General features: G+C 38.2%; 3 protein-coding genes and 1 non-coding gene across 5 annotated transcripts; 1 reads left to right on the plus strand and 3 right to left on the minus strand.

The window, feature by feature from the left end:
• Nucleotides 1-14,944: 14,944 nt before the first annotated feature.
• Nucleotides 14,945-18,863, minus strand: LOC103440110 (amino acid permease 3-like). 2 transcript variants are annotated; one of them, XM_070826044.1, is made up of 7 exons: nt 18,806-18,863; nt 17,199-17,389; nt 16,868-17,095; nt 16,659-16,752; nt 16,212-16,426; nt 15,762-15,901; nt 14,945-15,674 (listed from the first exon to the last, which is right to left on the minus strand). In XM_070826044.1, exons 2-7 carry the CDS (start codon nt 17,320-17,322, stop codon nt 15,021-15,023), a joined length of 1,455 nt encoding a protein of 484 aa, XP_070682145.1. In that variant the 5' UTR covers nt 17,323-17,389; nt 18,806-18,863; the 3' UTR covers nt 14,945-15,020. The 2 variants fall into 2 exon arrangements, with proteins under 2 accessions (XP_070682145.1, XP_008377310.1); XM_008379088.4 differs by lacking the exon at nt 18,806-18,863 and having other exon boundaries at nt 17,199-17,479.
• A 26,372-nt stretch (nt 18,864-45,235) lies between these two features.
• On the minus strand, nt 45,236-46,180 carry LOC139198064 (uncharacterized). The gene has a single exon (XM_070826319.1). It carries the CDS (start codon nt 46,178-46,180, stop codon nt 45,236-45,238), a length of 945 nt encoding a protein of 314 aa, XP_070682420.1.
• A 4,444-nt stretch (nt 46,181-50,624) lies between these two features.
• LOC139198065 (uncharacterized) lies at nt 50,625-53,147 on the minus strand. The gene is made up of 3 exons (XM_070826320.1): nt 52,730-53,147; nt 52,275-52,441; nt 50,625-51,869 (listed from the first exon to the last, which is right to left on the minus strand). The coding sequence occupies exons 1-3, from the start codon at nt 53,145-53,147 to the stop codon at nt 50,625-50,627; spliced, it is 1,830 nt and encodes a 609-aa protein (XP_070682421.1).
• Nucleotides 52,516-52,622, plus strand: LOC114826687 (small nucleolar RNA R71). Its single transcript, XR_003775744.2, has one exon. It is a non-coding gene; the product is annotated as a small nucleolar RNA R71 (small nucleolar RNA).
• Nucleotides 53,148-72,089: the final 18,942 nt, after the last annotated feature.

Below are 72,089 nucleotides of genomic sequence, written 5' to 3' on the forward strand. Positions count from 1 at the left end.
ACTTACCTAGGTGTCCTGCGTTCACCTTTGCACTTCAAAGCGTTCATAATAATTGTGTGCAGGTAATATACATATAGATAAACTACGATGAAATCTGATACTCAACCATGTTATAGCATTTCCAATTATGTATATATATACATAAATAATGAGGCATAAAGATGCATAAACTATAACGCCCTACTCCTGAATTATTTATTTCAGGAATAATTATCGGTGACAAGCCCAACTAGACACTAGTTTAATTAGTTATCATTACTTACGCTTCCTTACTTCAAATTCTTGATTCTTTACACATTGATTTATGACTAACATTTAACCACCAAATCATAAGGTAAATCTCATATTTTCCAACAATGTCTCTCACATTGCTCAATTCCCTAAACAAGACTATTGTCTCAATTATTGTATGGTTGCATTTAACGTCTCGTTAGACTGCCTATGTACCCTAAACAGGGATCAAGCCATTCGTAGTTCACATTAGTACTTCAAAGCATTCATAGTAATCATAAGCAATAATCAATTTATAAACGTTTGTGGAATTATCAAACATATATATATAATACATACATATATATATATACACACACACACGATAGAATGGAAAAGATCCACTCACTTGGAGTATATGCTACAACTTCCTAGCACAACCATCGAGGTGTCCCGAACGATCGGCGCCTAGGACAATTATCAAACCACATCTTAGAATTCATATCAATAGATCATGTAATTTACGTAAAACACATCCCTAAAAACATTTTAGAGTGATTTAAGTCTCATTGATCAAAAGTCGATCGTCGGTCAACGATTGACGATAGGGTCCATAACCCTACGTAATTGAATTCGGAAGATCCGCTCCTCGGATTTCTGATCAGTAACTTCCAAAGATCCATATTATGCTTCTAAAACATCATCCTAAAATTTCATTATGATCCAATGGTTAGATCTCCGCCAATTGCCAAAACAAAGTGGCAGTTAACGTTTATTTTACGAACTAACAATTCCAATTCGGGAAGATCCGTATATCGGATTCCCGATCCGTCAGTCCCTATGATTCTCAAATATTATGCACTATAACATATTAAAGTTTGGTGACGATCCCACGGTTGGATCGTCGTTTCATACTTTCACCAATTAACGCACTTTAATCAAACTAGGTTCACATAATCAAGTCGTAACATATGGACATCAAATCTAAAATCAAGATATCAATTTAATGAAAAATGACATTGGTGGCCCACTGGCCACGCACCGCCGCCAATGGCCGCCCCGACTTATCGGAAAATCCAACTATTTCTAAAAATTCTCAAATTTCACAAAATAAAGATCTCAACGAGTGGAGCAACTTTCATACCTGTGACTAAGGCCAATTTGGCCGGGAAACACCTCAAATCACCACAAACCTGTCGGAACCCTATATGTGGGTGTTCTCTAATTCGTCCTCAAATCGCACCCGATGTTCCAAAACTTGTTTGGGCATTATTCCAGCCATCTAGGGAAGAATTTTGGTGGAGGTAATTGGATAAAATCATTTCAGATTTGGATGATTGAAGACATGGGTTTGTCGCGCCCATGGGTGCGGTTTTCATCAATTCAAAGCCAAACTCCATAAATTTTGGGTTGTAATTGATAGAGGGAAGGTCATATAGTATTTCCTAAGTGTTAATTTGGCATAAATCGCCGGAAAAACGAGTAGAAATTGGCCGGACTAACCCTGGCTGAACGGTTTGGGTGCCATAGGCATCGGTCTAAGAAGAAAGGGTTTTTTTTTTTTTCTTCTCCTTGTTCCTCTTTCTAATTGGTCATTCCCTTTCCTACTTTCTCTCCTTTCTCTCCTCTTTTTCTCATCCCAGCGTCCCTTACTTTCTTCCATCCATCCTAGCCACACACATGGCTTGACACATATTTGCTCTAGAAATCTAGAGCCTTCTAATGAAGGCCAAATTTACTATGAGAATAAGCGGCTGTGTTGTGAGAATAAGTGGTTGTGAAATAAATCAGCAGAGTGTTTGGTAAACTTTTTTGTAAAAGTGCTTTTGGAAAAAAAAAAGCAGTCTGATAGTGGGTCTTTTCATTAAAGGAGCACAGTAGCTCCGTGTGCTTTGAAAAAAAACCAGTTTTCCAAAGCTGCAAATAGTAGCTTCAGCTTTTTCCTTTAATTTCAGCTTATTCTCACAGCAACTTCCAAAATAAGCCATTTTTGTTTCAGTTTACCAAACACCTAAAACCCTCACAGCTTTTTTTCATGGGTGTTTTTTTTTTAAGCACCTCACTCCCAAACCACTCCTAACTCTCTTGTTATAACTCCAAATTGCGCTTTGTTTGTGCCCACACGTCTGTAGCAACGAGTACTACGAAGATATGCTAAGAAAACAAACCTTACGCGACACAACACGACGGTCAACAAAGGTCAACTCTTTGTCTCGAAGGGCATTCTTGTAAATTCACTTATTAAAATTATAAAAACCATAATTATTGGGGACAGGTTGTTACAATATCAACTATCTGAACCATTCATTTTTCTACCTCTGCTAAAAGATCACTTTTCAAAAAAGAAAATCTAAAAAATGAAATTCAATGAGTAGAATAAAGTGTAAATGATAATAGACAGTTAAATTTAAATCTAAGGTTTAGCTTAGAGTTGACTCTTTCACGAAGGTTGTAAAGCTTGTCATTACGAGTGATTGTATATTTTTTATTTTTTATTTTTTACATTTTCACACTTCTACAATAATTATTATTAATTTTGCACTCAAATAAAATAAAATAAAAACTATTCTTGAGATTTGGAGGGTTTTAAAAATATAAATGACCATGTAACCATTGCGAGGATGCAATCACGAGGGTTTATACATGCTTTCCCATTTTTTAGACTTATACATTAATGATTATGAATTTTATTTATTTTGAACCCCCTTAAAAATACTATTCATGAGGGTTTGTATGGTTTTAAAAATTCAAATGACAATATACCCATCCTTAAAGCGTAGAGGATGCAATTATGAGTATTTGCATATCTTTTCACATTTTTCGTGTCACAGCCCGTTCCGAAATACTTTTATCGAAGGTGTGAAAAGACTAGAATGCCCTTGGGTGTTGAGATGAGTTGTATGTGACATGCTTTTAGAAGTGGACCAATATAATTATTTTCCTAAGTTTTTGGGGCCAATGAGAACTAAACCTTGGTTAGTTGTGATTGGTATGTAGATTGGACCACACACACACATCCACATTACTCTATCTCTCTCTTCCCTCTCGTGTTCTCTCTCTATCTCTCGAACTTTCTCTCTCCTTCTTCTTGTACGGACAAACACCAAGGACCTCTCAAACCTCACTGATCGAGGAAGAAAATGTGCAGTATGATTGTGTGGACGAAGTTTGGAGTGCTTCGTTTGAAAGTTTTGGATGTCAGGATCGTGTGGATGAAGTTTGGCCGGTTTTCTTGGAATTCTCCGGTGAGATTCCGTGACTTTTAGAACTTTAAATTAATATGATTGTGTTCTACAAGTTAAGAGCTTCATTTTGGTATAAAATAAGTGAAAAATGGTGCAAACCGAGTGAGAAATGGGCAGTTGCAGGTCTGCCCAGAATCTAGCACCGGTGACACAGTTCCGGCGTCTGGAGGTTGAAGACGATGTGCGTGGGCCACGCGTGAGGCCGTGCCCTCCCCGGCACGTGAGGGCGCGTGAGCCATAGAATTTTTTTTCTAAAATATCACAATGTTCATGAGGTTGTGTAGATCACTGTGGTATATTCATATACCCAAATTGAGCAATGTATGAGAAGTTATTAGCTAGTTTTGTATATGTGCTTTAAAATAACGTTTTTATAGTTAATTCGCATATAGGTGAGGCCTATCCCGAGGGCGAGCGTATCCACGGGCGACTCGGGGGCTACGACCCTTTGACATACCAGTGAGTGGGCTTTTGTTTTCAGTATATACTTATATACTTGATATATTTCCCAGAAATGCATTTATAAGAAAAGTATGCTTTGAAATAATATGCCAAATTCTTTTATATTTTGAATATGCATTTCATGGTTGCATATATATATCAATGTGGTGCTGTGGAGGCACAGGTAAGTTCAGGTAAGTTATGTTTGGCTATATGAATCATCGATGATGTGATATGTGATTGAATAATGTTGAGCTCATAAAACTGCACCTAGGGTGATTGTGACTTTGCCAGTGATATGAAATACAGGCCTGTTTATTTACGTCACCTCTCGTACTATATGCTCATATTGAATCCAATTTAAGTGCACAGTCTTGTCATACAGAGCTTATTCATGGTTTCGACTTGTAGGTGACTAGCGATTTATCGCCCGACTATTATGAGAGAATAGAGTTGAGCATAATTATATTTCACCCAATCTTGTCGTACAGACCTTTTTAGGGGTTCCAACTTATGTGCAGTATATTGCCGTATAGGTCATTGTAGTGACTCCGGCTAGATTGACTTTTGAGCTATGAATTCAGCCGTATAGACCACCTCAGGGATTCCGGCTAGCATATCATATTTCTATGAAATCATTCTTACTTGAATTGTTTATTTTGTTATATTTTGGCATAGCATACATTTGAATATGATTATGTGAAGTATGAATTGAATTGATATGATTATATATATATATATATATATATATATATATATTATGTATATGCTTATATCTTGATTGTGGGAAAAATTATACATGTTTTATAGCGAGGGGTTAGTATATTGATAAATGAAATGATTTTGTAAAACATTTGTTTTTGCTCACTCACGTTTTCTGTTTTGTGCCCCTCTAGTTTTAAGTAAGTTTGCTGTTGGGGCTTGAAGACGTCGGCAGTTCTGACTTATCCAAATAATAGGAGGACATTCCTGGTACTGTATAATTAATACTTGTCGTACTGGACTGCACCTAGACTTGTATGCTCTGATTAGGAGTGTTTACTGTTGTAACTAACTCCTATCACTTTCTGTTTAGTAGTGCACTCTAGTAATTTGTTTTTTTTTTTTTAATTATTCGTATAATTCTTATCATTATCACTTCCGCACTGTGCACATGGCTACGTCACTCTCACATGACGGCCAGCACGCCTTGATCTCGGTCGGGGTGTGTCAGTTTGGTATCAGAGCCTAGGTTTAGCAGTCCTGTATAATTCTTGAATGTTCTAATCTTTGTGATGTCTAATGTCAGAACTATGCTGCCTCGTAGAGAGCCCCGTCAACCAGCTGAATCTAGTTTCCTTGATATTGCTCAATTAGGGGAAGCTATAGTTTCTGCCATTCAGACAGCATTCCGTACTCCCTAAAGGACACCTCTTGAGACAGTTCATAATCTGAAGTTGACTCACTTCATGAGTAATGAAGGTCATGAGGGGGCAGAAAAATGGCTGAATCATGTGGAGAAGACATTTTAAGTGATGCAAAGTCAGGGGAATCTTTCTTCTGATAAGTGGGTTGAGACGACTACCTGGTTTTTGGGAGAACAGCCTGCATCCTGGTGGAGACAGGAGTCATACCAGATGACCCCATAAGAGATTGTAGACTGGGAAGTGTTTATAGAACGGTTTCGGAAAAGGTTCATTCCCCATGCATAGATCGATCTTAATAAATAAGAGTTTACTCATCTGAGGCAAGGAAAGATGTCCGCTAATGAGTATTACAGGATGTTTACTTATCTGTCGAGATATGACCCAGAGGTTGCCGCTAATCCAGTAGAGATGCTTCGCCGTTTCAGTTTGGGTACTAAGAAGAAATGGCGTTCCATAGCGACATGGACTCACTGTGCCTAGTGAAAGTGAAGATGAGGAAGGAAAGAATGGGGGCCAGAGATGAGAAGATAAAGGAAAAGGATAAGCATTTCAGGGACCCTGCAAGACACAGAACTTTAAGAGGAGTGGTGGCAGTTCCAGCTCTTCTAGCGGAGGATTTAGTACTAATATGCAGAGGAAAGGTGGTAGATTCACTGGAGGTCTGAGGTTTCAGAGACAGAGAGATTTTGGTGGTTCAGGTGGATCTGGTGCTCCCTTATGCCGCAAGTGTAATAATCAGCATTTTGGGGAGTGTAGAAGAGGCAGTAATGGATGTTTTACTTGTGAACAGATGGGCCATAGGGCTGCTCAATGCCCTCAGAGTCAGCAGAGACCCCAGCAGCTTTCTTTCCTACCACCTGCACCTACCCAACACGCTTCAGGATCTGGTGGTTATACTCAGACTGGACGAGGAGGTACCTACCACTATCAGGGTGATGTCGCTCCCTACACCTCAGGATAGCAGCAGTATTCTCAGGATCTTCAGTATCAGAGTGGGTACCCTCAGTAATAGGGAGAATCTATGTCTTATCAGCCACATTCAGCCAGTGGATCTTAGTGGTACCAATGGGGACAGCCCCAGCAGGGAGATTGCTGCTGGTAGTGCAGGATCTTCGAGGCAAACGGGTTAGCAGAGACAGGGACGTGGTATTCATGCCAATAAAGGTCGTGGTGGACAACAGCAGAATCAGGGGCGTATCCATAACGTGTCATTGCAAGATGCCCAGAATAATCCAAATTTAATCATGGGTACGTTAAATATTCTTGGTCATTTTGCTAGAGTGTTGATTGATTGTGGTGCTACACTTTCTGTTATTGCTCATACATTTGCTCAAGTGACACAACCTCATCCTACACCTCTAGGATATAATTTAGAATTTTCTATGCCTAGAGGGGATAACTGTTTTATGGATCGGGTATATCCAGGATGCCCAATGATAGTAGAGAATATTATTATGCCGGCTAATCTTATGCCGTTGGATATTATGGATTTTCATGTGATTTTGGGCACAGATTGGTTGCACTATAATCGTGCCAAGATAGATTGTTATGGGAAGACAGTCACATTTCACTGTCCCGGATTACCTGAAGTTACATTTGTATGAGAGCTTAGTGGGGTGAGGCATGATATTATTTCAGCCATGAAAGCAAAAAGATTGTTGTCGAAAGGTTGTCAGGGATATTTGGCTCATGTGGTGTTGAATGATGATGCCCCTAGTAGTGTGGAGGATGTTCGTGTGGTCAGATATTTTTCGGATTTTTTCCCTGAGGATTTGCCTGGATTACCGCCAGATAGAGAGGTGGAGTTTGTTATTGATCTGCTTCCAGGTACGAACCCCATATCCTTAACTCCTTATAGAATGGCTCCTGCTGAGTTAAGGGAATTAAAAGTGCAGTTATAAGAGTTAGTGGATAAAGGTTTTATTCAGCCAAGTACTTCACCTTGGGGAGCTCTAGTTTTATTTGTGAGGAAGAAAGACGGAACTTTGAGGCTGTGCATTGATTACAGACAATTGAATCGGGTAACCATTAAGAACCGTTATCCATTACCTCGTATAGATGATTTATTTGATCAACTCAGAAGTGCCTGCATATTTATAGAGATTGACTTGAGGTTGGGATACTATCAGTTGAAGATTAAAAATGAAGATGTCCCTAAAACCGCATTCAGGACTCGATATGGTCATTATGAGTTTCTTGTGATGCCATTCGGGTTAACTAATGCACCAGCAGCTTTTATGGATTTAATGAATCGAGTATTCCAGCCATATTTGGACAGGTTTATTATTGTCTTCATTGATGATATTCTGGTATACTCTAAGTCCAAGGCTGAGCATGCTAGACATCTGAAGTTGGTGTTGAGCAGTTTGAGGGAACACCAACTATATGCTAAGTTTAACAAATGTGAATTTTGGTTGAATCAAGTGGCATGTTTGGGACATGTCGTTTCTTCTCAAGGCATTCAAGTGGATTCTCAGAAAGTGGCAGCTGTGGAGAATTGGGAGCAACCTCGAACTGTCACCAAGGTACGGAGTTTTCTTAGCCTAGCAGGCTATTATAGACGGTTCGTTAAGATTTTTCAGTGATTGCTCTGCCATTGACGAGGTTAACTCGAAAGGATGTTAAGGTTGAGTGGGATAATAAATGTGAGCAAAGTTTCCAATAGCTGAAGTACTACCTCACTCATGTACTTGTTCTAGCACTCCCTGATGATAGCGGTAATTATGAGGTTTATAGTGATGCTTCTTTGAATGGTTTGGGTTGCGTATTAATGCAACATGGTAGAGTAATTGCTTATGCTTCGAGACAGTTGAAACCTCATGAGAAGAATTACCCTACACATGATTTGGAGTTAGCGGCTATCATTTTTGCTTTGAAGATTTGGAGACATTATCTTTACGGTGAGAAATGTAAGATCTTCACAGATCATAAGAGTCTTCAGTATCTGTTTACTCAGAGAGATCTTAATCTTCATCAGCGGAGGTGGATTGAATTACTTAATGACTATGATTGCACGATTGAGTATCATCCTGGTCGTGCAAATGCAGTGGCGGATGCACTTAGTAGAAAGACTCCAGCCAGACTTAATGTCATTTATGATTGTCATGTTCCTCTTCTAGCAGATTTGAGGTCCACTAGAGTGGAGCTAGGAGTGGAAGATCGAGGAGAAGCCTTGCTTGCTAATTTCCAAGTTAGCCCAGTTTTAATTGATGGTGTGCTTGAGGCTCAGATGATTGATGAGGAGACTCAAGAAATAATTCAAGCAAGAAACCAAGGCAAAAAGAAAGATTTCGAGATTTGAGAAACTGATGGCATGCTTATGCAGGAAAGTAGGATGTATGTGCCGAATAATGCAGAATGAAAGAAAAAAAATTTGGATGAAGCACATATTTCGGCATATGCGATGCATCCAGGAAGTACTAAGATGTATCATACCATTAGACCATTTTATTATTGGCCAGATATGAAAAGAAAAATTGCCGAATATGTGAGTAAGTGTTCCATTTGCCAACAGGTTAAAGCTGAAAGAAAGAAGCCCTTTGGATTAATGCAATCACTTCCTGTTCCACAGTGGAAGTGGGAAAATATTACTATGGATTTTGTGTACAAGCTCTCTTATACCCAGAATGGTTATGACGGCATTTGGGTGGTAGTTGATCGGCTTACGAAGTCAGCATATTTTATTCCAGTGAGGGAGAAGTATTCGTTAAGCCGATTAGCTAAGTTATTTATATTGCAGATTGTGAAGTATCATGGTGTGCCAGTTAATATCATCTCGGATTGGGATCCCAGATTTACTTCCAAGTTCTGGATAGCATTCCAGGAAGCTCTTGGTTCAAGATTGCTTTATAGTACGGCATACCATCCTCAGACGGATGGACAATCTGAGAGGACCATTCAGACATTAGAGGATATGTTGAGATCTTCAGCGCTGCAGTTTGGAGATAATTGGCATGATTGTTTGGATTTGATAGAGTTCGCCTACAATAACAGTTATCATTCGAGTATTGGTATGGCACCCTTTGAGGCACTTTATGGGAAATCTTGTCATATGCCTATATGTTGGTCAGAGGCTGGCAAAAGAGTTTTAGTAGACCCTGAGATTGTGGATGTGACGACTCAAAATGTTCAGGTAATTAAGTCTAACCTGAAAGCGGCCCAAGATCGACAAAAGAGCTTAGCATACAAGCATGCCACTGATCGGAAGTAAGATGTAGGTGATTGGGTATTTCTGAAGTTATCACCTTGGAAAGGTGTTGTACGATTTGGAAAGAAAGGAAAGTCGAGTCCTAGGTACATTGGACCATATTTGATCACCGAGCGAGTCGGTGAGGTTGCTTACAGGCTTGAGTTGCCTCTAGAGTTGTCCAAGGTACATGATGTATTTCATGTTTCCATGCTTCGACATTATGTTTCAGATCATTCACATGTGATTCCCCCTCAACCCTTGGAAATCAATTCAGACTTGACTTATGATGAGGAGCCAGTGACTCTATTGGATTGGAAGGATAAGGAACTAAGGAACAAGACCGTATGCTTGGTGAAAGTTTTATGGAGAAATCAATCAGTGGAAGAAGCTACTTGGGAGACAGAGGATCAGATGAGAGAGATGTATCCACGCTTGTTTTATGATTATTAGTGGAAGTATTTGTTATGTATAATTTCGAGGACGAAATTTTATAAGGTGGGGAGATTGTCACAGCCCGTTCCGAAATACTTTTTGAAGGATGATTTCGTGAAAACATGTTCATTTAAGCAACATCAATAAGCATGCAATTAACAATTAAAGGCGGAATCATGCTAGCATGCACTTAAAAACAAAACATTAACCAAGAAATTCAAAGCCTAGTAGATTGGTGAACCATTAATCAACTCAAAACAAAGTGAGTTGAAATTTATACCTTTGTAGATTCCTCTTTGCATAAGCAAAGGCTAATCACCCAAAGAGAGGGCCTTTATTCCTTGCATCTTAAATCTATAGATTTGGATGGATGAATAGGTTTCTCCAAGTTCCCAAAATTGAGAACCTCTAAGTCTCTTCACCAAGGAGAGATTGGAGAAGAAATGAGTGACCTTGGAGTAGTGGGATTGCAAGATGCACCCCCCAAGGTGGCCGGCCTCTTTAGAGAGAAATGGAGAGACAAGTTCTCACCAATTTTCTCCAAAACAAACCCTAATGAATTTTAGGCTATAAAGTCATATTTATACCTTTATTCATTTGAGTGGCAAACTTGTAAATAAGTCCAAGTTCACTACCCTTAGCATCATGGCCGGCCCTAGGGTATTTTTGGGCTAATTAGGCCTTTGTGAATCATTATTCATTAAGTTGTCATACAACTTAAGTCAATGGGCTTGACGTTCAAAGCCCATTGGGCCTTAATGTCCAAAACTATCCCGAGGTCTTTAACGAACTTATTCGTTTGATTAATTAACATATTAATTAATCCTTGCCATAAATAAATGATTAAACCATTTAATCATTCTTACTCATCTCCATTATTTCTTCAATCTCCACCTTACACGGTGTGCGATCCATTAGGTTCCTTTTAGCGAGGCAGTGGGCGATTAAAACCATTTTATATCGATTGTGAATTGAAACTAACTTTCAATTCTCCCTTTAGTGATTACACACGTTTAGGGCTTCCACAAACCATGAGTGACACCTTGCAGCATATCATGGTTACCCAAGCTAATCAGAAGAGGTAGAGAAAACCTATTCAGTTTGGGATTACAAATGCAATACGGTCTTTCTCTAATACAATACTCTTGACCACATTGTTTGGTTTGATAGTTTATTTATTCATGTCTACTATCCAATGTGATTCGTGTGCTTATATGATTACCTTGAATGTGATTTAGAACGACTTTTCTAAATCTCATTCATACTCTGGCCAGAGATTCTAAATCATATCATAGAGTATTCTCCCTCAAACAGTTTGAAGGTTAGAGATCCCTTGTTGCGCATTCACTTGCCTCCATGGCTAAGTGGCTTAACCCCAACGATGCCATGGACACCCCGATGGGGTGACTTTGACATAATCAAAGATCAAGGACTTAACCACAAGACAACTGTGATGCCTCAGGTCAAAGGACTACTTTGCATTATCCCAACCATGAGTTCTCATGTGACATGAGTATGAGAACTCCTCGTTGATCGCGTTCAGTGAACTCATTCTCTACTGAGCACCTACGTACTTGTCTTGATGTCACACACACTAATGACTCGAGACTAGTCACTCTCCCTGAGAGAAGACATAGCACGTACCGATCTTGACGGACTGTCAATGCCCAATTGGCAATCCTATGATCAGGAACATTTAGGATGTGTCTACGAAAGAATGGTCGCATGAATCTAACTTCATTAGATTACATTCTCCCAATCACATATTCCTTGGACTTTATCGTTTAAGCATATAACATTTATATGAGACGGCTCAAACAATAATCTTTGCCCTTTATATTAAACTAGATTAGTTTAACATGTGAAATGTCTGTAAAGCATCATCACATGATTGGTTTTAGGGCACATTTCCAACACTTTTATCAAAGGTGTGAAAAGACTAGAATGCCCTTGGGCGTTGAGATGAATCGTATGTGACATGGTTTTAGAAGTGGACCAATATAATTATTTTCCTAAGTTTTTTGGGCCAATGAGAATTAAACCTTGGTTAGTTGTGATTGGTGTGTAGATTGGACCACACACACACATCCACATTACTCTATCTTTCTCTTCCCTCCCGTGTTCTCTCTCTATCTCATGGACTCTCTCTCTCCTTTTTCTTGTACGGACAAACACCAAGGACCTATCAAACCTCATTGATCAAGGAAGAAAATGGTACCATTGTGTTCGTGAAGCCCAGACGAGTCGATTGGTACCCATTTCAGGTAAGGATACCTTCGAAAACCCTAGTTTTTCATAACCCCCATTTGTGCACTGCTCATGCACACGTAATTATGGATGTTTTTGGGAATTTGAAGCTTGTAGGAAGCTTAGTGAGGTCCCAAGGAAGCTCGGAGTGCTTCGTTTAAAGGTTTTGGATGTCAGGATCGTGTGGACGAAGTTTGGCCAGTTTTCTTGGAATTCTCCGGTGAGATTCCGTGACTTTTAGAACTTTAAATTAGTATGATTGTGTTCTACAAGTTAAGAGCTTCATTTTGGTATAAAATATGTGAAAAATGGTTCAAAACCGAGTGAGAAATGGGCAGTTGCAGGTCTGCCCAGAATCCGGCACTGGTGACACAGTTCCGGCGTCTGGAAGTTGAAGAAGATGCGTGTGTGCCGCGCGTGAGGCCGTGCCCTCCGCAGCGCGTGAGGCCGCGTGAGCCATATAAATTTTTTTCTAAAAATATCACAATGTTCGTGAGGTTGTGTAGATCACTGTGGTATATTCATATACCCAAATTAAGCAATGTATGAGAAGTTATTAGCTAGTTTTGTATATGTGCTTTAAAATAACGTTTTTATAGTTAATTCGCATATAGGTGAGGCCTATCCTGAGGACGAGCGTATCCATGGGCGACTCAGGGGCTACGACCTTTCGACATACCAGTGAGTGGGCTTTTGTTTTCAGTATATACTTATATACTTGATATATTTCCCAGAAATGCATTTATAAGGAAAGTATGCTTTGAAATAATATGCGAAATGCCTTTATATTTTGAATACGCATTTCATGGTTGCATATATATATATATATATATATATATATATCAATGTGGTGCTGTGGAGGCACAGGTAAGTTCAGGTAAGTTATGTTTGGCTATGTGAATCATCGATGATGTGATATGTGATTGAATAATGTTGAGCTCATAAAACTGCACCTAGGGTGAATAATGTTGAGCTTATAAAACTGCACCTAGGGTGATTGTGATTTAGCCAGAGATATGAAGTACATGCCTGTTTATTTATGTCACCTCCCGCACTTTATGCTCATATTGGATCCAACTTAAGTGCACAATCTTGTCGTACAGACCTTATTTATGGTTCCGACTCGTAGGTGACTAGTGATTTATCGCCCGGCTATTATGAGAGAATAGAGTTGAGCATAATTATATTTCACCCAATCTTGTTGTACAAACCTTTTTAGGGGTTCCGACTTATGTGCAGTATATTGCCGTATAGGTCATTGTAGTGACTCCGGCTAGATTGACTTTTTAGCTATGAATTCAACCATACAGACCACCTTAGGGGTTCTGGCTAGCATATCATATTTCTATGAAATCATTCTTACCTGAATTGTTTTACTTTGTTATATTTTGGCATAGCATACATTTGAATATGTGAAGCATGAATTGAATTGATATGATTATATATATATATATATACATATATATATATATATTATGTATATGCTTATATCTTGATTCTGGGAAAAATTATACATGTTTTACAGTAAGGGGTTAGTATATTGATAAATGAAATGATTTTGTAAAACATTTGTTTTTGCCCACTCACGTTTTCTGTTTTGCGTCCCTCTAGGTTTTAAGTAAGCTTACTGTTGGGGGCTTGAAGCCGTCGATAGTTTTGACTTATCCAAATAATAGTAGAACAATCATGGTACTGCATAATTAGTACTTGTCCTACTGGACTACACCTAGACTTGTATGCTCTGATTAGGAGTGTTTATTGTTGTAACTAACTCCTATCACTTTCTATTTAGTAGTGCACTCTAGTAATTTGTTTTTTTTTTAATTATTCGTATAATTCTTATCATTATCGCTTCCGCACTGTGCACATGGCTACGTCACTCTCACATGACGGCCAAAACGCCTTGATCTCGGTCGGGGTGTGTCATTTCGCACTTGTAAATTAATTATAATAATTTTTTAATGTGTTTGGTATTTTTATATTACTTGATATTTTTATTTTTAATGTGTTTTATAATTTTTTAATCTCACTCTTTGCCTTTGCCTATAGTATACTATAGAAATAAATAACTAAATAAAACTTAAATTTTTAAAATTTGTATAGAATAATAATACAATAATAATTAATAAACAATATATGTAAATATCCACTATATCTATTGTATTCTATAGTAAGGTTTTTTAGTTGTTTAAAAAATTAAAATCATCAAAATAATATTTTTCTTATCGTGTTGAAATAGATTACTCACGTGTCACTTTCGTGTAAACCTGTTAAGAACCCGGATTCTTATCTTGTGAGCCGATAATGACCCGATTATTTATCATGTTGGCCCAAAACACGTTATTTTCGTGTCGTTTATGTGTTGTGTTAACGGATCGTGTAAGAAATTGTCAGGTCTACAATTTCATCAAGATTGATAGCTGAATTGTGATACCACAGGTATCAAAACAGTTTACAGGCGAGTGATCTAGAACTCATCTGTACAATCCCGTAACACAAAAACAACTTCATTTGAATGCAAAAAACTTCCTGGTAGAATGCAAAAACTTTGTAGCTATGATCAATGGCTGTTCCGCAAATGATACATTTTTCTTTAAAACTGAAAGATGCAACGTACCTTTGTTTCTTAGCAACACACATTACAAAATAGAAGCATAAGAAATCACACCGTTACGCATTAGCTGCTTATGTTTTAAGGACATGTACAAGAAGGCAACATGATTGATGGCATTGAATTCAGCTGGACCTAGAAATGTTGCACCAAGAAATTAGGGTTCTACAAGCTGTCTTTTGAATTGGAAAATACTTGACGGTGACAGTACGAGTAAATTAAAATTTGCTGAACCTAAATTAATTGCTGGTTTTGAAGGGCCTGTAGACCTTGAGATCATGAACCACACCAGTAACTGAACCACCTGCAGCACATAAGGCGATTGCAAGGACACAAAAACTGAGGATTTCGAGGCAAATCCATCTCATGCTCCACTTTGGTATCTTCTTTTGAGCAATGTACATCTCCACGGGGAAATAAACTGTGAGTGGCCAATACCCCAAAGCCCCGAGAAATCCAACCACATTGTTGAAGAATGGGAGGATCATGGAGATCACAGTGGTTAGAATCACAAATAATGTTCTCCAAACTAAACTGAAGAGGTTAAGGTTGTAGGAACCTAAACGCGGGATTGTTATTTTGATGTCTTTTGTGATGAACTGGCTGTCTGGAAAAAATTTTGCTGCCGTTTTTTCGACCAATGCGAAAATGGGTTGGGCGAAAACTTGGTATGCACCAACAAGGTGGATCACAATGGCGGCATTGGCTATGTCGATGAGCCAAAATGGGCTGGATAAGCCTTTGTCAGTAAGGAGGTTTCCCGGAGCTAAGTCTCCAAAAGCAGCGTAGCCCATGCAGCCGCATAGAATGTAGAAAATGGATGTCACTGCCAAACTAAGTTGAGTGGCCTTCTTCATTGTTTTGGTTTCAGATGGTGGGGATTTAACTGTGTCCTGTTACATTTATATGATTGATTAAGTACATAAAATTGTTGCGAAAAGTATAAACATTGTTAATTTTAACTTGAAGAAGATATAAACCTGAATTTCAATGAGGATGATTGAGTAAGAGAAGGCAAAAGCTATGTCACCAAGTGCTTGGAAGGTCCTCCACATCTTTTGGGCTGGAGTCACAACCCCAATGCTCATTCCGGACATGCTTCCCTTGATTTTTCCATTTTCTGGTATATCCACACAAAAAAAGATTGAACTAAACTAGTTTACTAGAACCATTTTAATCTTGATAACCAAATTCAAATTTTAATGCATTATTTGACATTTGATTCTTGTTCTCTTAATCATTTGGTGACCTAGAATTTATGGTAACCCACCTTTAAATTTGAGATCAGGCACGGAGAATAAATAAAAATGACTTTAATTAATGTATTAATCTCCATTATTGATATCAAATGTAATAGTGAGTGACTATGCATTCTTGGTCACCGGAGAAAACATTTCTCCATTCAACATAGCAGTAATAGATATGTGTACCAGCAACTTTAGCAATTCCAAGGGCTAGTCCAATTCCAGAGTAAGTGAAGGACATGAATGCAGCAACAATGGAGAGCCAAGACAACTTATCAAAGTTTGGAATTTGAGACAATATAATTTCCGAGATTCCAAAAGCTAGCATATAGGGATTGCTGCTGGTAAGGCATGGATCTTTTCCACCACTATTGTGGAAGCAAGTAGACCTTTTTATTGCCCTGTTAATCAACACAAAAAATATAATGTAATCAAATATCTGTATGCGGTCCAATATCTTAGTGGATAGGGTGTTGAATTTTTACACATACAACAGAGGTTCAAAGCTCTCTCTCTCGTAAATTAATGTGACAATTTCAAATCCTTCCTCTCTCCCTAATAATAATAAAATTAAAAAAAAATGTGATCAAAGGTCACCAATTTCTTAATTGAGTTTAAACACTCAAGACTTACACCATGCTTATAGCTGCCGTTACAGTATAGCCAATAGTAGTTCCAAAAAGGTTCAATTGCTGAATAAATCCACACATTTTGACCTGAACTTTACCTGAGAATTTCAAATTAACACACAAAAAAATTGGGTTATATACCTTTGGAAAAAAAAAAAAATCCTTATTTCTTACGTCAAAAAGAAAAAAAAAATAGTATTAGGCAAAATTCACCAAGGTGGGATCGAACAGCATCCGAGTAAGTGCAGCTTCTCTTTCCAGTGACGGGATCACGATAGCAGGAAACAAGAAGAGTTGAAGTGTAGTAGGTGATGAAGGAGAACATGACCATCACAACAGGACCAGCAATCCATCCAAGCTGAGCTATGGCCCAAGTCAAGGACAGAACTCCAGACCCAATCACAGCAGTAATTATGTGTGAACTTGCCGTCCAGAGAGTTCCTTGTACCACAAACAACACACAAAAAAAATGAAAACAAATGAACATGCAAGTCAAAGTGCATGCATTTTACTTAGCATTTTCAAGAAGAGAAGTATAACTTACCGGTTCTTATGAGGCGGCCATCTTCATCGACGATTTTGGAGCCTCCTTGCACATCGAGTGAGACATCAAAAGCTGGGCTGTTGTGAAACTGCAGCTGGTTCCTTGTGGCAATGTTTTCACCCATAAAATTAAAATGCAATTATGCTGCAACTCTCACTCAGTTCCAAACAATTCCTTAATGTTCTTGTGTTCTAACAAATAATCCCAAAGTTTGTTCAGTACAATCTATGAAAAATGAGGGGAGAGAAACAGATGGATCTTCTTCTTTAATGCATCTAAATGGTATTAGTATTACTGACATAAGCACAAATTGTTTAATATTTTATTAAGTTGATAAATACTAACCAATGTACTATTTATTCGCCTAAAAAAGTTATGCTGTTTATTGACTACATTATCCCTTACATGATAAAAATTTGGCATGTCTGTTGTACTGCCACGTCTATTTATCTCGACTTATATCTATTTATCTAGTTTAACTTCATGAATATACACACAGATATACATATGGTGTTTCCGAATTACATCATATTATCCATTGATGTCGGGATAGTGCTTACCTCCTAAATCGCCTTATCCTTGTAAATAGGTCAAATGGTTGATTGAGTGAGTGTGCTGATGAGTGGATTTTATACTATATATTATTCTCTATTCTTGGTATTTATTATTTTGGTGAAATTTTTATGTTTTGTTATGTGTTTTTAATGTAGAACATGCAAATTTGTTTGGAGCATAAAGTAATCCAACGGTGGAAATTTTGAGTGATTCCAATTGGAGCGGGTTCGTGAATCTGTCAAGAAGGTTGTATCATAATTTTATCCTGAAACATTTGATCGTGACAAATTAATTTATGCCCAGCTCGCAGTGCTAGCAGATTGGGCTGCAGAGCTTATTTGTGATTTTTGGGCTGGAAGATAATGGATTTTGGATTTGGGCTCTTCTTGGAACTTGAAGAGGAGGTCATAATCTTTATTTTGAGTCATTTTAGGGCTGTTTTGGAGCCCTGAAGGTCCAAAAACGTGACTATTTCTGTGTTGGGCAGATTTCCTAGTCATAATGGAAATGTAATTCCTAGTTATCCTTTTATTATTTTATTTCCTAGTTTTTAGAAAACATTTTTCTAGGAGGGATTTAATTTGGGGTAGTATAAATAAGGTTTTTAGCCATTAGGGTTCTGGACGCAACATTGAGAGAATTTAGCAAAGCTTAGGAGAATTTCAGACTTTTTACCTACAAGGTGTTTTCATTTTTTTCTAGTTAATGATATTTTCTTTGATTTTTATTATGAGCATGCGTAACTAATTTCTTTTGCTAGGACGAAGCCTTGAGCCTTAACATGAATATGTAATTTTTATTTAATTGCTTATGATTGATTGCATGACACACCCCAACCAGGAGGGTCCACTTGGACTTCGAATCGAGTTGCGCTGGCCGACACCTGGAGGGTGATGAAGCCATAAAGTGTAGTGTAGAGGAGGAAGAATATGAATAAATTTAAACTTAAAAGTGCCTAAACCAAAGAGTGCACGGGCGAACGGGATTGCACCCATTACACACGTGATGGTAGAGCATAAGAACAATACAGTAAAATAAGATGAGGGTTATACCACTGAAGACAACCATCCCCTAAGATTTGCCAGAATCCTCGTTTACACAAAAGCACAGCTACTAAACCTGGAGGGGCGAAAAATAAAGTTGAGTGGGTCAGCAAAAATAATGCCTATAAGAAAACCTTTATTTTCGAATATACTAATCCCTCGTCTTAAAACATGTATAGTTTCCTTAAAACATACTACGTAAGTATGTAAACAGTAATACAACAGCGTTACGACCAGAAATATGCCAAGTCATGATATATCGATTGCCTTAGTAATATAATCATGTACTAATCAAGTATAAATAAGTGCTCATCCATCTAAGCTAACACATGAGTTCGAACAGATAATTTATGACATGAACAGGACTGGGTGTAATCAATATGCTCTAGTACTACGATCACGTGAAGGCTGGTGCAGAAGCACGATCACATATAAGTTAGATTGCCTAATGCAATCTACCTGACAAGATTGGCACCTAACTTGGATCCAAGGTGAGCGAACGGTGCGATGTGAACATACACGTGAATGACTGGCCCTGGCCCTGGGGCGAGTACTAACACTGGGGTGCAGCAAAATGAGCATGTACAATTATGTATGAATGTCATGACAATAATATCTCAGTTATATAGCAGCATTTATCACATTTAATATCACAATAACGATACTTGGCAATATAAGCATAAAAAATGAAGTAAATACGCATTTATGGAAACTATAAATATGTATACGTATAAAAACAAATTGCCCATTCACAGATACTTAGCTGCCGAAGAGCCATGCAAACTAGCAAACACGAAAACGGCACAAGTAATTGCCCCTAAGCACATAAAGGGTCCAATTAATAAAACTATATTAAAACAATTGAATTTAGGAAAACGGACATCGGAAACAGATTTAGGACGTCGAATTACCTTAAGGAGGGTCCTTGTTAAATTTCTGGAAGGTCAACAGGGGGAATATTCCCTAACGGAATATTTCTTGACGGACGGAATATTCTCTGACGGATGGAATATTCCCAAACAGAATATCCCATATGGGTTAAGGGTTTGGTGTCACGGGCCTAAGGCCCTAATGGAGAAAGGCCTAAGGCCTTATGGTTTTTGAGAAACAAAAATAAAACCAAACTAAATTTGGGTTTAGACTTTAACCTACAAGGCCCCAAAGCCCTTTAAAACAAAAACCTAAAAGGGTTGATTTGGGCTCGGCAAGAAAGGCCCAAAGGCCTGGTGAGGTTGTTGCTCTCCGAAGCTAAACGGAAGGGAATGCCAAATTTCGGCCGGAAAGGTGAACAAGCTTTAAATGTTAATAACTTTGTCAATACTTAACGAAATCGAGTGATTCAAAAACGAAAGTTGTAGTTCTCGTAGAGATGAAAATAATGGTACCTCACACGATGTCTAACTCGTTGTGGTTTGGCTGAAAATCCCACATCGCCCAGGGGGTGATCCCTATATGTATATTCCTATCCCTACCTAGCATGAGGCATTTCGGGAGCTCACTGGCTTCGGGTTCCATCGGAATTTTGAAGTTAAGCAGAGTAGCGCGAGAGAGCAATCTCATGATGGGTGACCCACTGGGAAGTTCTCGTGTGAGTTCCCAGAAAAAAAATCGTGAGGGCGTAGTCAAGGCCCAAAGCGGGCAATATCATGCTACGATGGTGGAGCAAGCCCGAGATGCGGTGGAGCTCTAGCTGGGATGTGACAATTTGGTATTAGAGCCTAACCTTGGCCGTGGTGTGCCGATGAGGTCGTCGGGCCCCTTAAGGGGGGTGGATTGTAAGATCCTACATCGGCCAAGGGAGCGATCCCTATATGTATATTCTTATCCCTACCTAGCATGAGGCCTTTTGGGAGCTCATTGGCTTCAGGTTTCATCGTAACTCTGAAGTTAAGTGAGTAGCGGGCAAGAGCAATCCCATGATGGGTGACCCACTGGGAAGTTCTAGTGTGAGTTCCCAGAAAGAAAATCGTGAGGGCATAGTCGGGGCGCAAAGCGGACAATATCATGCTACGGTGGTGGAGCGGGCTCGGGATGTGGTGGACCTCGGGCTGGGATGTGACATTGCATGCATACTTTGAATTATTAATCATTGTGATTAAAACAATCTAAATGTCTTAATACCTGATCACCATTAGGATCTTTAGAAAAGTAATTTGATACAATTTTGGTCGGAAGGTTACCTGAAATTGGCCCTGGCATCTTGTGATTAATAATTGTAATTTCACTTAAGATGAACATCGCGTCTTAAGGGTTGTATGGTTTTTCAAAGAGTTTTCATAAAACATAATAAGTCTTTCATGTTCATATCTGATCCGAACGTCCGGATGGATTGCATGTTAGATATACGTTCTATGTTGGAGGTTCCAAGTAGGATATATATTAGGAAAACCTAACCTTCAAAATGGCATGTGCAGATCATAAGTAATTGGTAAAAAATGCATAGGATTGCTAGGTGATGGTGAAACCCTAGTGCTTTTATAAATTGGTATTTAAAAAACTGTTTCCTTTTCCTTCAGCTTTAATATTGCAGATTGTTTTATTTTTATTAATTAAATTCGTTTTATGAAATTAGGTCATAAAAATCAATCATCTCAAATTTCTATTTTACAATAATTAATTGGAATTTGATTTGCTTCGAATTATTGAATAATCCCTGTAGGGAACGACCTTACGAGATCCGTTTATACTACAATAACTTTGTCATTCTTGCCAGTATTATAGGAGTTTTTAAACCTTTTGCGTGTGTGGTAAAATCCTTATCATGTGCCACTACTATTTACCACAACCTAGTATATATATAAGCTTAATAAATTATCGCCATTAAAATAATATATTGACAATCAAGCGCATTTGGTACCTTTTTTTTTACTGCCTTCAAGACCAAAGGACTTACAAAATAATATTCGTGTTTAGGTTAGATTAATTGCAATTGCAGATCCATATTTACATACGCAATATTAGTATGCTACCAGTAATCGAACAGTAGTATGTACAATCATACAACACTAAGGACTCGTTTACTAATCTGTAATCAAATTGAAGGGAATTGAATTAAGGAGGAAACATAATTAACTGGAATCGGAATACAAATGATATTGATTCCATATATATTGTTTACTAGTTCACTGGAATCAGAATTAAAACTAGCTTGATTACTAAATTGTCCTTGTTGAAAATAAATTATTTTTATACCATAATTATTGAAAATTAAGTTTATCTATATAAAATTAAATTTATCTTTACAAACTTTATATTTTCTCCCTCCCATCCTCTCATCCCCATCTTTTCGTTACCGACTTCCAGAGCACTCCCTGTCTCCCACGCCTCTTCGTTTAAACAGTGGTAAATTTCTTGTAGCAAGAGTCACACTTGAGGCAGCAAGAGAGACAACAATTAGCTGAGGAGCAAGTCTGGGCATCCACCCTTACATCTGTAAAGCAAGAATTGGAGGAAAAGCTTGCAGCTATGTCTAGAAAGGCTTCAGGTACCAGAACCATCCAAATGTACATTTCTACACCTTAAAGAATTTTAGAAAATCTCCTTTCAGATGTTCAAGTTATAAAATGGAGAGGACTTTAGGCCTTGCTGCCTTTTTCTTTCCCAGCCCTTACAGCCCTTCCCACCACCTATCATACTAACAGGTCCTCCATGCTCCCCTAATCCTCCATATCCTCTTCTCCCTCAGCCCCACAACCTCCCATATTCACAGATACACCCATTGCCTCCCATATTCACGTCCTCCCACCACACTTGCCACCTCCTAATTTGGGTGGACTTGCAGAAGAATAATTCAGAGGGCAATTTAGGAACAAAAGTCTGATTCCTGGAGGACACCAATTCAAGGAAATCAATTACCACCTATTGCTAGATAATCCAACTTTGGAAAATTTCGGAATTCATCTGGTTCCCACACGATTTTTGATTCCTCTCATGTTAGTAAACACTATTGTAATCCGTAATCGGAATTCAATTCCATTTCTTAACTCCCATTACCCTTACGTAAACGCGCCATAAATAACTTCATCAGATTGCAGAACGCGTTCTGTAGAATGTCAAAACTATGTAGCAATGATCAACGGAAGTTCAGTAATCCAACACCATCCCTTTAAAACTGAAAGATGCAAAAGGGAATGCTTTTTGGAAAGTATTGTATCTCTATTCATCTGTCTCAAGGAGGAATTTATAAGATGATACAATCATAACAATAAGGAAATAATTAATTTACATGAAATCACACTAAACTAAGAATTCTGAGATTACAGGAATATATAGTTAACACTCCCCCACAAGTTGGTGCATATATGTCGCACATGCTCAACTTGTATAAGAAACTTCAAAACTTATGACTTGAAATAGCCTTTTTGAGAATATTTGCCAATTTATCTTCCATCTTATTGTGGCTCTCAATTATTTTCCCTTTCAATTTTTCTTTGATGAATAATCAATCAACTTCAATATGATTTGTTTTGTGTGTATTGACTTGAAATGCATATATGTATTGACTTGCTACACTCAAGCCATAAGTAAGGTCTGGTCTTGTGTGTACAAAGTACATTACACGAACTACAAACCTTTAGTATCTCCCTTTGTCAACTTGTACTTGATTAGGATCAACACTAACAAACCTTCCTCTCTCTTTTAAGAGTGTCTTTAGCATTTCTCGTTTGTTGATAAATTTGTGTAGCGGGCATCGTAATTCAAAATATGACTCCCAAATAGTTAACCAATTTATATTTCAGAAATTTGCTTGCTTCCAGTTCCAGCTATAAATATGTCATCCAAACAAATCAGAGACAGAACGCTGTAAACTGCTAAATAGAGAGAAGCCTATCCAAATGGCTATGCAACTAATAGATCATTTAAACTATTAATTCAACACATATATTTCTAATTGAAACAAAGACCTCTTGCGCGTGACTTTACTCAAGTCAAAAACACAAACAACACATTAAAAACTGATAAAACAGTTAAAACCGACCTAGGGTAGTGATTCATATTATTTTTCCTTTCTAAGTGTATGTTTTATCTTTAGTGCGAATATTTAAGGGAAAAAAGATGAACATGCTGCAGTCCTATTAGATTAGGAATGTGTTTGGGCCCAAAATATTGGTTTGGGTCGAGTTTAGAGTTGTTCTCGGCCCAGAGGCCGTACTTAGGAGTCATTGGGGGTCATTCGGTTTATGGGCCACATAGCCAAGGCCGACCGTGTCCTATTAGGAATCCATGGATAGTTGAATCCTGATACAAGAAGGAGTTTCGACAAGATAAGGATGTTGGAGTTTGGGATTGAATGCGGCCTAATAAGGGGGTTAAGTCAAAGTCCTAGTAGGAGTAGGACTGGCCGAGATAAGGTTGGATCAGGGGAAGGAGTTCTAATCCGAGTATGGTTATGATTCGATTAGAAGTAGGTTGACTACTATAAATAGAGGGAGGAGGACATCATTAAAGCCCCCTCTAATTCAACACACAAACTGCCATGCGCAGACCCTCGCTTTCCCGAAACTTCTCAACAACCTTGAGATTTTTCTTTTCCTTTTCCGTCGACACAACTTCAGTTTGGATAAACAGCACAGTGAAGGTAACCGGTGAACATCTTCAATTTAGATAAACAACACTGTTGTCGTAGAATTAGTCGACCGCGGAGCACCTTCAGTTTGGATAAACAGCACTGCGTCGAGGTCGACTAGTTATCTATCTAAGTCTCGGTCGAGAAGGATTTTCGAATCCTTATTGGTAAAGGTTATCTCATTAGCTTTCTAGGTGAAGTGATGTGTTACGAATTACTGGGCTTGAAACATTGAACGCCGAGTTGTTTGTGATTAGTTATTCACAAATAGGTTTTAGAGTTCGGCATTTTGACGGCCGAACCACTTTCACAATCAAGACGTACATTTTTTTTGAGTACTTGTGCCCATATAGTTTGGTGTCTATTCAGCGTGCTTATACTTTAACGAATATAATCATTGTAACCGAATCTGGTGCCGATGATTTGTGAACTTCGTAGAACTAGTAGCCTTATCTTCAGGCTATAGAACCTAAAGGCCGAGACATGTTCCTTCCTCAGCCGCAATTGCGAGATCAAGAAGTCAGCAGCACACCCAACGTAACATCAACACATTTTACTCCTTGGCTGAGCTCGACCGACAAGTTAGATCATTAGTTACTCGGCCTGCGCGTCACGTAGGCTTCGTAGTTTTTAGGGTCAACATTTTGGCATGCCCGATGGGACCTAGTACTAAAACTATGAAGTTCATGACCATCGAAACACGATCAGTTAAAAAGAAAACAACCCTGGGAAAATCAACGGCCGATCTGCTAGTTCAGAGTCCTGGACAAGAAGTGTCACATGTGCGAAATCTTCTTGTTGCTGTGACCCTTAAGGCTGCAAGTGTAACACACCGAGAAAAGAAAGTTTATCTCGGTACCCAGCCTCGAAACACAGAGGTACCCAATCGAGCCGCAGACATTTTCATTGAAGGAATAATGAAGGACTGCGACGAAGATGGTGATGAAGGCTCTGACCCTCAAACCAGGTCGTTTCTTCGAAGGTGACTTAATGAACAATCTCGACAAGTTGAACAGATAGTTGTTCACAAAATGAACAATTTGCTCGAGGTAATATGAAGTAATGGTGAGACCCACACCAAATTGCTCGAATTATTAGTTAGCAAAGTCTTCGAATAAGGACCTGTTGATCAGGCTCGGCAGCTTCCACGTAATCCGCTACAGGCCGAAGTAGTGTCTACTCGGCCCAAAATGATTGACTTAGAAAAAATAGGAGGATTAAGTAGTAGGTTAGATGGATTCGAATAGAGAATGGAAGCAACATCCGTCGATATGATCGAAGTCCAACGGATGATCGATTCGGCCATAAAAAAGGGGCTGAAGTTCCCGAAATTCATCCATCCATATCCAGCTTATGTGGAAAAGTCCGAATATCTTAAAGGTTTCAAGTGTCCAGATTTTAGCCTTTTAGCTGGAGAATCGTCCTTATCCTCGTTAGAACATGTGGCCTGTTTCACTGCGCAATGCGGAGATGTCAATAGTGATTTCCATAAACTACGGTTGTTCAACTTTTCGTTGACAAGCTCAGCATTCGCATGGTATATCAACCTCCCACCTAATTCTATCCAAAGTTAGGAGGAATTGGTCGAGAAGTTTCATTAACAGTTCTATCGGGCAGGGATGGAAATGTCAGTTTCTTCATTGGCTAGGATGGCTCAAGCATCTGATGAGTCACCAATGGACTATCTTACAAGGTTTAAATCTACCAAGAATTGGTGCCGAGTACCTCTTCCCGAAGTTGAATTTGTTAGGCTTGCTCTGAATGGGCTCGACGTGGAGTATAAAAAGAGATTCCTAGGGGCAAACTTCCAGGATATGTATGAATTAGCCCAACATGTCGAGCAATATGATTATTTGCTCCGTGAAGAAAACATCTCAAAATCCCCTTCCCGAGGAAGGATTTAGAAAAATCCCACGGTCAGCTACACATCGGCCGGAGGTGAAGATTCCCAATACGTCAGTGTGAACGTGGCCGAGATAGTAATAGATAAACCATATGTGTGCAAGGCATTGACTCAAATTAATTCCAAAGATGCCAAAACCCGCTCAACCACTGAAGAGACGATGAAAACATCGAAAGTTTATATTTTTGATATCATAAAGGCCGAGGTAAAATTGTTGTTAGCCAAGATTATCAAACTTCGGCTAGGACATAACATTCCCAAGGCCGAAGAGCTTAAAGGCAAGACGTATTGCAAGTACCATAACTCAACTAAGCATACCACAAACAATTGTGTCGTATTCTGTGATGATATTCAAAGCTGGATTGACAAAGGCAAGCTAAAGTTTCCTGAAAAACAAATAACGATTGACGCTGATCCATTCCCTTCGGCAACAATTGGCATGGTAGACGCCCATTTGCCCAAGAGAAAAGGGAAAGGGAAGGCCTAGTTTATCCTAATATAAGATGTCCCAAAGAACTCAGCCACGACTCAAGATTGACCTATGTCAGATTCCTGTGCAGAAGAAATTGACGGGCCGATGATTTTATTTAGCAATTGTAGGGCACGCGTCGTATTAACTGAACCCAAGGAGAGATTAACACCACGATAACCATCCAAGTCTGTGACGACACCCCCAAATGAACTTGGTGGAGGCCAATGCCAGAAAGTGTTCGATAGGCTCGGTCCTTAAGAACGGACAGATAGTCCTACCTCGGCCAGACGGTGCCTTGACTTCAATGCGTCATTTTATAACGAGGATTATTACTCGTGTAATTCCAGCAGCTCGAGTTCGTCGGCTAATAAAAAAACCTTCAAATCGCCTGAGCCACGAGACCAACGTTGGTACAGTTACAATTCCCCCATTGGTATGTATATTGCACTATCCAAATCTCAAAAACGTCGACAATAATCGATAGATTGCATGGCTCGACGACAGGCAGTACAAGCTATTCCGACTACTAAATGGCAGCCGAAAGAGGCAACAAGAAGTGACGATTACCGATGTACCTCGACCATCATGGTCGAATTACTTTAAGAGAAAAAGGTAATTGCTTACGACTTTAAAACCACCATTGAAGAGTCTAAGAAACATATCAAACTCCTTTTTCGCCCCGGAGAGATGAAAGCTCCTTTCGAGCATTTCAGAAAAGAAGCCGAAAGCAAGCTTCCCCCATTGCCCTCGTAAGTTCCATTAATAAAGGTCCGGTGAACCTTACACCCTCTATTCCTCGATGAATCCTTGGAGTACATGCACGAATTTCATAAGGAACATTTTGCCAATGACTTGTACGACCTGCCTAAGGCATGTCAAGAAACCCTCGACATGGCACTAACTTGCCCTGATGCTGAACATATTATCTAGAAAACCACCGATCCAGCAATGAAAGCCAGGTTCCAACACATCTGAGAAGCTAGGGTCCTTGGCTTTAAGGTCGATCCGTATACGGATATTAATATGGTCGAGCTTCAATTTTTCTCTTGAAAACCTTCAATATTTATGACACTACTTCGAAGTCTTCTCGGCCGTATCTCTCTTTGGTTTTACAACCGATGAAAAAGATCAGGTGGCATGGCTGGATGCCTACCTAGACACAAGGGACGCTCGGATCACCTGTGAGGAATGAGCTCGTAAAGCACTATAGGGGCAAAATCAAACACTAAAATAAAATGGCCTCGAAGACAACAGTCACAAGGAAGCAAGGTTAGGTTACCTGGCACAAGAGCAAGTAAGTGGTGAGACACACGATGATAAGGCCAAAGATGTTCTAAAGAACGATGCTGCAGTCCTTGATAACTTGGAAGATGACGACTATGATCTAATGGGCCCTTTAGTCATTGAGAACATGGAAATCAACATGGTCCATATTCTACGACTGAATTCCAGCCAACTACACACCAACCAAATTTCTTGGATGGTGATGTGGTGACTGAGGAAGCAACATAAGTTGATTTCGTCACCACCAACGAAAATGAGTAAGCAAACACCGACGACAAACTTAAAACAGCCCTAACCATATTGTTTCCTTACTCATCCTCAACTAATCTTCAACATTTAAAGCCGTTGTATGTCACGGCCCACATTGAAGGTTACCCAATCTCCAAAATATTCGTCGATTACGGGGTGACGATCAATATCATGCCCGTATCCATCATGAAAGCATTACGACGATCCAACGATGAACTCATCCCATCGGGGACAACCATGAGCAGCTTCGTCGGTGATAAGTCCCAAACCAAATGAGTGCTCCCTTTAAAGGTAAACATTGCAGGTCATAATCACATGACCGTATTTTTCATCATCGACTCCAAGACTAAATATAATGCTTTGTTCGGTCAGGATTGGATTCATCAAATGAATTGCATTCCTTCTTCCTTATACAAAGTTCTCATTTTTTGGGACGGCAAATTGGTTGTGGTCCACCCAGTCGATACTCAGCTATTTGAAACCAATATGATTTAGGCCCGTTATTATGACAATCACATTGGCTACATTACCTTGCAGGGTTTTAATGAAGATGGACGGCTGACCCAGATCTCAGTCCAGAAAGCCATCGAAGTTGGCGCCAAGACTGTACACCAGGATTCGGCAAGACTTGGCTTGGCCGACTTAATTACCTACATTCATGACTGACGCCACAAAAGAACAGTGCCGGGTTGCGGTTTCATCCACGATGGAATGACTGCTGGCTCATTGGTATGCTATTTCCAAGTATCCACGTTTGGGCATCAACTTAATAGAATTTTTTGCCGAGGAAGATAATGACCCAGTGCTATCGTTAGATAAAGTTCAGGTCGCACCGGCTGAACTCGGAGACAATTGACCCCAAGTTAATGACCCTTTAGAAGAAATAAGTGTTGGAACGAGCGATGACCTTCGGTCGTTATTTGTTAGTGCATTGTTACCCTATTTCATGAAAATCGAACTCTGTCAATTACTCAATGAGTTTAAAGATTATTTTGCTTGGAGTTATCATGAGTTGCTGGGCCTTGATCGGACCCTTGTTAAACATGAATTACACATCAAAGCTGGTTATAAGCCTTTCCACCAGCCTTCTCATCGATTCTTGAACTCGACAATATCAACTTTCTCTGTCAATTTATTGCTAATTCGACCGAGAAAATGAAAGCCTTCTCCATGTTTTTGAAGCTTAAGGACTCCGACATATTCGATTGGCATGCAGAGTACTAAGAGGCATTTACATAGATCGAGGTCTTCTTAACAACTCCACCTATCCTCGTCACACCACGATGGGGCCGACCTCTTAAGCTATATATCTCGGCAGCTGAAGAATCCATCGGATGCCTTCTTGCACAAGATAATGATGTTGGGCGAGAAGCTTTGTCTCGCCTTATTTTTTGCTGCATCAAAACTCAGACATTACATGCTCCTGTCAGTCACTCAAGTCATCGCCCAGACCGATGTGAAGGGAAATCTATGAGATTCATGGATGGGATTTCTAAATGACTATCATGCATATACAAATCAAATTTAATATACGAAAGCAGCGGAAGCATTTATAACATATTATCAAAGCTATAGTCATGCAAATCCCCTTCAAGGTTCATAGGTTTATATATAATGCATCAAATAAAATTTTAAAGAAAAGAACAAAGTGAAGGTTTAGTCTTATACCTCTTGATCTAGACTTGAGACCAAGGATGGACCACCTCCAAGCCCTTTGTTCCTTGAACTCCTTGAGCCTAGCTTCCCTCCTTGCCTCCTCCACTTTGATAGAATGAGTGCTCCTAGGTTCTCTTCAAGTTTCCAAAGTAGAAAACCTCTAAAGATCCTCACCCACTAATGTAGTGAGAAGGATAAAGGAATAACCAAAGGGTGAAAGATATGTTAGTAAAATCACCCTAAGGTGGCCGGCCTTTGTGTAGTTCTAGAGAGATATTCTTTTGCCTCTTTGTTGTTTTAACCACACAAAAACCCTTAAGGAAAAATATCACTATAAAGTTCCTTATATAGACAAAAGTAACCTAGCCAACAACTTGACCAAATATCTCACCATTTCCACCAAAAGTGGCCGGCCTCTTTGTTGTTTGTTTGGGCTTTGGGCTTTTAATATTTCAAGTCATCCAATGCTTGAATAAAAGCCCAATGGGTTTAGGCCCAATGGGCCCAATTAAACCCGAACGTTTCTTTAAGCCCAAAACGATCTTTATCGCTTTTATGATTTCTTTAGACTTTCTAAATTAATCACAACATTAAATTAATCCAATTAGTTATTTCCATCATCCATTAGTTACTCACTACAATAGTGTATCGGTGAACAATCTTTTAGGTTCTAATTAGCAAGGCAGTGAGGTGATTGGCATCAATCCAATTGATTATATTTAATTCAATCACTTAGTGAATTAAAACTTCATTTTAATTCACCTTTCTTCTTTGACGACTACATTTAATCATCTAGAAGAACTCACAAGCTATGAGTGACATCTAACCATATGTCATAGCTACCCAAGCTAATGTAGAAGTTTATTTGGAGAACCTATTCAGTTGGAATTACAATGTAATTCGATCATTCTCTAAAACAATACTCCCAATCACATCATTAGGGTATGGATATATTATGTCAAACCCCTAATGTGATTATTCCTTCTTATATGATTCAATTGAGTCGTATAGGAACGCTTTCCTATATTACGCTCGATACTTCGGCCGAAGATTCCCGAATCATATCTTAGAGTATTCTTCCTCTCTTATCGAGGATTAGAGATTCCTTGTTGCGTATACACTTGCCTTCATGACTAAGTGGCTTAACCCCAACTATGCCGTTGACATTCTGATAGAGTGACTTTTGACATAATCAAAGATCAAGTACTTAACCACAAGACAACGACGATGCCTCAGGTCAAAGGACTACTTACATTATTCCAACCATTAGAGTTACTTGCTTGACATTTGAGTAGACCTCCATGCAAGTACTCTCGTTCGATTGTGTTCAGTGAACTCATTCCCGTAATGAGCACCTACATACTTGTCTTAGTGTCACAACACGAATGGGATGAGACTTTCCATCCTTCCAGTTGAAGCGGACACAGTATGTACCGGTCTACGCATTGTCAGTATCCCTCCGACAATCCAATGACCAGGAACCTTTTTGGACATTTGGTTATGTGAAGAAGGTCTCTGTAGTCTAACATCATTAGATTACTTCTTCAATCGATCCATTGTCCATGGATACACTATTTAGGACATATATTGTTTATTGAGATAGTCCTAATTAGTATCTTTGCCATTTGATGTACAAGAATCATCCATACATCGATTCAATTGTCGTGAAAGGTTTCTTCCAAAGATTGACTTTCAGGGCATATTTCCAACAATCTCCCACTTGCACTAAAGTCAATCACTAGTGTATCTTATACATCTTGTTGAGAGAGTTTATGCTCGTAGGTTAACTTGGTTATGTATTAATCCCTTTTATTATTCAAAAGGGATTTACTTATCAAATGTTTCCAAAACATTTGGTGATGTCTCTTTATTGTGTTCGAATACTTTGATGAGACCTTGATTCCATGGCTTGAGCTATCGCCGCATTACGTCGTAGTATCCTACTAACGACCTTATGGTTTGGATTCAATCATTGGTTCTATAAGAACCCCTTCTATTCAAAACACCTTTTGAAGCAGTATCTAAAACTATATATCGACATATATTTCGTTTGTATACTTTATACAAACTTTGCTCCAACCTTGAGACCATTGTAGTACAATACTAACAATTCATTCATATGATTAGTACTTCATCCATTATGAAGTTCCATTTGTTAAAATGGCTTATTTTTCACTTTGGTTAACAACCTAAGTGAATGCACGCTTCCAGAGTCCCACTCTGATGTTTCTTTCTTAAAGGCAATAATACTCTATCAGTTGCTTTGGTTCTGATCCTGGGATATGGTAATATCTTAAAGTGACAAACTCAGTGGTTTCTTCACCTTTGGATATCTACTTCACAAGTCAATACATGTGTCCCTTTTTTGATTTTATGACACATTCATTATAAGGGTTATGAAAGTGATTTCCTATCACATAGGAAAATGCTTTCTTAAATCTACAACATTTGAGATTTAATTCCCATATAACATTATTGAGATAGCCTTGCTATATCAATAAGTCCAATTTCAAGTCTATACTTCAAAATTGACCATGTCATGCTTTGTCATTTCTCGAGTAACATCTATGTTTTATTAAGTCTATCAAATAGACTTTATTCACATCTTGTTGCTCAAATTATAACATCACTCCCACTGGCCTTGTTGTAACTTAGCATTTATTCAAAAATAACAATTATAGATTTCTTGATTTGAATGCATATTGCTCCCACTAATTTAAATGAATCATACACAAAAGAATTGCTTCTCAAGTAATTCCATTTGATATGTGTGACTTGTTTCATTAAGTCTATTCATTTAAATTATATGGTGTCATACCATATGTTGTGACTCATTTTGAAACTATTCCCTTTTGTTTCATCAACTTGTCCATATGCTTAGTTATTTAGCTTGTTCTCTTAAAAGAGAATGATGGACAACTCCCAACATATAACCATTTTATGCTAGGTTGACGAAACCAACATTCAAAGACTATTATTTAGAATGTCACACAACATAGAATTTTAACGTTTGAAGAGCTTGAGTCTTTTAACAATTAAAATTGCAAACTCTTAATAATAGTCAAGTACTATTATCCTTTAGACAACTATAAACCAATCATATTCAAGTTTATATCCATTTTCACACCTCCCACTATTTCTCATGACTTTAATGAGAAATCATTTCATACATTCAAAATGTATAAAAGTGGATTATATTGGTAGAAGACATTGTGTAGTAGCTTTAAAACATTTCAAGCTTATTTGTTTCAATCTTCACTAAGTTAATGTCTTGTTATTAAGTGACTAAAGTCTTTAAACATTTTATAGATTTAGACACTTCTTTCTTGGTTTAATCACTAACATAATTGACATTTTAAAACCTTTTAAAGAATGCCCAATTAGTTGTTCAAAACTACTAATTGAATCAAGAGTGATCTTGATCATTGTGTTTCAAGTGATAACCATATAAGAAACGTTTTTCTTATTACTTATATCATTATAATGTGATCTTCCTTTTCATCAAGAAAGGATTCTCTAGACTTTTGTCAATTCATATAGAACTCATAGGTAGACAAATGGAACCAAATCTAAAGATTCATTGTATCCTTTTATGTCCTACATGTGAGATCTATCCATAATTGATAAATCTAAAGTTTGGTTATCACATTACAATAAGTGATATAACTCTTGTATCTCATCTAGGATACAACAAGACAATTTTCAATTCATAACACTACTTTAAGGAAATAGTATATTAAAAAGGCATTTTTCACATTACATTAATATGATAGTTTAAAACATTCATAATGTTTAATACAAAAAGTATTAGCTCTATACATTTAGAGACTAATATAAATACCTTTATACATTTAGACATTAATAGTGGTCTTCCATCATATGAAGCCACATAACAAGTTCTTATCAAAATAAGAAAGTTTTAAAGACAATCTTTAATGCCTAACAAACTTCCTAAGTAGTTAGCAAAAACATAGTGGCCGAACCCTTCTCCACCTTTTCCTTGCTTGTTCCTCTTCTACTTGGCTCCTCCACCTATATACAATTATACAAGTGATTAGCCCTTTATATCAAATATAAATATTTAGAAGATCTAACATTTAGAATTGAAGATAAGAACATAAACCATACCTTGTGGCTTGTCCTTAAGAGTTGCAAGGTATAACCTGCAATTCCTCTTCCAATGCCCCTCCTTTCCACAGTGGTGGCAAGTCCCCTTGGGCTTCATTGCCTTCTTTTTCTTCACTCCTCCTTTCGGCTTAGGAGTGGGTGACTTCTTCTCCTTCCCTTTGCCTTTGCCTTGCGGCTTAGACTTAGAAGATGATGGCTTGTTGTAGACTACTACAGAAGTCCCTACAACGTTCTCTTTCTTCATAGTCTTCTCAGCAGTTACTAACATATTTAGTAACTCAGAGAGAGTACTATCTATTTTATTCATATTGTAGTTCATTACGAACTGCGCGAATGAATCAGAAAGAGAAGCCAATATAAAGTCCTGGGCCAATTCCCCGTCAAGTGGAGTACCAAGGTTCTCCAATTGTTCAATGAATCCTATCATCTTCAGTACATGTTGGTGTACTGGAGCCCCCTTGACCATCTTGGTCTTCACAAGTTCACAAACAGTGCTAAAGCGACGGTTGCGCGTCCCTTCACTATATAACTCCGTAAGATGGAGTATTATGGAAGATGCACTGTCTATGCCCTCGTGCTGTCTCTGTAGCTCCTCATTCATGGAAGCCAACAGATAGCACTTGGCTTGTGTGTCATCCTCAACGTGCTTGTCAAACTTAGCACGTTCATCCTCAGTAGCCTCAGGGCCGAGAGGTATGTGAGGTGGAGCCTTGTCTAGTACGTAAACAATCTTCTCCAATGTTAGGAGAATCTTGACATTACGATACCACGATGGGAAATTGTGCCCCTCTAGGCAATGTTTGTCGAGTATTTTTGCGAGTGTGCTTCCAACCATATCTATACATAAACAATAAAATAATTAGATTGATTGTTGATTAAGTCAAACGATTCGGGTCTTTAAACCGAATGACACCACCCACCATTTTTGGCAAATTCCATATCCCTCATGATGGAATCCGGGAGATTTCAAAGAAAGCTCCTAGCGGGTTATGGGAGACTCACTATTACCAAGCCCACCTCACGATGATACGATGTCGGCTAGCAAAAATAATAATGAGAGGGTACAATTACCCATTCACAACAACCTCTTGTGATTACCCATCTTTTTGGCCTCTAGAAAACAATGCCTCACGATGATACGATGTTGGCATCATTTCTCTTAGTTAAGTTCTTTCCCACCATGCCGGTTTAGCTAGGGGTTCAAGCATGACCTCACGATGATACGATGTTGGCCACACTCGTTGCCTACCTTAACCTCATCAAATGTTTTAAATAAACTCCTCCTGAGTATAAGCATGCACTTTGCACTCCCCCATGATAGGGTGAAGGCGATGTACAAGTCATAAACGATTGGAGCCTACCATGGTGGAAGGCCACGAAAAAGTGTTCTAAGCACTCTTACGCTTACAACTTAATATTGATAGTTTGAGGGATTTTAAGGTCTCATCATTTTATTTATTTAATCACAATCAAATAAATAATGTCCTATTACAACTACTAGTCCAAAGTTAATGAAATTAGTAGCATATGATATCCCCACTATTCGTTTTCATAAAACAAATCAATATCAAAACATTTTTCAAAATATTGGAGATATATATAACTACTAATTGTATTCATTATGGTTTAGTAGCGTATGATACTCCCACTATTTGTTTTGAGAAAAACAAATCAATATAAAAAACTAATTTTTCAAATATTGGAAGTAACTACTACTACTAAGGTTTTTGCATTCCTTTGAAATTGGACTTTATAGTTATCTTAGGCTCTTGGATGACCATGGACTTATTAGGTTATTGCAACAACGAGCCAACATTGTTGAATATAAACTCGGGGAGGTTGTGTCAATTTAATTACGTGTTTATCAATCCAATTAAAACATTTTCATTGAGCCATTAGAAATGAAAGACAATCATTCATTGCTAATTAGGGCATTGGACCCATTTAATCTTTAATCTCATGTCAAAACCCTCTTTTAGTTATGTCTCCTTACCAATAGTTAAAGAAACTCTAGTCTAGCACTAGAGGGAATCAACTAACGAATAGAGATTAAGAAGTAATAAGAATTACAAACCGATTTGTACAAATTCCTATAAATTACATATACTAAAAGGGGAGAGATAGATTAACGTCAAACGTGACAAGGTCCAATTAAACAGTAATTAAAACACATTCCCAAGGTTCAAACAATTTGATTTTAGCGCCTTATCTCATAGCTCAATTATCGTTTAAGGCATAAGTCCATAGTCACCCATTTTATAACTACTTAAACACATTTAAATAATCATAATGGAATGCAACATAAACATTTAGATTTAGTGCATATGGGCATAATAGTATTATGAGTTTAAACAACTAACAAAATTAAAATCAAAATATTTTAACTTTCTAGTTAGTAGGGGCCTAAATGCAAATATGAAAAGTTAGGGGTAAAACCGTAAATATTTCAAAGTAAATATCAACTTTTCAAAGATTACAAAATAGCCCCACAAGTGGATAAATCCACTAGGGAGGCCGGCCACATTAAGGGGATGGGAGGTCTCTTACACACTCTTACACAACATGCATCAAAAACCACATTATGTAGAAAAAATTAAATTTTGCTTGTCACTTGGTTTTGCCATTAAAACTTAGGTGAGATGGGTGATGGAAATCCTCCTAGTCAAGTCTAGGGTTTTATAAGTTTTAATATAGTTATGGATGGTAAGAACATCATCCAAAACCATAAAACTATGCATGAAAACCAATTAAAACCATTTTCACCCAAAACCAAACTATGAACACCAAGAACAAAACCATGAACACATTTTCAAGATTTGTATATTCTTGGTGATTTTTCAAACCCAAAAACAAAAGTGACAAGAACCATTTTTTCAAGCTTTAAAAGGATGTGTGAGTGGTTTACAATAAAACACAAACACAACACAAAACCACCCCCAAAACCGTGCCAACCATAAAGAACAAAAACCCCAAATTTTGTTCATGACTTATTCTTCATTCATGCATACAAAACAACTTTTACATGCACATCTTTTCAACTCTTGATTTACATTTTTCAACCATTGAAAAACAAAAGACAAACATTCTTTTAAATGAAGAAATAATATGTCAAACTAGTTCTAAACTCATTTTTCATTCATGCATACAAAACACTTTTGCATACATATCTTTCTCAACTTTTGACTAACATTTTTCAACTATTGAAAAACAAAAGATAAACATACTTTGAATGAAACAATAATATGTCATACATAACATTAATACCCATATGCATAAAATCCAAAAGGACACATTATACATAAACCTTTGGCTCTGATACCATTTGAAGGGAAATCTATGAGATTCATGGATGGGATTTCTAAATGACTATCATGCATATACAAATCCAATTTAATATACGAAAGCAGCGGAAGCATTTATAACATATTATCAAAGCTATAGTCATGCAAATCCCCTTCAAGGTTCATAGGTTTATATATAATGCATCAAATAAAATTTTAGAGAAAAGAACAAAGTGAAGGTTTAGTCTTATACCTCTTGATCTAGACTTGAGACCAAGGATGGACCACCTCCAAGCCCTTTGTTCCTTGAACTCCTTGAGCCTAGCTTCCCTCCTTGCCTCCTCCACTTTGATAGAATGAGTGCTCCTAGGTTCTCTTCAAGTTTCCAAAGTAGGAAACCTCTAAAGATCCTCACCCACTAGTGTAGTGAGAAGGATGAAGGAATAACCAAAGGGTGAAAGATATGTTAGTAAAATCACCCCAAGGTGGCCGGCCTTTGTGTAGTTCTAGAGAGATATTCTTTTGCCTCTTTGTTGTTTTAACCACACAAAAACCCTTAAGGAAAAATATCACTATAAAGTTCCTTATATAGACAAAAGTAACCTAGCCAACAACTTGACCAAATATCTCACCATTTCCACCAAAAGTGGTCGGCCTCTTTGTTGTTTGTTTGGGCTTTGGGCTTTTAATATTTCAAGTCATCCAATGCTTGAATAAAAGCCCAATGGGCCCAATTAAACCTGAACGTTTCTTTAAGCCCAAAACGATCTTGATCGCTTTTATGATTTCTTTAGACTTTCTAAATTAATCACAACATTCAATTAATCCAATTAATTATTTCCATCATCCATTAGTTACTCACTACAATAGTGTATCGATGAACAATCTTTTAGGTTCTAATTAGCAAGGCAGTGAGGTGATTGGCATCAATCCAATTGATTATATTTAATTCAATCACTTAGTGAATTAAAACTTCATTTTAATTCACCTTTCTTCTTTGACGACTACATTTAATCATCTAGAAGAACTCACAAGCTATGAGTGACATCTAACCATATGTCATAGCTACCCAAGCTAATGTAGAAGTTTATTCGGAGAACCTATTCAATTGGAATTACAATGTAATTCGATCCTTCTCTAAGGACAAGACAACGACGATGCCTCAGGTCAAAGGACTACTTACATTATTCCAACCATTAGAGTTACTTGCTTGACATGTGAGTAGACCTCCATGCAAATACTCTCGTTCGATTGTGTTCAGTGAACTCATTCCCTTAATGAGCACCTACATACTTGTCTTAGTGTCACAACACGAATGGGATGTGACTTTCCATCCTTCCAGTTGAAGCGGACACAGTATGTACCGGTCTACGCATTGTCAGTATCCCTCCGACAATCCAATGACCAGGAACCTTTTTGGACATTTGGTTATGTGAAGAAGGTCTCTGTAGTCTAACATCATTAGATTACTTATTCAATCGATCCATTGTCCATGGATACACTATTTAGGACATATATTGTTTATTGAGATAGTCCTAATTAGTATCTTTGCCATTTGATGTACAAGAATCATCCATACATCGATTCAATTGTCGTGAAAGGTTTCTTCCAAAGATTGACTTTCAGGGCATATTTCCAACACGATGTCATTCATTACATGCTCACTCGGCCGATTATAAAGGGCCGAATCGGCAAGTGGACGATGGTTTTTTCTGAGTTTAGCTTGCAATATATGCCCTAGAAAGCTATCAAAGGTCAAGCTCTCGCTGATATTTTGGCCCAACACCCTTCCCCGTATGAGTTCGGGGCCCAACACCCTTCCCTGTATGGTTCTAGTACTTTAGTCTCGGCTGGTGTTGAGATCATTATTCAATCCCCCACTCATAATCGTTGGTATTTTTCTCTCAAGCTCGACTTCGATTGTGTGAATAATCAGGCCGAATACGAAGCACATTTAGCCTTGATTAATCAGCAAGTTCTCCAACGTGATTGCGTGATCCGTACATGGGTCATGTCCTTGCCTTCGTTGTTAGAATGGAAAGACATTATTAAGGTTTGTGCTGTCGAGGCATTACCAGATGATTAGAGAATGATGATTATGCGATATATTGATAACCCCAACGAAAAACACGATTGACAGACAATGGTTCATGCCACAAACTACATTTTATACCAGAATGAGTTGTATAAAAAAGGTAAGGATGGGTTACTGTTGCTGTGCCTCGGCTCGCAGGAAGCTGCTCAAGCAATGGCAGAAGTACACGAAGGAATTTGCAGTGACCACCATTCTGGATGAAAAATGCGGTGGCTGCTTCGGCTGCACAGCTATTTCTGGCTAAGTATTCTGAAGGACTGTATTAAGTACGCAAAGGGTTATGTACAGTGTCAAATCCATGGGCCTATACAGAGATTTTTTGCCGAATCATTACATTCTGTCACCAAACCATGGTCGTTCTAAGGATGGGCCATGGATGTTATCGGTAAAATCATACCATCTTCTGGTTTAGCCAAACATGCGTGGATACTCGTTGCAACGGACTACTTCACCAAATGAGTCAAAGCTAAATCACATGCTGAGCTAACATCTAAAGAAGTTTGTAATTTTGTTGAAGAAAACATTGTGACTAGATTCTACGTGCCAGAAATAATCATAACAGATAATCGTACGATCTTTACATCCGACAGGTTTGAGGAATATTTGGCAAATCTAAAGCTTCAAGTCAAGCAATCTACGCCGTATTATCCACAGGCAAATGGACAGGCTGAAGCAAGTAATAAGGTTCTAATCGGTATTCTCGAAAAAATGATAAAAGAAAGGCCTGGTATGTGGCATTTAAAGATAAACGAAGCATTATGGGCCTATCGAACTTCTCTATGGACAGCCACTAGAACAACTCCATATGCGTTGACTTATGGACACGACGTAATGTTACAAGTCGAGCTAAGTATAAACTCGTTGCGAATAATTGAACAAAGTAGTTTGTTCAGCATCGAGTACAGTCGGGCTATAAGACAAGAGTTAGAAGATTTAGAAGAAGCTTGGCTTAATGCTTATAACTTATTAGTGGCACAAATGAAGATCGCCGAGCGAGCTTATGATCAGCAAGTCAGACAAAAACGTTCGGCAAAGGAGAGTCGGTTTGGCAAATCGTACTACCTGTTGGAATTAAAGACCCCAGGTTCATCAAGTGGTAGCCGAATTAGGAAGGACCATTTGTTTTTCATAAGGTTCTTGGTAAGGGAGCAGACCATCTTAGGGATCGAACTGGTGAAGTTCATAAGTTACCTATCAACGGGAGGTTTTTAAAGAAATACTATCCAGTCACATGGGAGATGCGGGAATAAAATTTCATTTCATTAAGCTCGCAAAAAGGTGTACAAATGGAGTTGGGCAATCAGTTACAATCAAATAATTCTTGGGCAATCAGATTTAAGAAAGGCCTTCAACTCCAACCACCGCACCTCGCCCATCGTGACCTTAGCTTGCCGATTCTTCTTGTCCATCTTCAGCTGCTCGACTTGCTTCACTCTAGCCATGTAGTCAGTTAAGCAGGATTTACCGCTTGACTCAAAATCTTTAGCAAGCTCAGAAGCAATTGCTGACCTTCGATTTTGGAGTTCGATAATTAGACGATCAAGGTCGGCCAAGGTCTTTTTTTTCCCTTTAAAACTTTGACCTGTGGATGAAGAGCATCTCAAACAGCTATTGCAGCTTTCAAGTCGTCTTCAGCCCGAAGAGTTTTCTCGAAAATACCAAAATATTCTCGAGTTCGTTCCAAGGTAAAAGACGTTTGAGTAATAGCCTCAATGCTTAATTGACCATCAGCTGCGAGGTCGTTCAGATATGCACCCACTGAATCAAGGCCCTGGTGTTCGAGAATTTATGAAGGTGAAAGAGACAAGAGTTCCAGCAACCTAACAAGAACAATCGATTCGGCTGTTAATACGGAAGGCCCGGTTGTAGCTGTCGAAGGGCCAGCCGCCCCCGAAGTACTCGATAAGAGAGCATCGAACTCGACTTCCCATGAAGGCTGCATAAGAAGAGAATTTAGGCAAAAGGAAAATCATAAAAGAATGTTGCAGAGATAATTTTTTAGACCTGCCGAGATGAAACTTCGGCCATGTCTCCTGGTTCATTGCTCGAACCTAGAAAGATTAATGGCCGAGCCCAGTGTTTTAGACTGCTTCTTAATTCATGCGGCCGAAGAAGGTTATCTACGTTCAACGACCACTGAGGTGGCCAGGAAATATAGATAACACTCTTCGGTGCATAGAATTTTCGGTGAAATGAATAACTTGGCACTTGACATTTAATATTTTTCTCGGTTCAGACTTGTTATAACAAAATTGACAAGTCAAAGTAATCAAGCCTTACAAAAGTCGAGGTCCTTTCTTAAGAGGGGATACCAAGGTCTTGGTCCTACGGGTGAATTGGAGATTTTGACGTCGCTTTAGGTTCAATGATAAGCCTTTTTCCACAATCGACTGCAGAAGGATCAACCTGGTCGGTCGCCTCAACCACAGAGGGAAGATCGATGGAAGGAGTTTCGGTTGGTCGAGAGTGACTCGCCGATAGAATCTCGTCACTCTCGTCATCCTGAAACAAAAGAGTTGTTAATACTTTTGAATTTAATGAGTGAAGGGAGTTGCCAGCATAATCATACCTCTTCTAAGATGATCGCTGATTGTTTTGGATTCTTAGGGAGATTGTTCCGATTCAAAGAGGTTGCCTTCCCCAGTACGGATACTACGGTTGACCCCGGAGCTGCAGGCTTTTCGATTAACAGTACAGCAACTGGTTCGACTATGGCCTCAGGAACCTCAACGGCCAGGTCAGCTTGGGTTGCTAGGCTGATTGAAGATGGTCGTTTCTCCACTGAGGCTTAGACAACAAAAGCAGGAGGAGAGGCACTAAGAGCGGTCGCTCATGTGGTATGGCTGGAGATAACGTGGATTTCCCGTGCTCATTTCTTTGCCAATTTCTTGATGCGTTTTGTGGGGTGAAGGGCTTCACCTGCCATTTCGGTGTTCTGGTAAGGCCGTTTGCTCGGTGTATTTTATGCGGCGATTTCAGATTTCTTGGATGAAGGGACTAATTTTTTCTTGGCCATAGTCGGGGTGACCACGTCTGCATGTTTCAATACTCGACTGCCTGAGAAAGTGAAATCTAATTAGTAAAATCGATTAAAAGTAGAGATAGTCATATACCCTGGGGCGTCTTTTTGGATTGAGGGGCAGAAGTTTTTTGGGTTGGTCACTAAAAATCTTGTTAACTATGTTTTCGACCGAAACGCTATACAAGTTCTGGGTATATTCTTCCCACCAGTCACCGAAGGTGTGGATGCCGAGAGATTCAAGAACAGTTGGTTAAAGGTGGAATTTCTTGCACTGCTCCTGAAACTCCTTCTCGATGTCTCTACACTCCCTTTCTGAGGAACCAGAGAGGCATTATCGGCTTAGAATGGAGTGGGAAGAAAGTAGAGGCACCGGGCAACCTTGGAGGTAGCCAAGCTGTCGGGCAGCAAAGTAGGGGTATTCCTGATTATGACATATCAAAAATTCATAGTCGGAAAGGACGACTAGGCCGAAGAAGTGTTTGAAGACTTCTTCAGCTCTGTGATGAGGCACCAGTTGAGGAGCCCACTAAAGGCCGAGTGTTGCAGTAGACTGGAGGTTAGGGATTTCTGGCCGAAGTGCGGAGTTGACTCCATGAAATATTACGAAATTTGGATACAATGATCTTCCACCTCTTAGCTTCCTTCTCCAATTGGCCTTGCCTCAAAACTCCTCCGGAAAGCCGAATTAGCATAAAAAACGTCTTGCATGCACAGATTGGCTGAAACAAAGAAAAGGAAAGTAATAAGGCTCTTTTAAGACCAATTCCTTAACAAAACTTAGGGAGAATTAACGTGAAAATGTGATAAATAATGCACCTATCAAATACCCCCAAACTAAACTTTTGCTAGTCCTCGAGCAAAACAAAATAAAAGACAAGGAAAACAATAGACCTTCCATAAATTAGCCTCAAAGCAATCCAGAGATGGTCACCAAACTTAAGAGAATTAAACATTTTTCCAAAATCAAATTAACCAAACCTTGGACAACACTCTCAATCATAAGGAGTGACATAACCAATATCAATATAACTTACTCAGCCCGGATAGGTATATGTAAACCAAAGCTTCCACTTCAAATCCTCTACCATGAATATCACTCACAAAGGAATCACACATTAAAGGGCAAAGTGTTTCACTCAAATCATGATATGCAAAATAAAACCCCATAAGCTTGCTCTTCATATCGTCTCTCCACTAATGTAAATCAATGCAACACCAAGGATCAAAGGTCTTTACAAGGGTTATAACATTAGGCTAGGGTAAGAGCTATCAAAGAATGGAGAGGAAAAAACTAACACTTAAGAAATACCAAGATATCCTTATCATGTACTTTCGGTTGGTCCTCTTTGAAACTTAGATCTTCTATTATTGGTGTCCAGGACTCATGATATAAAAATGGAACAATTTCAAACTCTTCTTTTCTAATTTTTTTTTTTTATCTTTTTTTTTTTTTAATTCGGAAATAAAAATAATATTATACATGGTACCTCAGTACACGCCATATCTTTGATGTAAAACCCAACCTTTTCTTCATTGACGTCCCCTTGGTATTCCTTAAGCCATAGGGAATGGCTGATATAGGCTAAATGGGTAGGGATGAATGCGGGTGATGAAAGAAAAGGCTTAAGTGTTTGGCTTCAAAAGGGTAATTAGGGATAATATAACATAAAAGGTTGGTTAGAAAAGCTCAAACGATCCAAAAATGGCCTAAATCATCTCCCTAATGTTGCATGACTTCGGATTTCGCCTCGAGAGATATTGAAGCAAGTTCTAGTGAATGATAATGCAATCATGAAACTCACAAGAAAGAATATGCAAGAGGCTCAAAATCTTACAAGGGTTCAATAAGTTTTCACTTAAAATCCACATATAATTCTCTAAGTAGGAGAATATCATACTAAAATTGGTTATTGGTATAAAATAAACTTGAGAATGCTTATGTAAGAATTAGATTAACCATATCAAGCAATTAAATTTTCACATAAAAAGAACAAATTCAAATAAGTTTGTGACCTAGAAGAAAGCAAATTATTATCATTGACTTATGGAAGGTCTAACAAAACGACTCAAGAAAAATAAAATCTCTTTTTTTATATATATTTTTTTATTTTTTTTATATATTTATAACATTAAGACTTGAATAGAACAACAAAACATAGAACAAATAAATAGAGGAAATGAACATATGCCAACAGAGGTTGCAAACAGCACGGTGCAAATATGACAATACCACAGGCAATTTCGACCTTCAGACAGAGATTTGATCATAACTTTTGACAGAAAAATCTGATTTTCAAAGTCTTTATATCGTTTGAAAGAGGACAAAAAATTGAAGAACACAACACGGACAAAATGTTCAAATTCCTTCCCAATTAAAACAGTTTTAAACAAACATTGACAGCATGAACACAGAACGAAAACAGAACACAGAAACAGAGATCGAAATCCTCCCCCAAACTGGAAACAAACATGGTCCTCAATGTTTAAACCAAAGAAAACAGAACAAATACACAATTAAAGGTAAAGTATGAAAACTTCCCGGGATTTTTCTATAGGAATATGCATGAGCAATGACAAACTTGAGACGACATGCCTTGTAACGTACTCCCCCAAACTGAAGTGTTGCACACCACCATTCCTGAAAGCAAGAAAGGAATTAAAACTGATGCCAACAAAAAATAAACGAAAATGAAAAACTACGAAACAAAGGAAAGGTTGAGAAAGCTTGGGCTGCCTCCCAAGAAGCACTTCTTTATAGTCATGAGCTAGACTATTTCGGATGTCTAAGGAGTAACAGATGATGGGGCCTCAAAATAGGCAACTTCTTTGATTTCTGGTAAAATCAAATCCAAGTAATGCTTGAGACAGTGCCCGTTAACCTTGAACAACTCTCCATTTTGCAGATTCTTGATTTCAATGGCACCATGAGGCATAACGTGAATGACTTCGAAGAGACCAGTCCACTTAGACTGTAGTTTGCCTGGAAAAAGACAAAGTCTGGAGTTGTAGAGCAAGACCTTCTGACTAGGTACAAACTCCTTTCGAATAATAGCTTTGTCATGAAACTTTTTGGTGCGTTCCTTGTAGATTTTGGCATTTACGTAAGCCTCGTTTCGCCATTCTTCGAGCTCATTCAACTGAAGTTTTCTCTTCTCGCCTACAGCATGGTAATCAAAATTCAACCTCTTGATAACCCAATAAGCTTTATGCTTCAATTCAACGGGAAGATGACAAGCCTTGCCATACACCAAACGAAAAGGAGACATCCCAGTAGGCGTTTTATATGCTGTCCTATACACCCACAATTCATCATTGAGCTTGAGAGACCAGTCTTTGCGTGATGCATTTACCGTTGTCTCTAAAATCTTCTTGATCTCTCGATTGGAAATCTCAACTTGCCCACTCGTTTGTGGATGATACGGAGTAGCAACACGATCATGAATGTTGTATTTCACCATGAGGGTAGCAAAGGCTTTGTTGATAAAATGTGAACCACCATCACTAATAATTACTCGTGGTGTGCCAAACCTGGGGAAAATTGTACCCTGCAGAAAACGCAGCACTACTTTATGATCATTAGTTGGTGAGGCAATTGCTTCTACCCACTTGGATACGTAGTCTACAGCGACAAGGATGTATTGGTTGTTGAAAGAAGAGGGAAAGGGACCCATAAAATCGATTCCCCATACATCAAAGAGCTCTAAAACCAATAAACTCTGTTGCGGCATCTCGTTTCTCTTTGATATGTTGCCTAACTGTTGGCACCGATCACAAGTAGAACAAAACAAATATGCATCCTTGAAGAGTGTAGGCCAGAAAAATCCACTTTGTAGAACCTTGGCAGCAGTCTTACTCGGTCCAAAGTGTCCTCCATATGCGTAACTATGGCAAAATTTCAGAATACTTTCTTGTTCAATAGCTGGCACACATCGTCTTATCACTTGATATGAGCAGTATTTGTAGAGATATGGATCATCCCAGAAATAAAACTTCACTGTAGAGAGAAACTTCTTTCTTTGTTAAGTGCTCACATCAGGGGGTAGGACTCCACGAACAAGGTAATTGGCGATGTCGGCATACCAAGGGACAACATCATTAATGGCAAAAAGTTGTTCATCCGGGAAACTTTCGTTTAAGGGCAAAACATCCTCTTCTTCATCTTGGACATGTGTAAGGCGGGATAAGTGATCTGCTACTACATTTTTAGCTCATTTCTTGTCTCGAATGTCCAAATCAAATTCTTGTAGGAGCAGCACCTACTGGATAAGTCAAGGTTTTGCATCTTTTTTCGCCAATAGGTACTTGAGTGCTCCATGATCAGTGTACACGATCACTTTTGAGCCAATGAGATACGATCGAAACTTCTCCAAGGCAAAGACTACATCGAGCATCTCTTTCTCTGTGGTGGTGTAGTTCACTTGCGCCTCATTCAAAGTTCGACTTGCGTAGTGCACCTATTGCATAATCACTAGCATCACACATTAGTTCAAAAGGCAAGCTCCAATTCGGAGCTGTGATAATCGGTGCGGAAGTGAGGAGTTGTTTCAAAGAATTAAAAACATGTAGACAATCAGTATTAAAAACAAATGGAGTATCTTTGGCAAGAAGATTGCACAACGGATGACTAATATTGGAAAAGTCTTTGATGAAGCGTCGATAAAACCCGGCATGTCCAAGGAAAGATCTCACTCCCTTTACAGATGTAGGGGGAGGCAATTTAGCTATCAAATCGATCTTTACCTTGTCAACTTCAATTCCCTTGCTCGATATTAAGTGCCCTAATACAATTCCTCGTTTAACCATAAATTGACATTTCTCCCAATTCAAAACAAGGTTAGTTTCCTTACATCTTTCCAACACTAATTTCAAATTTGCCAAACAATGATCAAAAGAAGAACCATAAACAGAGAAATCATCCATAAAGACTTCAATAACTCTTTCAACCATAACTGAAAAAAAATACTTATCATGCACCGTTGGAATGTGGCTGGAGCATTGTATAAACTGAATGGCATACGTCTATATGCAAAGGTTCCATATGAGCATGTGAAAGTTGTCTTTTCTTGGTCCTCCGGAGCAATTGCAATTTGATTATACCCTGAGTAACCATCAAGAAAACAATAATGTGAGTGACCTGCTAATCTTTCAAGCATTTGATCAATAAAAGGTGAAGGAAAGTGATCTTTGCGAGTGGAAGAGTTCAATTTGCGACAGTCAGTGCACACTCTCCACCCAGTTGTCTGTCTTGTTGGCACCAATTCATTGTCTTCGTCCTTGACCACGGTGATTCCGGTTTTCTTTGGAACTACTTGAATCGGACTAACCCACTTGCTATCCGAAATCGGGTAGATCACACCAACGTTTAAAAGCTTCAAAATTTCTTTACGCACAACCTCCTTCATGTTGGGATTCAATCTTCGCTGTACTTCTATGGTGGGCTTGGAATTCTCTCCAAAAATATTCAATGCATACACATGGTTGGGCTTATGCCTTTGATATCTGCAATAGTCCATCCCAGAACTGTTTTATACTCTTTTAGCACATGTAAAAGCTGCTATTCTTCGTAATTACTTAGGTCTGCTGCAATGATCACTAGAAGCGTCTTAGATTCGCCAAGAAATGCATACTTTAAGTGTTCAGGCAATGATAAGCTCATATTTATATATATTTTACATAAAATTCACTTGTCTTTTCTTAGTTAGTTCCTTATATTTTTGAGCTATTTACTATGTTTTTGTGTTTTGTGTGATTTATCAAGCAAAGAAAAGAAAAGTAGCACAAGTGAGATATTAAGTAACAAATTCGTCAAAACTGCCTGTGCAGATTAGCTGACTTTGGAAGCATGTTACGAACAGCTCAGAATGAATGAGAAAATGAGCCTTATATGCTTGGAAAGCTACGGATGTCTATGTTCTGGAGCAATTCACGGATTGTTAATATCATTTTTCTAGAAGAAGTTATGGGCATTGTAACACGCAAAGGTTCAGAAAAGGGCTAAGCAGATTTGGCTAATAAAATGAGAAAGTAAAGGCACTTGTTTTGTGTTTTGCTTTGTCATCAACACTCAGCAGCAAATGGGGTTATGATTGCACTCATTTGGCTTTGGAGCAAGTGGAAATGCACAGCTAGAAAGAGAAGGCATGGCACATGCAAAAGAGAAACATGGACAGCTACACACATGCAAACTGCACAGCATGAAGGGCTTGGCATGTGCAGAAAATGGGTGGATTGTTGGCTGAAATAATGAAGAACATGTGTGTGCAAATGCAAAGGAAAAACACACACACATGGGCAAAGGAAAGACACACACATGGGCAGAAAATGGGTTGATTTGTGGCTGAAATGATGAAGAATATGTGTGTAAATGTAAAGGAGAAACATGGCAGAAAATGTGTTTGTTTTGTGGCTGGAATGATGGAGGTCATGTGTGTGCAAATGTAAAGGGAAACATGGACATCACACACCCATACAAACTGCACATGCAAGGAATTGAAGTGGTCCTCTCCTTAGCCTATAAATACATCCACCATTCCCCTAGGACAATCTTGATCCATCAAAAGAGCTTCATTCACAAACACAATTTCCTTGCCGTGACCTCCATCCCTTCATCTAGCCATACTACATCTCACAAATCCATACACTTTCATCTCTTAGCCGTGCAAATCCATTCAATCCATATATCCATACACATCCTAGACACTTGTGCTACAACAAGGTGGTGAAAACAAAGGTCCTTGGCGTTTCAAGCTTGGAACTTTGGAGCGTTTTAGGTGTACTTCATTCTTGCTTTCAATGTCTACTTTGTTATTTTCAAATTTTGTTGCAATTATGAGTGGCTAAACCCCTATTTAGTTAGGGGGAAGTTTGAAGCCATGAACATGCTTGAGATTTGAATTGATTTCTTCCAATTGTGATTTGATAAGTTGTGATTGTAATTCAATTATCTATTTTATTCATAATTGATTCTTGTATGTTTATTAAGGATGCATACTTAGTTTTCATGCATGAATTAGATGCTAGAATATAAATGAGTTTCACCTAATCGTTACAAGTTTATATTCATGAGTAGTGAAGGTTGTTTATCACAATCGCGTTAATTGAATTCTTGGCAATTGTATCATGCATTCATAGTTATAATTGCCTCGTCAACACTTATGATTTTCATTGAACGTAACGATCTCTGATTGTGTCTCTATTATGCATTGATATAGGGGACTTTTATAGAATGATTTGGGTTGTTGCATGCATTCATCCAACTCAATGAGTAAAGGAAAATCTGAGGGTTCATTTGTGCATCACGGTTAATCTGGGGTGTTGAGCATGATAGTTTATTGAAAAGCAATTGGAAATCAATTCATGTACAAGTGTGTCATGTGCGAAGAACGGACCTCTAACTAATCCATCCATCATCTCATTTCTTAAATTCGCTTTACAATCTATTTAATTTTATAAGTTGTTTGTTTGTTTCGAATTCATCAAAACTAAAATCCCCCTTTTACTTTCTTGTTTCAAAGTGTTTAAAATCTGTTTTGTTTGTGTTTTAGAATGTTTTGAGTCAAGTCAAAACCCAAATTTCGTCCAAAGTTGTGTTAGAGTCAGAAACTGCCTAGTTTGTGTTTTTAGGCAGTTTTTAGTGTTTTTATATTGTTTTGAGTCTTGTGAACCTGTTATGAGTCCTTTGAGTCTATTCAAACGTTTTTAACTTTGTTTTTATGTTTTTGAGTAAGTTTAGAGGTTTTAGTAAGCCCTCATAATCCCCGGTTTAGAACGATCCCTACTTGCATTTTTACTACAATTTGACAACAAGAGGGTTTAATTTGTTTGTTTCGAATTCATCAAAACTAAAATCCCCCTTTTACTTTCTTGTTTCAAAGTGTTTAAAATCTATTTTGTTTGTGTTTTAGAATGTTTTGAGTCAAGTCAAAACCCAAATTTCGTCCAAAGTTGTGTTAGAGTCAGAAACTGCCTAGTTTGTGTTTTTAGGCAGTTTTTAGTGTTTTTAAGTTGTTTTGAGTCTTGTGAACTTGTTTTGAGTCCTTTGAGTCTATTCAAACATTTTTAACCTTGTTTTTATGTTTTTGAGTAAGTTTTGAGGTTTTAGCAAGCCCTCCTAATCCCCGGTTTAGAACGATCCTTACTTGCATTTTTACTACAATTTGACAACAAGAGGGTTTAATTTGAGTGCTTAACTTTCATTGCATCAGGAAAAAACTTAAGTTCCAATGCAGGAGCTTGCTCAATGGATGGCAATATATAAGGCAATTCTGATCCTAGAGGTTCCCATGCTTGCTGCCATTTTGGTGCATGAGTGGGGGACAAGTTTAGAGCTGTAATTATGTACATGGCTTCCTCTCCTTCCATATTTAACTCTGGATATTCAATACATGTCTTCAACAAATCTGCCGAGATATTCTCCACGAAGTTAGCATTGACAATAAGAGCAATAAGCTCAATGTTGCTGCACTCTTCTACGTCGGCTGGTAACTTAAGTGCTTCAAACATCTTGAATTCTAAGGATTCTCCTTGAACTTGCAGTTTAAGTGTGCCTTCTTTGACATCAATTAAAGCTCCAGCGGTTGCAAGGAAATGACGACTAAGTAAAATAGGAATGTTTTGGTCTTCCTTCATGTCGAGCACAAGAAAATCTACTGGCAAGATGAATTGATCTACTTTGATCAAAACGTCTTCGACAAGGCCTTTGGGATAAGTCACTGATCGGTCAACCAATTGTAAAGAGACAGATGTTCTTTGTAGCTCTCCAATACATAGCTGCTCATAAATAGAAAACGGCATGAGATTAACACTGGAACCAAGGTCTAAGAAAGCTTTATTAAATTTAAAATCACCAATAACACATGGGATAGTGAAACTCCCCGTATCTTGTAATTTTGGAGGCATCTTCATGATCAAAACCTCGCTGCAACAATTTGTAAGCTCGATCTTCTCATGGTTTGTGAATTTTCTCTTATTTGTGCAGAGACCCTTAAAAAACTTTGCGTACGAAGGAATTTGTGCTATAGCATCGAGTAATGGAATGTTGATTTGAACCTTTTTAAATTGCTCTAATATATCTAACATATACTTGGCCTTTCTCTGCCTCTGAAATCTCTGCGGGAAAGGCATAGGAGGATCATAATTCTTCAACTTTGAAGCAGGAGTAAGAGCAGCGAGTGGTGAAGAAAGTAGTGGAACTGCTTCGTGGGCATTCTCTTCTTGATTCTTTGGTTTTGCGACTTCTTCTCTTCTATCATAAGGTTTACCACTCCTCAATGTTCTAATGGCATTAACTTGCTCTTTCCCTCTTGGATTAGCTTCGGGTTGACTTGGAAAACGCCCCGGTTCTCTTTCACTAATTACCGCAGCGATTTGACATGCTTCCAATTTACTGATGGCTTGACTAGTTACTTGCTGCCCTTGCTGGAATGCTTACTGAAGAGCTTGTTGCCCTTGTTGTAGAGCTTGTTGCCCTTGTTAGAGAGCTTGCAAAACTTGAGAAGTTGTTTGTTGATATTGCGTATTAGCTTCAACCATTTGAGCGAAAGCTTCTTCCCAAGACGATTTCTTGGTTTTTATAGGTGCTGCTCCTTGTTGCCATGGCTTAGATCCTTGGTGAAAATTATTCTTCCAAGCTAAGTTAGGATAATCTCTCCACCCTGGATTATGAGTATTTGAGAAGGGATCGTTTCGTTGATGGTTAAACGCATTGACTTGATTAGATGCTTCAACTTATGGACAAGTACCACTTTGAGGACAACGATGAGTAGGATAAGTATGCTCAGCACAAATCCCACATGATTCTGCATTCTTTGAAAACATATTCACCACAGCATCTAATTTCCTTGATAATGCAGCCACCTCGTTAGATGAACTTACTTCATGTACAGAATTCTGAGTTAACTCTCTACTATCCCATTGAGATGAATTTGCAGCCACATTCTCAATGATAGTAGTAGTTTGCTCTGGTTCTTTACCCAATATATTTCCATCAGCTGCAGCATCCAATCTATGTCGACATTCATCACTCAAGTGTTGGTAGAAGTATAAAATTAGTTGTCGTGGTAAGAATTGATGGTGTGGACAACTAATTATCAAATCTTTAAATCTCTGCCATGCTTGAAAAAGTGGTTCTCCCTTGTTCTGCTTAAAGTGAAATATGTGATCCCTCAACCTCTGAGTTCTAGATTGAGTGTAAAATTTTTGAATGAACTTACTAGAAAGTTGAGTCTAAGAGGTAATTGATCTCGTTGGCAGAGTCTTGAACCAAGTTCTAGCATCACCCGTGAGAGAAAAAGGGAAAAGCTTTAGGCGAATGAACTCATCGGAGACTCCTTTAATATTCTGTGTCCCACAAATATCCAGAAAGTTATCTACATGTTCACTAGCATCTTGATTCTCATCATCAGAAAACTTAGGCAACATGTTAATAACATAATCTTTGATCTCATAAGAAGTAGCATCAAGTTCAGGATAAACTATGCATGATTGTCTAGAGGAAAACTGCGGCATAGAGAAATCTTGAATGGTTCGAGGTGCACCTTCGTTATTGCCGTTTGCAGCCATCTCTTCTTGTTCTTGCTCATCCTTTGCCTTTTCTTCTATCCGTTCTCTTTGTTCCTTGCGAATTTGCCTGAGTTTTCGTTCAATCTTTGGTTCGAATTCTACAAGCTGCCCTTCTGAGGAACGAGTATCGATCATTCACCTACAAAGTACCAAAGTATGATTTCAGTAATATTCTTGCAGAGGTGTCGCAGAGAATTTGATGATGGGTAATGGTAGAAACAAAATTCCACTGGAAGACTAAAAGACTCGGGGTTGAATAGGAAAACTAAAAGCCAAAAGAAGAAGATATTTACTGGACAATGACAGTCGAACAATAATAGTCAAACAAGGAAAAGTCTAATTGAGAATTAAAGATTTATGCAATTAGCGATTTTTTTTATATGAAAACAAAAACACAATAAAAACAGAAAAATCAAAAATCAAAAATCAAAAATCAAAAATAAAAAATAAAAAAAAGTTAAAATAAATCAATTAAGTAAAGTGTAATCAACAAGCCGAGTTGGGATTAAGGGGCAAGCCCCGACAACGGCACCAAAAACTTGATGTACATTTAAACTAACCTAAATAATAGATTAATCTAAACCAAATTAAACTCTCAAGCGCACGAATCAATTGTAGAAATAAACGCAAATACGAGGTCGATCCCACAAAGATTGCTTTTAATGCCAATTCAACCAGTTGATTACGTGAAACTTAACTTAACTAAGGAGCGAATGATTGATTAATTGATTATGAAAAATAATTAAAACTTCAACTTCAAATTAGACTAAGAATAAGAATAACGAAAACACGCAACAAATGAAAGTTTAAAAGAAATTAATGTGATGAAAGCCTAAGGTCATGAATCCACCAATAACAATCATAGTCCCTTTTCTTCAGGCCGATTACTATCCAATTACCATGCCAATGTTTAAGGTTGTTCTTTCTAAGGTATGAATTAATCCTTGGTCAGGCATCAACTCGTGTGCCTATACGTGAAAACTATATCCTATTGATTAGACATACAGTTAAACACATAAAAACCCATTAAGCACTGAAGAATTATGTCAACCAAGTAGGACTAGTTTGATATTGGTCATCCTCACTAGTTAGGCTACTCTTCTTAATCTTAGTTCCAATAAACCTAATTGATATTGGTTATCCTCTCAGATTTATCTAAATATCTAGAACCAAGTTCACAATGATGGCCAGTCCCACGAACATTAGAAACTAGAATAGATTAAGCACAAAGATTAAGAACTAAACATGGCATGTAATCAGATAATAATCAACAAAATAATTCGAAAATAATCATGTCATGGCTTCATCATAAACCTTAGAAGAAGAGTTTAGTTACACATAGCCATAATAAAAATCACAAAAGAAATCTTGTAAAAAGATAAAACCCAAAAAAGAATGGTAAGAACACGCTAAACGGCCCTCATTCACTTTGGACGAATTCCCTTGTGTGTATTTCATTTTCCCCCCTTTCAAGATAGCCTTTGGTACTCTATTTATTCTAATAATATCCTAAAAAGTCTGATAAAAACTATCCTAAAGGAAAACAAACTCCTAAGTAATTAATGAAACAAATTAGGAAAGAGTCATTCTTGACTTGGGAAACACGGCATCTGTATTGCACGCCAGATTTGGGGTCGATTTATCTTTTGGAAACGTAGCTTGATCTCTTATCTTTTCAAGCATGTGTCGCACACCACTAGGAAAAATCAGAAAAGCCTTCAAATCTTCATTCTCCCACAGCTGCGCAGTTCTGATGGGAAAGTTACTTCTGCGGGATTGATTTGTAAAACTGGAACGTTTGACTCCATGAAAAATTATGAAATGTGGACACAATGATCTTCCACCTCTTAGCTTCCTTCTCCAATTGGCCTTGCCTCAAAACTCCTCTGGAAAGCCGAATTAGCATAAAAAACGTCTTGCATGCGTAGATTGGCTGAAACAAAGAAAAGGAAAGTAATAAGGCTCTTTTAAGACCAATTCCTTAACAAAACTTAGGGAGAATTAACCTGAAAATGTGATAAATAATGCACCTATCAACCATTCACCATAACACAGGTGGAGATCCATCCAAAGACACATTCACACGGACAGTTTAGGGAGAAGGGAGGAAGACACAATTTGCCGCAAGACAGAGTCTTTTCTTCTTAACCATTCTAAACATTCCCACAACAAAGACACAATTCCATGCACCTTCATTTCCCTTTCCTTGCCGTGGCCTCCATCCAACCTAAACACATTCAGCCATTCGCTTCCATATATCCATACGCGTCCATCAAACCACACCTTGTGCTGCAACAAAGAGAAGAAGGAGGACCCTTTGAACGTGCTTGCCATTCAAGTTGGATTGTTGGAGCGTTTTTAGGTGTTTTTATTCTTTTGTTTTCAATGTCTAAATTTGTTTATCTTTGCTTTGTGAGTATGAGGAAATAAACCCCCCTTAGCTAGGGGGGAATTCGAAGCCATGTTCATGCTTGCAATATGATTTGATTACTTTCAGTTATGATTCATAAGTTGTGAATTCAATCTACTTATCCATTTGAATTAAAACTGATTTATGTGTGTTGGTTGAGAGTGCATGCTTAATTTTCATGCATAAATCTGATGCTAGGATATAAGGGAGTTTCACCTAATCGTTATGAACTTATATTCACAAGTAGTGAATGTTGCTAGTCATAATTGTGTTAAGTAAATTCTTGGCATAAGTTTCATGCAATTCATAGTAATGAGTGCCTCGTCAATGCTTATGATTTTCATAGAACTTAATGAACTTTGCTTGTATCTCTATTATGCAATTCATGTAGGGAACTTGTGGGAATGCTTTGGGTTGTCATATGCAATCATCCAATTCAATAACATTTGGAAAATCTGAGGGCTAATTAGTGCAATTCACGGTTAATCTGGGGCGTTGAGAATTCATGATTTATTGAAAAGCAACTAGAAATCGTTTTGTATGCAATTGTGTCGTGTGTGGAGAAGAACCTCCTAGCTAGCCTTTTATCCATCTAATTCACTCAAATTCGTCCAAATTTCACTACTTCTTTACTTTACTTGTTTTGTTTTCAAATTCATCAAAACCAAAACCCCCTTTACCTTGTTGAGTCATATTAGTTAGAAACTGATTTAGTTTGTGTTTTTAAGTATTTCAAACCAAGTTAAAACCTATTTTCGTCCAATTTCACTCTTAGTGGCAGATTTGAGTCTTTTAGCTTGTTTTGTGCTGTTTTGAGTCTTTTGAGTTGCTTTAGTGTTTTATAGTTTAGTTTTGCATTCTTTGAGTCTAGCTTAGTGTTTTAAACTTTGTTTTACATTTTTGAGTCAGTTTAGAGGTCATTAGCAAGCCCTCCTAATCCCCGGTCCAGAACGATCCCTACTTACATTCTTTACTACAATTGATACAAGAGGGTTTAATTTGTGTGTTAAGTTAATTTTCGCATCACACCACTCTCAAGATTCCGAAGAGGCACCACTTTCCACACGCAAAATCAGCTCATCGGGTACCACAGATAACTTTGCCAAAGATCTCTGACACAGTTCAGACACATAAATTTTGAAGGTCTAGCTACCCTACTATTACCCACAAGGGTAAAGGAATAGCACCACTGCTTGATAACTAGAAAGTCCCAATGTGTGTCAACCTCCGTGCTCCGTGGCAAGGCAGAGTGGCAAAAATGCCCAACCTTTGCTCACATTCAAGAAAACACTCCCAACAAGATTACTTTTTCAAAAATCGAAGAGACACTGCTCTCCGAATCTCAAGAGTCAGACTCCCAACAAGATTGCTTTCTCAAAAATCGAAGAGGCACCATTTTTCGAATCTCGAGAGCCAAATCCCCTACAGGATTGCTTGTTCGAAAACCGAAGAGGCATCACTCTCCGAACTTCGAGAATCAGATTTCCTTGGATAAAGCTTGTCTGCAATCTTCACACGCAACATCAGCTTTCCAAATACTGCATACCACTTTTTCAAAGCGCTCTGAGAAAGTTAAAACATGTGAAGCTTGCAGCTCCCACTACATTGCTATGACCAAGAAGAGTAAAGGAATAACATTATTATTTGCTTAAAAATCGAAGAGGCACCACCTTTCGAATCTCAAGAGCTAGATTCCCAACATGATTACTTTCTCAAAAATTGAAGAGGCACCGCTCTTCGAATCTCAAGAGCCAGACTCCCAACAGGATTGCTTTCTCAAAAATCAAAGAGGCACCGTTCTCCGAATCTCGAGAGCCAGATCCCCGACAGGATTGCTTGTTCGAAAATCGAAGAAGCATCGCTCTTCGAACTTCGAGAATCAGATTTCCTTGGATAAAGCTTGTCTGCAATCTTCACACGCAACATTAGCTTTCCAGATACCGCATACCACTTTTTCAAAGTGCTCTGACAAAGTTAAAACACGTGAAGCTTGCAGCTCCCACTACATTGCTACGACCAAGAAGGGTAAATGAATAACATTACTATTTGTTGTTAGGGGGACTCCTATATATATGTCGACCTCCATCCTCCACGGACAGGCAGACCTGCAAAAATGCTCAACCCTTCCTCATATCTGAGAGGGCACTCCCAACGAAGCCTCTCGAAATACTCAGCTTTCTTCCTCCCAATAATACCTATGCAAACTAGCCACACCAGAGCAAGAATATCTCATATCATCAGGGTCAAAAGCAAAAGTATCCCATATCATGCTTTTTCCCTATCTTTTCCTTTACCCTTGTTTTTACCTGCAAGATAACGAGAAAGAGAATAATCAGTCAGCACTTGGAATCAAGCTTCCAGTCAGGAACTGACTCCCTGGAACCCCTTGCTTGACTACTTACCTGGCATTGCTCTCGAGTACTCATCTTCAGCATCTTATGCTTCTAGAAAAGATACCACATCTGCTTGAGGAACAGATAGGGCAAGTGAGAAGGATACAAGGAAGCATGTGGAGACAAGCGCAACAGAACACATGCCGATTCATCCACTACTTCGTCAACAACAAAAGAATCCCATATCATCAAGGTTGAACGCACTCTTGATTTGATGAACTTGTTTTGACCCTCAAATTCTTGAGTCGGCCTTATACTCTGGAGGAAACCAAAAAACCCTCCAGCCTAGTTCAAGAATAAGCCTGGGGAAAGTTACTTCTTCAAAAGCAAAAGTATCTCATATCATCTCTTCTCCATTTGCTTCTCCTTATCTTTGCTGCTGTTTACAACACAAGGAGAAGAAGAACAATCAACCGGAAGCCGAAGTCGAACCTCCGATCCAGGTTGCTTGCTTGGAAGTCTGATTGCTTACCTTGTCTGTTACCTCTTTCAGCAAATCTCCTAGCTCGGCGACTTGGAGGACTCCTACTATAAGGTTTTGTATCGCACTTGACCAAGCCCGAAACTACAAGTAAGCTTCAAGTGAAATTGATACATTACCTTGTGCATCTTCATCGGTTAAAGATACCGCCCCTGGATAGAGGAAAAGTACTTCCAGAGAAGATACCACATCTACGTATGAGACAGATAAGGCAAGTGAAAATGATACCACACTTCAGTACTTAGAAGTTTCGTGATTACTCAATGGCTTGGATCTTGCAAGTCCCCAACCGAGGAGCTTCCCTCACTCGGGAACTTGGGGGAGCATTGTTTGTACCATACTTGACCAATCCCGAAACTACTGAGCACCGGTCAACGTTATACCGTCAAGGACCCAGAAGAGTTTCCCTCAAACCAGGAGGCCAATCACAACGCAACATGTGTCGACATCAGAAGCCAATCATAGTACAACACGTGTCAACATCAGAAGCCAATCACACCACGACACGTATCAATGTCAGAATGAAACTAGAAACTCTCTTCTATAAATAGAGATCATTCTCTCACAATATTTCCTAATGTCATTTGTACTAAATCATTCACTAGTACTCACTAAAGGAGAGCTTGAACCTATGTACTTGTGTAAACGCTTCACAATTAATGAGAACTCCTCTACTCCATGGACGTAGCCAATTTGGGTGAACCATGTACATCTTGTGTTTACTTCCCTGTCCCTATCCATTTACTTACTTATCCACACTAGTGACCGGAGCAATCTAGCGAAGGTCACAAACTTAACATTTTCTATTATACCAAAGTCCTCACTGATTTTGTGCATCAACATGAATGATGCTTGCCTTGTTTGTTATGCTAACCCAAGTTAGTTATCAAACCCGCACAAGGCAAAATCCCCAAATGGTTATGTCTTTACCGTTAAGGGTATCGCAATATCTTGGAGGTCCATGATATGACCTTAGTTGCGAAATCTTTGAATCATTCCAAGACTCACCTTACGTTGATTTGAGACTCGCATTCGCGCATTGTGTCGACGACTTCATCAACTATACTTGCTTCATCACTGAAGACCTGATGCGCCATTTGCTTAAGTATTAACACACTCAAGGGGGAGTCTTGCAGTCCTATTAGATTAGGAATGTGATTGTGTAAATTCTAGTATATCTTGGAATATCTCTTATATTCCTATCCTACTACTATAAAATGTGATTGCCTATTAAATGTGGTAATCATAAGGGGAAAGGTTTTTACCTATCCTACTACTATAAATAAAGGCACAATGGGGTGGAATAGAACACACCCATAATTACACATCTCTCTCTTCTTCTTCTCCATTGCTGCACCTTACTCTCTCTATGGCATCCATAATTGTTCAATAAATTATGCCTACAACAGAAGAAATAAAAAAGAGAGTAAATAAACAATTTTTAACCAACAGTAGAGAACTGTTAGACCAATTATTGAATGAACAATATATAATTGTGTAGCAAATTAAAGCTCCAAAAAATAACCAATGAAGATTAAAAGGTTTTTTTCAAAAATTATAGCAATGGTTCCTCAATTTTAACCCAATTGGAGCAATGGTCCTGAAGGAAATTTTGTGAAAAACATGTTCATTTGAGCAACATCTATGGCATGCAATTAACAATTAAAGGCGGAATCATGCTTGTATGCACTCAAAAACAAAAACATTACCCATGAAATTCAAAGCCTAGTAGAAGGGTGAATCAAGAGTCAACTCAAAACAAAGTGAGTTGAGAAACTTTATACCTTTGTTGATTCATCTTTGCATAAGCAAAGGCTAATCACCCAACGAGAGGGCCTTCATTCTTGCTTCTTAGCTCCATGGATTTCTTGGATGAGGATGGTTGAAAGGATTCTCCATGTTCCCAAAGTTGAGAACCACTAAGTCTCCACACCAAGGTAGGACTTCAAGAAGAGATGAGTGACCTAGAGGAAGTAAGATTGCTAGCTAAAATCCTCTGGGGTGGCCGGCTTCTTAGAGAGAAAAATGGAGCTTGTGTTCTCATCTTTTCTCTAAAAGAAACCCTAAGGATGAAATGGCTATAAAGTTGCCTTTATACCACCTCACAATGGAGTGGCAAACTTGCAATTAAGCCAAGTTCACTACCCCTCTCTATATGGCCGGTTTTCCCAAGCCTTTAGGCTGTTTTGGGCTTCTTGAATTTTGTTTGTTAAGTTGTCATACAACTTAAGCTAATGGGCTTGACGATTCGAAGCCCAATTTGGGCTTTAAGGCCTAAAACTAACTCAAGGTTTAAAACGAACTTATTCGTTTGATTAATTAACATATTAATTAATTCTTGCCATAAACAATTAAACCATTTAATTGTCCTTACTCATCTCCGTTGTTTCTTCAATCTCTACCTCACACAGTGTACGATCCATTAGGTTCCTTTTAGTGAGGCAGTAGGCGATTATAACTCTTTCAAATCGATTGTGAATTGAAACTTACTTTCAATTCTCCCTTTAGTGATTATACACGTTTAGGGCTCCATAAACTATGAGTGACACCTAGCAGTATGTCATGGTTACCCAAGCTAATCAGAAGAGGTGGAGAACCTATTCAGTTTAGGATTACAATGCAATACGGTCTTTTTCTAATACAATACTCTTGACCACATTGTTTGGTTTGATAGTTTATTCATGTCTACTATCCAATGTGATTCTCTTACTTATATGATTACCTTGAATGTGATTTGGAACGACTTCCTAAATCTTATTCATACTCTGGCCAGAGATTCTTAATCATATCATAGAGTATTTTCCCTCAAACAGTTTGAAGGTTAGAGATCCCTTGTTGCGCATTCACTTGCCTCCATGGCTAAGTGGCTTAACCCCAACTATGACGTGGACACCCTCTGACGGAGTGATTTTGACATAGTCAAAGATCAAGGACCTAACCACAAGACAACTATGATGCCTCAGGTCAAATGACTACTTTGCATTATCCCAACCATGAGTTCTCATGTGACATGAGTTTGAGAACTCCTTGTTGATCGTGTTCAGTGGACTTATTCTCTATTGAGCACCTACATGCTTGTCTTGGTGTCAGTCACACCAATAACTCGAGACCAGTCACTCTCCCTAAGAGAAGACATAACACATACTGATCTTAACGGACTGTCAATGCCCAATTGGCAATCCTATGGTCTCATGAATTTAACTTCTTTAGATCGCATTCTCCCAATTACATATTCCTTGGACTTATCGTTTAAGCGTATAACATTTATATGAGATGGCTTCAAACAATAATCTTTGCTCTTTAAATTAAACTATATTAGTTTAACATGTGAAATGTCTGTAAAGTATCATCATATGATTGGTTTTATGGCACATTTCCAACAAGTCCTTCAACTAAATCCTTGTTCATTGGTTCCTTAACTCGTCAAAACGTGCAGTTATGATCATTTTCGTCAACTTCATCAGAATTCAAATAAAATGAGTGATGTTGGAAGGACCATTACTACAATTGGGTTAAAGTTGAGGAACAATGCTCCAATTGGGTTTTAGTTGCGGGGCCATTTCTCCAATTAGGTTAAAGTTAAGGGACCATTGCTATAATTTTTTTAATTAGGGTTTTCATATTAACCCCTTTATTCAGCCTCACCTGTATGGCACGTGACTCATTTTGACAGAAGTTCTAACGGAGTTGACAAAAAAGGATCATAGTTGCACGTTTTAATTAGTTAAAGGATCAATAGTCATTGATTTTTAGTTGTGGGACCATTACTCTAATTGGATTAAAGTTGAGGAACCATTACTATAATTTCCTCAAATTTTCGTTTTGAGAGAGAGAGAGAGGGAGAGAGCAGAGAACAAGTGATACTTCGGTCAATTTTGTTTTGTTTGAAAAAAAAAAGAGTTTTGTATATTTCCTATAGTATTGGATGCAAACTCAAAAGTACAGAGGAGTGGGGAGGCTCAAAATTGTGCAAACTTGTTTACAAAGCTTTTGTGTTTCTAGTTTTTACCCTTGTGAGTGATTTCAAACCTCCAGTTTCAGGCTATGCAATAAATGAATTCAACATAAAATGATTGTCGATAATCTCGTACTTCTTCTTTTTAAAAAGTGGACCAACTATTGACTTTGTTACGATAGTCCACCATTTTGCGGGACCAGGAAGACTCACAAATGGTATGTGAGTTGAAATTTTTATAGCTAATTTAATTAACTGTGCACCTGATAGGAGCATATTTATGCAACTTAGTTAGCTTGTTTTCTGGCATTTATGTTGTTAGTTTCTACTTATTATAGTGTTTTGAGCTATTTTTGTGTGTTTGTAGGTCCTAATGACAAAGTTGGCAAGAAAGTGCATTTTGAAGTAGTTTTGGGCCGAGAATGGATAGCACATGCATGGATCAAGGTGGATGGACGTTTTTGAAGTTCAAGAGGCTAGGAATGTGTTGAAAAGATGAAGAAAATAAATTCAAGACAAAGAAGATAAGGAATCAGCTAAAATGAAGGAACATTATCCAAAACCGTATCCAACCTTATCTTATCCAAACTAACCTTATCTTATCTTATCCTATCCTATCCTAATCTTATCATACCTTAATTCCAGTTGCAAGGGGGAGTTCTTTTTCAGACTTGGACACATAAAAACCTGTTTCTAGAAGCTCTATCTATTCTCCTACAAATCAGCTGCACCTAGCCTTTCTAGAAGCCATGTTTCCTGCCACTAAACCTATTGCTATTTCTTCCTGGTTTCTGCCATTTAGTTAAACTTTTTCCTTGCGAATTTGGAGTGCCAATCCTTCTCCAAAGCTACCTAGGCCGTGCCTTTTTCTCCCTATAAATACAAGTGCTGCATCATTCATTCACCACACACCATGCACCACAATTTCGCACCATACACACTCATATACATACATCCCTCTAGTGCCGTAGCTATGCAAGGAAGGAGAAGAAGGAGCCACCTGGCGCCGTGCTTGCCATTCAAGACGTTAGATTGTTATAGCGTTTCTAGGTGTATTCTATCTTTGTTTTCAATGTTTAAATTTAATTCTCTTTGTTTAATTGCGAACATGAGGAACTAATTTCTTTATAGTTGGAGGTGAATTCGAAGCCATGATTATATGTTTTATATGAATTGATTACATCCAGTTATTGTTTCTTGAGTCTTGAATGTGATTTGCTTATCTGAGTTATCAAAACTTGTTCATGTATGTTGATTGAGAGTCGACACTTAATTTGCATGCATGAATTTGATGCTAGAGTATAAGGGAGTTTCACCTAATCGTTATGAGCTTATATTCACAAGTAGTGGAAGTCACTAGTCATGATTGTGTTAAGTAAATCCTTGGCAGAAGTATCATACTTTTCATAGTTATGAATGCTTCATCAATGCTTATGGTTTTCAAAGAACTTAATGACCTTTGATATGCCTTTTTATCATGCTTTTCATAGTTAGGGAACTTGATAAGGATAATTTGGTTGCGATGCGTATTCCATCCAATTCAATGAATTAAGGAAAATATGATGGTTAATTTGCGTTATCACGGTTAACTTGGGGTGTTATCATTCATAGTCTAAAGAAATAATAACTGGAAATTGGTTTGTATGCATATGTCATGTGTGGAGAAGGACCCTCTAACTAGCCTTTCACCCTTTTCAATTCACCAAATTCGTTTTTAATAAGTGTTTTATGCAAAGTTTCTATTTTAAGTTTTAAATTCGTCAAAAACAATCCCCCATTCATTAAGTTTTGTTAGTTGAGTCATAATCTATTTTCTTTTAATCTTTTGAGTCAAATTAAGTTTATTTTCGTCAAAATCACTTGTTAGGTCTAGAATTGAGTCTTTTTTATTGTTTGTTACTGTTTTGAGTGTTTTAAGTCAGTTTTGAGTTTATAGAGTCTAATTTAGTGTTTTTAAGTCTTATTTGTGTTGATTAGCATCCCTAGTTAATCCCTGGTCTAGAACGATCTTATGTCTTTACTACAGTTGTCAACAATAGGGTTTAATTTGTGTGTCAAGTTAATTCTCAGATTAGCACCAACCATCATTGTATGAGTTGTGAGTCTTGTGACTAGAACAGATGGATTTGGAAATCCAGACCATTCAAAGTGTCACATCCCAGTCTCGACTTCGCCGTAGCACTATATTGTTCACTTTGGGCCTCGACCACACCCTTACAGTTTGTTTCTAGGAACTCACATGACAACTTCCCAATGGGTCACCCATCCTAGGACCGTTCTCGCCCAAACTCGCTTAACTTCAAAGTTCTGATGGAACCCGAAGCCAGTGAGTTCCCAAAAGGCCTCGTGCTATAGAGAGGGAAGCATGTACATATAAGGCACATCACCCCATCTTTGTTGGTCGATGTGGGATCTTACAATCCACCCCACTTAAGAGGAACTCGGTGTCCTCGCCGACATATCCACATCGAACGGCAGAGTTACTCTAATACCAAATTATCACATCCCGAGTTCGACTCCATCGTAGCACGATATTGTTCGCTTTGGGATTACCATTCCCTCACGGTTTTGTTTTCGGGAACTCACACGAGAACTTCTTAGTGGGTCACCCATCCTAAGATTGCTCTCACCCAAACTCGCTTAACTTCGGAGTTCTGATGGAATCTAAAGTCAGTGAGTTCCCAAAAGGCCTCGTGCTATAGGGAGGGAAGCATGTACATATAAGGCAGATCGCCCCTTCTCTATTGGTCGATGTGGAATCTTACACAAAGAAAGAGATCTGGCTCGTTTAACGGTTTGGTTTTGTGTGAGGCAGGTCATTGGAATGGGTTAAAATTACTACAATTAACAATTTGCGCAACGAAGTATAGTTCATCGCGCAAAGACAAAAAAAGTCGCTTGAGAATTAGCACGACGAAACCTTCATTGCGCTAAGCCCGTCGCACAAAGGTAGTGAAAGAAAGGTTTTTACGACGGCGTCGTAAGCTACGTCACACAAAAGTGGTTTGCACGCATCAATAATGTGTGTCGCACAAAGATAGATGCGCGATGTAGGTTATTGTTGTCGTGCAAAGCCCTTTTGTGTGACATAGCTTATGCCATCGTCGCGCAAAGTTATTGTTATTTTTAATTTTTTTTACAATATATTTTTTATTTAATTTTATAAATATTTTAATTAATTTATAAACAATAATTAATAAACCAAGAAAAGTATTTAATTATTAAATATATGAAAATGTACGTACAAGTTGTTCGAGTAGAAACAAAACTACAACAAATTGTCGTTTAGGTTTAATGCATCAAGCTACTGGGTATCGGTTGGGCGAAACGGCTGGAAGGTCGAAGGTGGAGCAGGATCAGCGGTTGGCATCGGGATTTGGAAGCCGGACAGCTAGAAGACCCATAAGATCATGCTCATCTTCTCATCCTGGGTCGCAATCTGGGCTTTCTGGGCCACAATCTTATCTTTCAGGGTTGCCACTTCCTCTGTCAGGGCGATGACCTGTCCCGTGGTCGGTCTGGAAGAAGAGGCACTTGTTTCACGAACTAGCAGTTTCCCTATCCCTCGAACATCCTTGCGATGACGACGACCAAACGTCTGATCCAAGGTCTCAATCAGGATCTGAAAACCCATGTCCTAAGGTACAATGACGTCCTTATTGGAGAAGAGCCTGTAATAATAAAAAAAACATTTAATATTTAATAAAAAATGGTAATTAATATTTGAATGATTCATAAATATATGAATAATAACAATTACATATACATACATGGAGCTGCTTAGCGATCTCATCGCTAGGTTGAACATAAACGTCCTTAAACATGTCGAGCTTTGGGAAATTAGAACCCTCTTGAAGAAAAAAAATATTAAGAAAATGTTATTAATCATAATAAAAAATAAATTGTATAAAATTTAGAATCAATATACTTTTACCTGACGTCGCGCCTCAACCCTATTAGAGAAAGGCATTGAACCAGAATGGTGGAGAAGTGTCTTTGACTCTCTAGTTTTCTTACCAGCAACATATTTGTTCTATTTAACACACAATATACATGTGAATGCAACCAGAGATCCCAAAATGATTTTGTCCATTGCGCAAGGAGGAGAAAAGAGAGTCTACGAGAAGAATAGACGATGGGAGAGAGAGAGCTATGGGAAAAACAAACGGCGAAAAAGGAGTTACAGGATAGATAAAGGGGTTCTAGAATATTAGGGCTTTTGTTTTTACCTACTAGTAGAATTGGGAAAATATTGGAAAAGGGAAGGGTTTTTTTGTCCAAAGGAGAAGTGCGAGATTGAAATTGAGAATGAAACCATAACTTAGATTCAGGGGAGAAAAGCGAGAGGGAAGAGAGAGACGGAGTGAGAGAGAGGGTGAGAAAGGGAAGGGACACTGATAATAAAAAGGACCCTCCGCGACACTAGTGTATCGCGCAATAATTTGGAAAAATAATAAAAAAAGCCGATTTTTTCCAATTGGACCACCAAAATTTTAACAAATTGCCCGATATCTGTATACACTATGATGTCATGCTATGGGTGCTTGTGCGATGAGCCCTATATTATAGTTGCACAATGGGCTTTTGCACAAAGATCCATTATGCGTCGCTCTATTGGTTTTTGCACAATGATCCCTTCATGGCGTCGTGCGATTAATTTTTGCACAACGACCCCATTGTGGCGTCGCACAATTTATATTTAAAAAAAATTATTATACATGCAAAATAAATAAAATTTAAAACTACTTAATAAATATATATAACATTCAATTTAACAAGTTTACATTAATCCTTATCCGAACTACAATAATAACTATCGCTATCCTCACTACAATTATTTTTGAATTCCCATTCGTCCTCATCTTCGTTTGCCTCTTCCGGTGCATTGTATCGTGGCAGATCACCTAGGTCAATTGTAATTAACTCTATTGGTATTTCAATATCGGGAACTCTAGCTACTTGAAACGGTTCTTGGACAACATTAGTATCTCAAAGTGTTTCTTCACCAATTTCTATCGAAGATGAAAGTTGTTGGTCAGCGACGTTGTCGTCATTGTCATCATGATCTAGTTCCAGAATATCATATAGCCCTATTTGATCAATCTTCTGAATAACTTTCCAACCACTGCCGCCTTTAGGGTCAACTAGATAGAATATTTGTTTCGCCATAATTGCCAAAATGTATAGGTCTTCATCGTAACAATGTCTGGTAGTGTTTACTGATTGTAAACCTTGATTTCGCTTAACACTTGTTCGGTTACTGATAGGAGCATATTTATGTGACTTAGTTAGCTTGTTTCTTGGCAATTAATTTTTTAGTTCATAGTTATTTTAGTATTTTAAGCTATTTTCGTGTGTTTGTAGGTCCAAAGGGCTAAAGTAGTAAGAAAGTGCATTTTAGAGCATTTTGGAGCAGTTTTGGGCTTGGAATGGATAGCACATGTATGGAGCAAGGTAGATGGACAAATTTGAAGATCAAAAGAAGCTAGGATTATGTTGAAGTTATGAAGAAATTAATTCAAGAAAAGGAAGTAAAGGATGCAAGCAAGAAAGAAGGAATATTAGCCAAAATTACCTTATTTTGTCCTAAACTTTCCTAATCTTTCACCACTTAATTTCCAGTTGCAAGGAGGATCTCTAATTATTTTAGGACACTTAATAAATGATCCTAGAAGACTTAATCCCTGCCACAAAGGGTGCCTCACCAAATCTGTCGAGAAATACCTTTTCTTGCCGTGCAAGGTAATCCTTTGTTTCCTAGGATCCTGCCGCAACCACCTTGGATTCTGAATTTAGTTACCCTTTTTCCTTGAGGATTTGGTGTACAAATCCTTCTCCAAATTTAATTAGGTCGTGGTCCTCTCCCTAGCCTATAAATATATGTTCCTGCCGCACCATTCATAATCCATCCTTCACCATAAGTCACCTATATCCATCCACCACCACAATTCACCACTCAACCCTACACCCATACTTTGTGCCGCAGCAAAGAAAAAGAATGAGGACCCTTGGACGTGCTTGTCATTCAAGTTAGATTGCTGGAACGTTTTAGTGTTTTCAATCTTTTGTTTTCAATGTCTAAGTTTATGTATCTTTGTTTTGCGAACATGAGGAGCTAAACTCGTTTTAGCTAGGGGGAAATTCAAAGCCATGAACATATTTGCAATATGAATTGATTACTTTCAATTGTGATCCTATATATCATAAATGCAATTTACTTAACTGTTTGATTCAGAACTTATTCTTGTTTGTGGATTAAGGATGCATACTTAGTTTGCATGCATGAATTTGATACTAGAATATAAGGGTCTTTCACCTAATCGTTATGAACTTATATTCATAAGTAGTGGAGGTTGCTAGTCACAATCGTGTTAAGTGAATTCTTGGCAGGAGTATCATGCTCATCATAGTTACGAATGCTTTGTCAACGCTTATAATTTTCACAAAGCCTAATGATCTTTGATTGTATCTCTATTATGTTGTTCATGTAGGGGACTATTGAAGAATAATTTGGTTGCCGATGCATTATCCATCCACTTGAATGACCTAAGGAAAATATGAGGGTTAATTAGTGCTGTTCACGGTTAATCTAGGGCGTTGAGGTTAATGGTTTATTGGAAAAGCAACTGAAAATCGTTTTGTATGTAAATGTGTCATGTGTGGAGATGGACTCTCTAGCTAGCTTATCACCCATCCATTTACCCCAATTTCGTCCAAACTTTGTTTAAGTTTACAATCTGCTTGTTTTTACTTTAATTTCGTCCAAAACCCAATACCCCTTTACTTGGTCGTGTCTTTTAGTTAGAATCTATCCCATTTTGTGTCTTTTAGTATATTGAGTCAAGTTAAAGTTAGAATTCATTCAAAGTAATCCCTAGTGTCTAATTTGAGTCAGTTTCATTGTTTTGTGTTGTTTTGAGTCATTCTAGTATGTTTTGAGTCTTTAGAGTCTAGTTAAGTGTTTTCAGCCTAGTTTTGTGTTTTTAAGTCAATTTTAAGTAGATTAGCAATCCCTCCTAATCCCCGGCCTAGAATGATCCCTACTTACCTCTTTACTACAATTGTCAATAAGAGGGTTTAATTTGAGTGCTAGTTTATATCACATCAGTTTCGTGGGTTTGTTTTAAACCAAAGACACTTAAACAGGATCACTTGACACCTGTCTTTGTAAAGCAATTGTACTACACTATTAGTTGCCATAGAAATCAATGTCTTCACTATCACCGGCACCCGGGACAAGGACACCATTATTTTGAGTAGACGATTTGTCATCACGTGCTACCCCCTCATTGACATGACAACCTGAGTACAATTCAGCGTGAAGCAATCATCTCGCCAAGTTATATAATTCTTCATTGTAAGAGGGTAAATTCAATTCATTCAATTTGTGAAGGGATATCATGAGATTTATAGTGGGATTTCTAGTGACCAGCATGCATATACAATTCCAAATTTATATATACATAAGCAATAGAAGCATATTATCACATATTATCACATATTGAAGAACAAAGTGAAGGTTAAGTTTTATACCTCTTGATCTAGACTTTAGACCAAGGATGGACCACCTCCAAGCTCTTTGTTCTTGGAACTCCTTGTGTCTAGCCTCCCTCCTTGACTCCTCCACCTTGATCCTTTGATTCTCCTCTAGTCTCCAAAGTAGAAGACCTCTAAAGATCCACACCCACTAGTGTAGTGCAATGGATGTTGGAATAACCAAAAGGAGAAGAGATGATTAGCTATATCTACCTTTGGTGGCCGACTATGTATGTGTGTAGAGAGAGAGAGAGAGAGACTTGCTTTTCTCTTGTTGAAAAGTTCACACAAAAACCCTAATGAAACCTTTTCATTAAACTCCCTTTATAAATGTCACAGAAGTGAGTCAACAAATTGACTCATTCTCTCTCTTCTTTCTTTAGCAATGGCCGGCCCCTTAATGTGGGTTTGGACTTTGGGCTTTTATCATCTCAAGTCATTCTGTGCTTGAATAAAAAGACCCAATGGGTTTGGGCCCAATGGGCCCGAATAAACCCGAACTTTTCTTTAAGCCCGGAACGATCTTTTATCGCTTCTATGATTTCTTTAGACTTTCTAATTAATCATAACACTTAATTAATCCAATTAATTAATTCCATCATCCTTTAGTTGTCTCACCACAAGAGTGTATCGGTGTACAATCATGTTAGATTCTAATTAGCGAGGTAGTGAGGTGATTGGTATCAATCCAATTGATCAGTATTTATCCAATCACTTAGTGAATTAAAACTTACTTTTAATTCTCCTTCTTCTTTGATGACTCCTTATTTAATCATATAGAAGAACCCACAAGCCATGAGTGAAATCTAACCATATATCATGGCTATTCAAGCTAATGTAGAATTTGGTTGGAGAACCTATTCAGTTGGAATTACAATGTAATTCGATCTTTCTCTAATACAATACTCACAATCACAGTACCAGGTTATGGATACTTAATGTCAAACCCCTAATGTGATTGTACCAATTAAGTCGTATAGGAATGCCTTCCATCATTACGCTTGATACTTTGGTCGAAGATTCCTGAATCATATCTTAGAGTATTCATCCTCTCTTAACGAGGATTAGAGATCCCTTGTTGATCATTCACATGCCTTTGAGAATAAATCATTGACCCCAACAATGCATAGAACACATCCAAGATGAGATGTGGTCACGTCTCATTATCAAATGATCAGCAACGTATCCCCAAGACAACTATGATGTCTCAGGTCAAAGGATTACTTACATTATTCCAACCAGTAGAGTTACTTGCTTGACATGTGAGTAGACCTCCATGCAAGTACTCTCATTTGATTGTGTTTAGTGAACTCATTCCCTTAATGAGCACCTACATACTTGTCTTAGTGTCACTACACGAATGGCATGAGACTTTCCATCCTTCCATTTGAAGGGGACATAGTATGTACTGGTCTATGTATTATTAGTGTCCTTCTGACAATCCTATGACCAGGAACCTGTGGGACATTATGGTTATGTAAAGAATGTCTCTGTAGTCTAACATTATTAGATTACTTTTTCCATCGATCTATTGTCCATAGATTCATTATTTTGGACGTATATCGTTTATTGAGATAGTCCTAATGAGTGACTTTGCATTTGTTGTATTAGAGTTATCTATACATACAGACATTGTCCTGAAAGGTTTCTTGTAAAGACTGACTTTTAGGGCATATCTCCAACAATTTGTTCATCTAATATAACGTATACAAAAAGTTAACTTGTTAGTGTAACCCAATTTAAAGATGGGCATGAACAATTTGGAAAATATGCTCAATACAAAACACATACAACTTACATGTTCGCGAAACCAACAAGGAAACAATTTACAGTGCTTCTTGGCATATAAATGTGAAGGATGTTCCCGCTTCATCAACTATTCATGCTCTTCAAGGTATGACAGTTGTTGAGTATGAACCAATGTGCTACCATCCTTTTTGGTAAACGATTCACCTTTTACAAGATCGCCGAAGGGTCACGCGATTTGAGCAGAAATATACAATTTCTCTTTTCTAAGACCACCGTCATTATTGCATTGAGGACGATTGAAATCAGTCTCAACATCTTCAAGATACATTGCACAAAAATTAAGCAACTCATATGCGACCCAGGCCTCGAAAAGTGATCCTTAGGGCTTTGCCCTGTTTCTGACACACTTCAACTCACCAATAAATCTGCACAAATAAAAGTTATGATACAAATTATTCAAAGCATTTGTTAATCATGAATATGTTATATATATGGCCGCCTAATTAACTACCTTTCTATTGGATACATCCATCGATAGTTGACTAGTTCGGCA

This window comes from Malus domestica, chromosome 08 (assembly GCF_042453785.1).
Source record: "Malus domestica chromosome 08, GDT2T_hap1".
NCBI classification, from domain to species: Eukaryota; Viridiplantae; Streptophyta; class Magnoliopsida; order Rosales; family Rosaceae; genus Malus; species Malus domestica.

What these genes read in the sequence shown, in the direction of transcription:
- LOC103440110 (XM_070826044.1), bottom strand. Translation starts at nt 17,322, where the DNA reads ATGGGTGAAAACATTGCCACAAGGAACCAGCTGCAGTTTCACAACAGC. An exon ending in TGGCCGCCTCATAAGAACCG is followed by an intron (nt 17,096 to 17,198) that starts GTAAGTTATACT and finishes TTGTGGTACAAG; the next exon opens with GAACTCTCTGGACGGCAAGT. An exon ending in TGGAATTGCTAAAGTTGCTG is followed by an intron (nt 15,902 to 16,211) that starts GTACACATATCT and finishes TGGATATACCAG; the next exon opens with AAAATGGAAAAATCAAGGGA.
- LOC139198064 (XM_070826319.1), bottom strand. Translation starts at nt 46,180, where the DNA reads ATGCCGCAACAGAGTTTATTGGTTTTAGAGCTCTTTGATGTATGGGGA.
- LOC139198065 (XM_070826320.1), bottom strand. Translation starts at nt 53,147, where the DNA reads ATGATCGATACTCGTTCCTCAGAAGGGCAGCTTGTAGAATTCGAACCA. An exon ending in TTTCCCTTTTTCTCTCACGG is followed by an intron (nt 52,442 to 52,729) that starts GTGATGCTAGAA and finishes TGGATGCTGCAG; the next exon opens with CTGATGGAAATATATTGGGT. An exon ending in CAAGGAAATTAGATGCTGTG is followed by an intron (nt 51,870 to 52,274) that starts GTGAATATGTTT and finishes TAAGCATTCCAG; the next exon opens with CAAGGGCAGCAAGTAACTAG.